Source organism: Callorhinus ursinus, unplaced genomic scaffold (genome assembly GCF_003265705.2).
Source record: "Callorhinus ursinus isolate GAN/ISIS: 27379988/994484 unplaced genomic scaffold, GSC_fseal_2.0 scaffold71, whole genome shotgun sequence".
Lineage (NCBI taxonomy): Eukaryota > Metazoa > Chordata > Mammalia > Carnivora > Otariidae > Callorhinus > Callorhinus ursinus.
Window position 1 is genome coordinate 2,786,039 of NW_027397133.1, and position 70,654 is coordinate 2,856,692.

The 70,654-nt window shown below is 47.4% G+C and overlaps 3 protein-coding genes and 1 long non-coding RNA gene across 4 annotated transcripts; 2 read left to right on the forward strand and 2 right to left on the reverse strand.

Moving 5' to 3' along the window:
- The first annotated feature begins 4,731 nt into the window (after window positions 1-4,731).
- BSPH1 (binder of sperm protein homolog 1) lies at window positions 4,732-11,806 on the forward strand. The gene is made up of 4 exons (XM_025849438.1): window positions 4,732-4,804; window positions 9,627-9,656; window positions 11,157-11,288; window positions 11,664-11,806. Exons 1-4 carry the CDS (start codon window positions 4,732-4,734, stop codon window positions 11,804-11,806), a joined length of 378 nt encoding a protein of 125 aa, XP_025705223.1.
- Window positions 11,807-24,938: 13,132 nt separating this feature from the next.
- LOC141371424 (uncharacterized) lies at window positions 24,939-32,240 on the forward strand. Its single transcript, XR_012376377.1, has 5 exons — window positions 24,939-24,987; window positions 27,541-27,573; window positions 29,697-29,837; window positions 30,080-30,227; window positions 32,122-32,240. It is a non-coding gene; the product is annotated as an uncharacterized lncRNA (long non-coding RNA).
- A 601-nt stretch (window positions 32,241-32,841) lies between these two features.
- LOC141371433 (large ribosomal subunit protein eL42-like) lies at window positions 32,842-33,165 on the reverse strand. The gene has a single exon (XM_073886618.1). The coding sequence runs from the start codon at window positions 33,163-33,165 to the stop codon at window positions 32,842-32,844; it is 324 nt and encodes a 107-aa protein (XP_073742719.1).
- A 21,602-nt stretch (window positions 33,166-54,767) lies between these two features.
- Window positions 54,768-57,125, reverse strand: CRX (cone-rod homeobox). The gene is made up of 3 exons (XM_025850044.1): window positions 57,026-57,125; window positions 56,283-56,434; window positions 54,768-55,415 (listed from the first exon to the last, which is right to left on the reverse strand). The coding sequence occupies exons 1-3, from the start codon at window positions 57,123-57,125 to the stop codon at window positions 54,768-54,770; spliced, it is 900 nt and encodes a 299-aa protein (XP_025705829.1).
- Window positions 57,126-70,654: the final 13,529 nt, after the last annotated feature.

A 70,654-nucleotide genomic window follows, 5' to 3' on the forward strand; every position in this document is an offset into this window, starting at 1 on the left:
ATTTTGGATATCATGGTTCAACAAAAATATAATATAAATAAACTGCACCTGTTCTTCCATTTTTTTTAAATATGGCTACTATAAAACTTACAGTGATATGGCTCATGTTATATTTCCTACAGAGGACAGGGCTGCTCTAAACCCTCCTTCTTTGCGGTGGGGGCCCCTGGGTCCCACTTCTCACTCCCCTCCCAAGTTTCTAGGTTGAGGTGTACCTTTGAGAGAGTTCTTCTTGGCCCTAGCTGTCTCCACGAGCCCTCTTTAAGGTTGTGCTCCCCAAATCTCTGGATTATTTGAGGACAGGCCCGACCGTTTTGGCCCCAACCTGTCTGTAGGAAGACACTGCCACTCCCCAAAGAAGGGTTTTCTGTGAGTGGTTACAATCAGGGTAGTTTGGTTGGGATAGCCCCATAGTTAATGATGCCCCAAGATGAGCTTATGCATATCCATGAGGCCCGTAAAATCCAATCATGTGTATATTAATAGGATCTTGCAGGGGCTGGGGTCATGAGCAGGAATATTAATGAACAGAGGAGAAAGTGCTCCTGGATATGCAGCTACAAGGAAGTGGACAGGTTTTCGGTGAATAGTGTGAGATCAAGAGCCCTAGAACTTTCTAGTGGGAAGGAGCGCGTGGGTGAATCGAAACCACCAGCTCTCTGAGACACATCATCTCATTTTTCCTCATTTTTAAATTCTGTTGTTCTACCACTCCGAAAATTTTGTAAGAAGTCCACAGCCCTGTCTTGGTATCTTTCAGGACTGACACCATAGAGATTTACCAAATATTACCGTTGATCACACGTAGGACCCCTTGGTTTTAAGGATGAGGAAATGGAGGCACAGATGTGCTCAGCGACTTGCCAAAACCATACAGCAAACAGGTGGGGAAAATGGAACTTGGAGCAGCTGAGCCTGGGGTCTCATTTTCCAGTCACTTTGGTGCCAGGTTCTCATCTCACAGGTTTGGGGGTTTTCTGGATAAGAGGTTTACGGTCTCCGTTTTCTGACATGGTGGTCTCCTTCCCATCTTCCAGTTCCTGTCTGTCTCTGCCTTTCCTTCTTTCTCTATGTCATGGAGATCCACTCTCTCTCAGACTCTCCTGTACCATCTTTCTTCTCCCCCTCTCTTTTGCTCTCCGGGTCGTCTCCTTTTCCCTCCTCTTCATCTCTCTCTGTCTCTGGATTTTGTTCAGTCTCTGTGTGTCATTCTGACTTGAATGTCTCACTGTATATATATGTACACTCATGTGCATGGATATATACATGTGTGTGTATCCATAAATACGTGCATTTGGCTCTGCCTTTCTCTCTTAGTCCATCAGCCTGCCTCTTTCTCTCTCAACCATGCCTTATTTTATTTGTTTTTTTAAGATTTTATTCTTGAGTCATCTCTATGCCCAACATGGGTCTCAAAACCACAACCCCGAGATCAAGAGCCATGTGCTCTACCAACAGAGCCAGCCAGGCACCCCCAAGCTCTCCTTATTTTAAAATAGGAATGTATATTGGAATCACTGGAGAGATTTTACGAATAAAGACTCCCAGGCTCCAGCGTAGACCTATTGGCATTTGTAATTTTTTAACAGCTTTATTGCGATATAACTGGACATGTTTACTGCCTGATGACAAGTTTGGAGATATGCATATACCTGTGAAACCATAACCACAATCAAGGTAACAACATGTCCATCACCTCCAAAAGCTCCCTCCTGTCCCTTTGTGTTTGTGTGCAATGTGTTTGCTTTGTGTGCAAGAACACTCAATGTGAGAGCTCCCCTCTTAACGAACTATTAAGTGCACAGTACAGTGTTGTCAGCTACAGACACTAGGTTAGCTAGAGACAGCACATCTCCAGAACGTACTCATCTTGCTCAACTTTATACACACTGAACGACAACTTTAGAGACCTCATCTCTGCATTGGAATCACTGATCGAAAGGGAGCCCCGAGTCATCTTGGGGCGTCTTCCAGCACCACTCTCTCTCACACACACAGAGTGAGTTGCCGTCCTCTTTGCTAGGACCCCAGCAGGGCTCTCTACTTCAAAAAGCCTTTGCTGGTACTATCCATTCCTGCTTAGGGTGGCACCTTCATGAGGACGAGGCTGGCTCTCTTTTCCTCAAGCTTCCTATATACCGAGAGATTAACAAGGCTTAACACCAGGAATCGTGGGCTTGACACCCTGGTGTCAATGGTGGGTGCCACTGGCACATCTAAGGCAAGACAGAGCACAGCGGGACCCCAGGGAGGTGGGGGCAGAGAGCCTTCCCTGAAAAGTTTCCTGCCTCCTTCTGTGGTGAAGAATTTTCCTAAATCTCTCCCCTTAGGAGGTACAAAGGCAAAGATAGTGAGCTGGCACTTAGCCAGCCCTTCACCCACTGGAACTCATTTAATTCCCCCAACAAGCCCTGTCAGGCAGACACTATTATCCCTATCTTAGAGAAGAGGAAGTTAGGGACCAGGCTCACACAGCTGGTAACGGACAGAGCTATGAGCCTAGACACCCAACCTCGGTTCCGGTACACTCTCCCGTCTGCCTGACCAGGCATGAGAGGATGGATGCTCTGAGGTTAAGGTGGGGGCAGGGGGGATAGGTGTTCGCAGTGCCTAGGACTGACTTGGCATTAATACCTAACATACTCGAGGAATTCATGCAAATCGTAAGGAAAAAGGCAAAGAACCCGGTAAAAACATAGGCAAAGGGAATGAACAGGAGATGGATGCTGAATGGCTTATTTAGCAAGAGAGGAAGAAATGCTCAATCGCATTGGTGTTCAGATAAATGCAAATTTAAGTAAAAGCGAGGAGTCATCCGGTAGAGCTAGATACCTAAAATTTGATCTTGGTCTTGTTATTTGACTGAAATCTGTATTCAGCTTGGACCTTGGCCTTTGGCCAGGCAGTCCAACTGCCTCAGCCGGTATCTTCCCTGGAATCCTCAAATGCTTGTTGGACCAATTAGGTTTTTTTCTTTTCATTTTTCCAAAAAAAAGACATACAAATGGCCAACTTGATCAATGGTTTTTGCGATCATATCAGCTGTTTTCATCGTCAATATGCACTGAATGCACTTTAATATACAAAACATGCTAACAAGGCATGGTTTCAGATTCATTTATCATGTTAATATTTGCCTTTAAACGTGAGTATGCATTCTAGACATAAGGAGCAAGCAAATCTCATGTATTTTATATGTAGAGATTACGTCAGTGAGACTATATGTCTAATTTGTTGCAAAAGCAAAATGCGATCATAACCAATGTTATTGTTACAAAATAGCTTTGGAAGAACCATTAATTTTATATAGAAATCAGTTGTTAAAAACTTTTAAACAGGCATAATACAGAAGGAAGGAATTTATTTACGTGAAGATTAAGAAAGTTAATTAGATAGTTAAGTTTCAGAAGAACGTTATATCTCTTTAGGGTAAAATATTGGGATGATTTAAATGATTATAAACAAGGCAGAATAGTAGGGATTAAGTGTTGATGCATATCTACATCTACATAATTGCTTGGTGTTCCACATTCATACTATTTTTAAAATTTTTATTGTTATGTTAATCACCATACATTACATCATTAGTTTATGATGTAGTGCTCCATGATTCATTGTTTGTGCATAACACCCAGGGCTCCACGCAGAACGTGCCCTCTTTAATACCCATCACCAGGCTAACCCATCCCCCCACCCCCTCCCCTCTAGAACCCTCAGGTTGTTTTTCAGAGTCCATCGTCTCTCATGGTTCGTCTCCCCCTCTGACTTACTCCCCTTCCTTCTTCCTCTCCTGCTATCTTCTTCTTTTTCTTTTTTCTTAAAATATGTTGCGTTATTTGTTTCAGAAGTACAGATCTGTGATTCAACAGTCTTGCACAATTCACAGCGCTCACCGTAGCACATACCCTCCCCGATGTCTATCACCCAGCCACCCCATCCCTCCCACCCCCAACCACTCCAGCAACACTCAGTTTGTTCCTGAGATTAAGAATTCCTCATATCAGTGAGGTCATGTGATACATCCACATTCATACTATTAAGCAAAATCTTTAGGAATCGTATTTCTTCCCTATAGGCCACCCATCTTCCAAAAACTCCTGTTTCAGAACCCTTCCAATAGTATGAGCATTAATTAAAAGCATGACAGTTTTAGTACTCTTACTGTTAACCGTGTGAAACCGTCTTTCGTTCTAGATCTAATAAAAAATATTAATCTTTTAATGAGATACCCTCAAACATTTTGTTCTCACCAATCAAACCTCAAAGCATCAGGTTTTACAAGACATTTTGAGAAAAACATTCTTTCGGGTCTATGGAGGCTAAGAATTCAGACAAGTTTTTAAATTATTGCTGTAGATGGCCAACAAATTTTGGTAGTTGAAGATTTGGCGGGCAGGGAGGGGAGAGGACGGAAGATGAAGGGGAAGAAGAAAGAGCAAGAGGGAAGGCGGAGGGGAAGGGAGGATATAAAAAGGAGCGGAGGGAGGAGCGATAGGAAAAGCAGGAGGAGGGAGGGGGAGCTGAGAAGGAGGGAGGGGGAGCTGAGAAGGAGAAGGGGCATTACAAGAAGGAAAGGGAGGAGAGAAGGAGGAGCCTGGGGAGAAACAGGGGGAGGAGGAGGGAGGAAGGAAGTTAAGGAGGAGGGAGGAGGGGACAGGGAGGAGACATCGGTGTTGGCTATAAAATCCCTGAGGATCAACTGGTCAACCAGCAGTTCCTGAGAGGAGGAACATGGCCTTGCATGTGGGGCTCCTGTTGCTCTGGGTCTGCCGATTTCACCGTGTGGTCGGTGCTGACTATGAGGGTGAGTCGCAGTGTGACCGTGTCGGGGGTGTGACATTTAAAAACCGAGTCTTGGGCACCTGGGTGGCTCAGTCGGTTAAGCGACTGCCTTCGGCTCAGGTCATGATCCTGGAGTCCCGGGATCGAGTCCCTCATCGGGCTCCCTGCTCAGCGGGGAGTCTGCTTCTCCCTCTGACCCTACCCCCTCTCATGAGCTCTCTCTCTCATTCTTTCTCTCAAATAAATAAATAAAATCTTTAAAAAAATAAATAAAAAAGTAAAAACAGAGTCTTGCACATCTTCTGCCATATATAATACGACTTGAGATGCCATGGAGGGTAAGAGCCATCCTAATTTCATGTACCTTAAGAGAGAAAAGGATACTCTCTCTATTTTTCAAGTATTTCCATTTAATAGACACGAGCCACTGGTGGGCTTTAAAAACACACAAAAAAATTAAGAAGTTTTGACTAATAAAAATGAAAGAATAAGAATGCAAGTTGGAAAATCTTGTTGACAGAGTCGTGTTACTTGATAACTGTGTATCTCCCTTCTCCCCCCTACCATATTTTAAATGCTTTATTCGAGTCTCTGAAGATGGAACTGAGTTTTGGCAAGTCTGGTTTATTCCTTTACCAAAATCATGTGGCCTTCAACAATTGTAAATGACAATACAAGAAGGGAATTTCATCACAGAGTCATTTCCAACACATTTGATGGGGAATCACACATAGCTGTGAAAAGTTATGTTGCGAAATTTTTGCAAAACGATGGTCTTTCATGTCCTATGCGTAAGTATTCTTCAGGACATGTCTGCATTGAAAAGTAAATCAAACACAGTGTGGACAAACATCTTTTCTAAAAAAATGTCCTCAGTGTGACTATGACCGCTGCGTTCTTATCTGTTAGAATATTCATTTTATGTTTATGGAAAAATAACATTTTTGTCTCAGACATCAATTCCTTCATGAGATATCACTTTTGTACATACGTAAAAAAGAAAATATAAGGGCAAGAAGCTGGTTAAGATGGTCCTAAGATTTCTCCACTTTTAGTGGCTGGCCTCCTGAATTACTGAGGTCACATTTTCCCATGTGACACAATCTTGATGCTGCCCAGAGTCTTGGTGAATGAAAACCCACCGGTCCCAGGCATGGTCTCTCCACTTACGTGGTGCTCAGCCTACTTCTGAGTCTTTGGAAATGTTGCTTATTCACTCTGTCCATCTCCCCACACAAGTCTCTGCTTCCCGGAGGTGAAGAGAGCCCCGTTGTCATCCCTGGGGCTTTCTTTTGAGCCACTGACATGCATCCCACATGGCTACTGTCATGGTGCAGGCATGAATGACCACGTTCCCAGGCAACCCAGCCTGCAGGCAATAAGATGCCATCGACAATAAGGTGCATTCTGATCCCGGAGACAGAACATGAAAAGCATTGCATTTTAACATTTTAGAAGCAAAGAGATGGGAGGTTTGGATCCTGCCAGGTGCATGTAATGTAGAGATTAAGTGGCAAGAGTGCCTCCACTCATGAGTCCACCAGCTGGTGGGAAGACGAAGAGGAGACAGATGAGCCATGCGAGCTCAACCACCTACATGCCTCGCATGAGACTGGAGGTGATTGACCTGGCAAGACATCACAGAGAGCCTGGTTGAGTGATCTTGTTCCAGTACTAGACATCGGCCGTGTGCGAAGTGTAATTCCTCCATGGTTACAAGCCGTTGGGGCACACTCAGGGATGACATGACAATGGGGTCCCTTGCAGGGAGGACCGTCCAGGCAGGCAGGCTCTGACATGCAGCATGAACCCAAAATTCTGGAGTTGTCACCTGCTGCCTTAATCATTTGAGGCTCCTGGGGGATAAACCGCCCATCGGCTGATAGCTAAATTTCAGCAAAGGTTGGTGCTAAAATATGAATCTTGCATTGCAAGAGGCTTCATTATTTTATGGGGCAGAGAGCTAGGGGAATGATAGCCCGGCGCTCCCGGAGGTCCCCACTGGCCGAGAGCTGGCCACCTCTGTCCCACTTCCCTCCAGCAGGGGCTCTGAAGCCCAGCCCCCACTTGACCTCTCTGACTCCAACCCGAACTTCATCCATATTGTCGCCTACGGCAAGAATTCCTTCTCTTTTGATACAATTTAATTTTATTTACTTAATGAATGTATTTCTCTGTAATAAATTTCCACGGCACGCATATACCGCATTCTCCTTATCCATCCATCCGGGGATGGACATTCAGGTTGTTCCCACATCTTGGCTATTAGGATTCATACTACAGTGAGCATGGGAGTAGATATCTCTTCAAGATTCTGATCTCAAGACTTTTGGGTAAATACCCAGAAGTGGGATTGCCGGATCACATGGTAGTTCTATTTTTAATTTTTTGAGCAACCTCCGTGCTGTTTTCCATAGCAGTTGCACTCTTTTATATCCCCAGCATGAGCGCTCTGTAATTCTTTGCTGTTATGATTAGGTCAGGTTTTCTTTTAAAAACCTTTAACCCATTGTATTATGGAAACATTCCCACATACTCAGAAGAATTGTCTATGCGCCACCCCCATGGATGGCAGACAGAAAGCCTAGTGTTAAGCAGAATAGTATGCTAAGTACTTGATATGCACAATACATAGGTTCCTCATAACAATCCCATGAGGTAGGTACAGTTATTGCCTTCGTTTTGTAGAAGAGGGTCTGAAGCACAGAGGGGTTGGGTCATGGACCCAAAGTCACACAGCTAGCTAGGGACAACTGAGCTAAAGATTCTGAGAAAGCGTTATTTCTTTAGCCACATCTCTGCACTGTCCGTTTATATTCTGAATGTGTCCTCCCACTGGAATCCTATAAGTGTGAACAAGTAAGTCATTTCTAAATGCCTTCTTTACGTCGTATTTCCCGCTCCGGGAAAAATAAAAGTTTCATGTTTGGTACCGGTTGCCAGTTCAACATTTACAGGCAAAAACACACGCGTTGAGATCCTGTCTCTCTTCCAGTCTCAGAGAAGAGCGGTTGAAGATCTGTGAACAATGGACAGTCCATTTATTATGAAATGCCTTAGCGCTTTCTGGGAGATTTCTTGTCATTTCAATACTTGCAAGATACTAGAGTCTCCTAAACTTGAATTCCAGAGCCATTTTTAGTAGATGTCAGTTCTTTATTTGTGAAAATCAATTGCGAACTTGAATGAGCCTTCCATCTCATTGGAGAGGAAATAATAATGATTACTGTAAGGAGACAAATCCTTTATCATTGAAATAAAATAGTTACCACGTGGTACATGGCGCCCCGGAAAATACAGTTAAAGCAAAAGGAAAAATCACAAATCACCCACAATTACATTACTGAAAATAAGCACCACTGAAATTGTGAGGCAACTCCTTAAAATATTATCCTTGCTGGATTATAATTTAGTAAAATATTTGTATTTTATTCTAGTCTAAAGGCTAAATCTAGTGAAATAAATATTTGCTAAAAATTGTGTCTTTCGGGGCACCTGGCTGGCTCAGTCGGCAGATCATGCAACTCTTGATCTCCGGGTTGTAAGTTCAAGTCCCATGTTGGGTGTACAGATTACTTAAACAAATAAAATAAAATAAAATAAAATAAAATTGTGTTTTTCAGATGATGATCCACCAGCTGTAGGTGAGTTGATAAAAACTCTTTTATTAGAGTTGCTTTTTCAGTTTGGCAATTAAATGTAGAGTCGTTAAATATTATGCTTTTTTTCTAGTAAGAAATCATATTTTTCATGAGAAACTACTATTTAATGCCCTTGTATATAAGTTAAAGTACAATCTATGTTAAATATAATTAAGGAAAAAGGAGAGGAAAGCAATTATAATATTACTTTCAGTTTTACTGTTAATATTTTTGCATGCTCAAATATATCATCCCATACAACTTCATAATATGATTTTCTTTTTTTGCAAAAACAGAGTCTTATAGAACATAATGAAATAGAAAATGAAGATGAAGTGCAAGTGTTTCCATATCTATTTATATGTTCCTCTTTGTTAATGTCTGCAGTATTATAAAGCTATATATTTATGGGGTGCCTGGGGGGATCAGTGGGTTGAACACCTGACTCTTGATTTCAGCTCAGGTCGTGATCTCAGTGTTGTGGGATTGAGCACCACCTCAGGCTCTGCACTCAGCGTGGAGTCTGCTTGTCCCTCTCCCTCTGCTCTTCCCCCCACTCCCGCTCTCTCTCTCAGTCTCTCTTTCAATTTTTTTAAGCTATATATTTTATTTTTAAATTCCCTTACTGATTGGTATTTTGGGATTGATATCTATTTGGAGAACTATTATCAGCCATGCTGAAATGAACATTCTTAACCTGAATGTCATTCCATCTGTCCAAAGCATAGATGTGTCTATTGTGACCAATACTAGTTAACATTGGGGGGTAGGGTGGAGGGGTCCTGATGCATGCGATATTTGCAAAAAGGAAATAATCCATTAACCGGAGAAAATAAGAAGTACAATTATTGTATGATTCATACTTTAAAACCCCTAGGAAAACTAGTAAAGATTACTAGCTTCAATAAAAGAATCTGGCTTTGTGGCTGGATATAAGATAAATATATAACGGTCAGCTGTTTTTCCCTATACTGGTAAGAACCCACGAGACACTGATAGAAAAGAAAATCATTCTATTTTACATCAATGACAAAAAACACTTTGGGGTTAAATCAGCAAGAAATGTCCAGGACTTAAATAAGTAAATGATAAAATCATATTGAAGAACATAAAGCAAATTCTAAATAATAGATCATGCCGTGTTCTTGTTTGGAAGACATAAGAATAGTGAAATAAACATCAGCTTCAAATTTTCTTTTTCAGAAACTATAATTCACTTTCCAGAAGTCAAAGGTAAGTTCATCAGGAAACTTTTGTGAGTAAAGTATATTTTCTGTTAATTTTGAAAAAATGGGGAGATCAGTAGGGTTTTTCCTGATAAATTTTTTTTCTCTTTTCACAAATTTGATAAAAGCAATTTGTAAACAGGTAAAGAAAAACAAGAAATAGAGTTACCCTGAACTTTACTGGCACTATTCTTTAATTTCTGCCAATATAAGAGAAAATACCTGACTTTAAAATTCACATAGGAAAAATGTACAATAGTAATTAGGAATCTTATGGGGAAAAAAATGCTAGGGAAACACCCTGTATTATCAGATATTTAAACAAACCGCAATTATAATAATATAAATAGCATGGTATCAGCCAAGAATGCATCAAATAATAATAAATAATCTTTTCTGATGCTTGCTGGCTTCAGACTCTGCTCATTCTACTCTGCACCATCTATTTTAAAGCAAGACAGGAATCATTTGTTTTAAAGGCAAACATTTTAAAATTGTATAAATAAATCCAGGTAAAACAGCACATTGGTAGGAAGGATGAATTGCTATTGTCCTTTGAGGAAGCAATACCCAACAATGTTAACAATTCATATGTGCTTTAATCTAATAATCTTACTTTTGGGGTTCCATTCTGTAGAAATAAATGCTTCGGTACATAAGGATTTACATATATGGAAAGTTTGCTTCGGCTTTATATAGAGGGAAAACAATCTGAATAAGGGAAATACTGAGTAAATTTGGCAAAATCCATATCACAGAATATGAATTGGCATTAGAAAGGAGTTAGAGCTATAAAGGTGAAAAGGATACATTAGATAACTTTTTTGGCTTAAGTGGGTGGATAGAGATGTCCTTCATTGAGGAAGAGACTGATGAGTTCAATTCTAGAGAAAATTCTGAACTCTGTCTTAAATGGAGGCCAGGAGAGGGGAAAGAAAGATACATTGGGAAGGATTTTTGTGATAGGCTAAGTTAGAAACAAGTTATGGATATAAAGTATGATTCATTTTAGGAGGGAGCAAAAACTCTGTGCATGCGTGCCCATAAATAATATGTACGGCTCTCTGTATGTTGTATGGATATGTATACATAATGTCCATATACGCATGGAGAAAATGGATGGATACAAACCAGGTTATATACATTGTGTGTGTGTGTGTGAGAGAGAAGGTGAAGAAAAGAGATGCAGGGGAAATTGTTTAATAGATAAGTCTCACATTTATGTTTCTAAGCTTAGGATAGGTTTCTGGAACTGGGGGCCAAATGCTAAGCAAAATATCAAGAGTGTTTATATCATGGAGAAAAGTGGGACACAGAGTAAGGGTTGAAAACAAGAAACCCTTATTAGTAGGGGTCAAACAGCTCTGCTGTTAGGTGACCCAATAGTGTTCAGCAGAACCCCAGGCAGAGGCTCTCATTTCAGTACAACCAGGGGAGGTCAAAGGTAAGTTTGTAACATCTCAACTAAGACTACCAGAGAAAGACCAAGAATTTTTGTTTTCTCTAGATGGCAAATGTTTCTTTCCATTCCACTACAAAAATGAAATATTCTATGACTGCATCAAGTTCAGGACGAAACACAAGTGGTGTTCCCTAAATGAGACTTACCAAGGCTACTGGAAATACTGCTCTGAAGATGGTAAGTGTCTTGCCTCTGAACACCCCAGGGTGGTTGGTGATCTCTGTTCAATAAGATCTGCGAGGGGACACTGTAAAGGGACTCTGCAGTCAATTAAATTGTGAAAACGAGCTTTGTGCAGGTCTCTGACAGTGTGAAAATCACATTGCACCAAAGACATATTATGAGAGCTTCAACCACGTTACCTTGAAAAGAAAGCTTTTAGCAAAACCTCAAACCCCCACCAATATTGCAGAGCAGATGGTGCTGAATGGGATGGGGTGTGTGAGCGTGTGTGAGCGTGTGTGAGCCCACGCATGTGTGCATGAGAGAGATGGCACAGAGGAGGTACAAAATAGAAAGATGTCCTCTCCTGATTGCTTCTCTTCTCTGTAGACTTTGCAAAATGCGTGTTTCCCTTCTGGTACAGACACATGATCTACCGGGAATGTACTGAAGATGGGGATGCTTTTGGGAAAAAATGGTGTTCGCTGACCCAGCATTATAACAAGGACAAGATTTGGAAATACTGTGACTGATGGTGAGATTTTCTGGGAGGTGCAGGAAAAGGTCTAATCGTTCTCATGGGAAATAATCTCCAGTTTCTTTTGTGAAAGAAGGAGATAAGACCCTCCTTATAAGACTTTTTTTTTCCCCCTGAGATATGAGTTGAAGGTGATCCAACTGGAAATAACTTGGGGTTTTGGCCATGGATTGTGGATGATGAAGTTTTGATATGGAAACCTTCTAGTCTCAGCACTTATACTTACTAATTGGGTAAAATCAGGCCCTTTAAAAAAAAAGTCTATGGACTTTGAGTGATAATGAGGTGTCAGTGTAGGTCTTTCCATTGTAATCGAATATCCCACTCTGGTGAGGGAGGTGTTGATTTGGGGGAGGCTATACCTGTGTGGGGTTAAGGGGATACGGGAATTCTGGGTCTTCTCAATTTTGCTATAACCTGAAACTGCTGTTAAAAAATAAAGTCTATTAAAAATGCATTACCTTGGGGCACCTGGGTGGCTCAGTCAGTTAAGCGTCTGCCTTCAGCTCAAGTCATGATCTCAGGGTCCTAGAATAGAAGCCCATGTCTGGCTCCCTGCTCAGCAGGGAGTCTGCTTCTCTCTCTCCCTCTGCCCCTTCCCCTGCTTCCTCTCTCTCTCTCAGATAAATAAAATAAATAAAATGTATTTTAAATAAATAAATAAGTAAAAGAAACTACAAATCAAGTGGATTAACTAATTCAGTTTCCATGGTCATGACTTTTATTATATAAAAAGGTATTAAGGTCAAAAAGCAAGGCAGGATTTATCACGTGACCCAGAAATTTCACTCCTGGGGATGGATATACCCAAACGAATTGAAAGCAGGGACTTGGATAAATATTTCTATGCCAATGTTCTTTTCAGCATTAGTCACAGTGGCCAAAAGGGGAAAGCAAGCAAGTGTCCATCAACAGATGAGTGGATGAACAGAATGTGGTGTATCCCAACGTTGGAATATTATCCAGCCAAAGAAAGTAATGAAGTTGATACATTCCACAACATGGACGAATCTTGAAAACATTATAGTGAGGGAAATAAGCCAGACACAAAGGAACAAATACTGCATGGTCCCATTTATATGAAATATCTAGAATAGGTAAGTTCATAGAGACAGAAAGTAAGTCAGAGGTTACCAGGGACTGGCAGGAGCGGGGAAGTGGAGAGTCACTGTGTAATGGATATAGAGTTTCAGTTTGGGGTGATAAAAAGCTTTGGAAAGAGACAGTAGTCTACTTCACAGTGCACAACATTAAATATAAGTAATGCCACTGAATTGTACACTTAAAAATAGTTACAATAGTGGGGCACCTGGGTGGCTCAGTCGTTAAGCGTCTGCCTTCGGCTCAGGTCATGATCCCAAGATCCTGGGATCGAGCCCTACATCGGGCTCCCTGCTCCGCGGGAAGCCTGCTTCTCCCTTTCCTACTCCCCCTGCTTGTGTTCCCTCTCTCACTGTGTCTCTCTCTGTTAAATAAATAAAATCTTTTAAAAAATAGTTACAATAGCAAATTTTATTGTATATATATATATATCCATGATTTTTAAATATTACTAATATTTTTAAAAGGTACTATAAATAAAAAGATTTATAAAATTGAATTCTATCCTGGGACGCCCCGACTCATGCTCTCTCTCGCTTGCTCTCTCTCTCAAATAAATAAAATCTTTAAAAAAAAGTAAAAAATAAATTTAAAACATAATAAAAATACAGCAGAATTGGAGGGGAAATCACAGAGTACTGCATGTGTATCCAACATGTATCCAATATTATTTCTAATATTTTAAGCTGATTTTATAAATAGATACAGATGCCTATATACACATATGTACGTGGATAGGCCCTGGACATGTGGTGTGCAGCATGCTGACGGCAGTCAATGGTGTTGTGGTGCATATTTGAAGGTTGCTGGAAGAGTGAGTCTTGCAAGTTCTCATTCCAAGGGAAAAAAAATGTTTTGTAACTTTTTATGGCAACAGACGGTGACCAGACTGTGGTGATCATTTCGCAGTGAACACAGTATCAAATCGTTCCATTGTGCACCTGAAACTAATACAGTGTTGTGTGTTAATATAATTCAATAAAAAAAATACATGTATATCTGCCAAATCATATTTTAAAATGTATTCTTACTGTAGGTCATGGTGCCCCCTGCAAAAACTTTGGAAGCACTGTCCTTGTGGACCCAGAAGACTCATTGTAATCTTTCATGAGACACAGGAAACCTAAAAAGAATGTTTTTGACTTATCTTTCTAGTCTTTGAATACTCATAGAAAGGACTGTCTTTGAAGTGGGCTTACTTGTCTCGGGAGAGCTGCAGGATGCTCGGTGACTGAGCCCCGGTGTTGGCAATTAATCCCTAAGGTGCACAGTGATCCTAGAGAATGGTTGACCAGAGAGACATCTAGTGGTGATAAATGGATCATAGGGTTTTTTTTTTTTTTAGAAAGAAAATCAGCTGAAAGCTTGCTATGGTTACATGGAGGAGCCAAAGAGCCAACCTCCTACCAAATTTCCAGGCATGAATCAGTTCACAGCTTCGATGCCCCTTGAATGATTGGGAGACCGAACAACTGTGAAGCCGTATACCACAGGTATACACTCTCAGCCTTCTTAGTAGACTTCCCCAACGGGGCACAGTGTTTAGTGTCCAGGAGAAAGGGAAATACATAAACTTTCCAGGGTCTCCTGAATACTGGTTCTGAGTGAAGATTAATTTTCAAGGACTCAGACCACCACTGGGATCCAGTAATTTGAGTGGAAGTTTCCAGAAACATGAGACAGAGTCCTCACTTGAGTTCGCTTTGCTCTTGGCTCAGTGAGATACCAAACACGCCTTGCAATTATTTCCCCAGGTCCTGGGAGTGATACAGTTTGAAAAAATATTTTCAGAAAGGTTTACCATTCACGTTGTTCCCTCACTCTTGGACTATCAGCCATTACACCGGAGGTCACTGTTGCTAGTGTCCTACTGGAATGGGGCACAAAGAGAAATGCTCTATCTCTTGGGAATTTCCGAGGTAAATGGCGCCAAAGATAGACTTGAAATATTGCTGTTACAACCCTATTCCTTTCTCTAAAAGGAACAACATAAAAGGCTGCCAAGAGTGGCCATGATGTATTATCATGTCAATCCAGTGGTGATCCTTCGGCAGCTGTTGTTCTAAATTCATCACATTACTGGAGACCCTGGTCCTGGGGAAGCAGCTACTTAGAGAATGTCATTTCATTACATGGCCCCATCTAACTGCAGAAGAAGCAGGCAAATACAGTGTAGCCAACCCCACATGTAACCAGCTCCCATTGTGCGTGTGTGTGTGCGTGTGTGATGGGGGGAGAATGGACTTCTGTAAGCAGCCCTCCATCATGACTCCTGGAACACATTCCACTTGGATTGAAAGAGCATCTTGTGATAGGACATTCTATAGAACTGACTTCCTCCATGGGGCACTTACGATTTCCTGTGCAGAACCATAGAGATGTTCTCAGTTCTGCAGTTACGTGCAAAATTTTGCGCAGGACATTGTTTCATGCTCTGAAGCTATCAGCAATTTGAAGAACACAAATGTAGTTACGAGTGTTGAACCACATCAAAATTGGAAGCTGAAAAAAGTACGCTTTAGAAAATTTCAAATTATTCTATTCCATTGGTCTACGTCTGTCTTTAAGTCAGTATCACACTATTTTGATAACTGTAGCTTTTGAAATCCCAGGAAGTAGGAGACCTCTAACTTTGTCTTTTTTTAATATATATTTTTTAAGATTTTATTTATTTATCAGAGAGAGAGAGAGAGAGAGAGAGAGAGAGAGAGACAGGGCAGGCAGAGGGAGATTCTCACATTCTGAGATCCTAGAACCAATGTTCATTTGAGGCCCAGGCGCCCCTGGTGGATCTTTTTAATATGTAGATTCTGATCTTTTATTTTGGCATAGTTTTCTTTGATTGTATCGCAAATATTATTTTTCTTCCTTTATCTTGTTATTCTTTTTCAGGGACACGCATTATAAATGTCATGTAAGTTGCTTTATTTCAATCACAGCCTCTATAACTCCTTTTATATTTTTATCTTGTTTTCATCCTCCTGGGCCTTTCTTAAATGCCCCTTCTTGAGTCTGCACTTACAGCTACTGTCCCTTGGCCACATTTTAATTTAGTTTTCACTTCGGACACTTTATATTTTTTTCTCCATTTCCAGCTCGTTCCATTTTTTCCCCATTTTAAAAAATTCGTTTTAGTAATGGGACGCCTGGGTGGCTCAGTCGGTTGAGCAGCTGCCTTCGGCCCGGGTCATGATCCCAGGGTCCTGGGATCGAGTCCCACATCGGGCTCCTTGCTCAGCAGGGAGCCTGCTTCTCCCTCTCTCTCCCTCTGCTTGTGCTCTCTCTGTCAAATAAATAAAATCTTTTTTAAAAAATTCATTTTATTACTTTTTGAATTTCTAATTCAAGATGTTTTTCCTATCTCCAAATACTTACTTGAGGATATTTCACTCCTTTGGTTCATTTGCTTCTGGGTTGTGTGTGCGCGCGTGCACACGCACAAAGACCGCTACCTTGTAGCATATCACACACAGGGGTTGATGGTTTTTTAAGATTTGTAGCTCAAGGGCGCCCTGTGTCATCCACATAGTGAGAGGCCGTTTCTTTCCTGGACGGCTTTTTGCGGGGGAGAAGGGGTGCTCAATGGTGGGAAGGTTTGTGGTTTCTTCTACTTGGGGGCTTCTATTTTACTTTATAGTGTCCTAAACTGTACCCTTCCTTTCTCTCATCACCAACCAGCCTCCAAAGGATTTCTCCCTTCTGTTTGCCCTCGTCTCCTACAAAAGCATCCCCATCAGCCACCTCAGGTCTCTGTACTTCCAAGTTCTTTCTCTGATCCACCAGGATGCCTTTCCACTTAGGGCAGAATTTCTCCTCTAGGGATGACTGTAGCCATCGCTTTGCCTTTTCCAGAATATCATAGAGTTGGAACGATATGGTATGTAGCATTTTAGGAATGGTTTCGTTCACTTAGCCATATGCATGTAAGGTTCCCCAATGGTTTTTATGTGGCTCATGATAGTTCCTTTCATTTTATCCCTGAATAATATCCCATTGTCTGGATGTACTGGTTTATTTATCTACTGACCTACGGAAGGACATCTTGATTGCTCCCAGATTTTGGCAGTTATGAATAAAGCTGCTGTAAACCTCTGTGTGCAGGTTTTTGTGTGGACATGAGTTTTTGGTTTTTTGTTTGTTTTTATTTTTTGTTTTTTAAAGAGAGAATAGGTCTGATGACTTATTTTTTCTTTTCTTTTTTTTTTTAACATTTTTATTTCTTTGTCACAGAGAGACAGAGAGCACAAACAGGCAGAGAGGCAGGCAGAGGGAGAATCAGGCTCCCCACTGAGCAAAGAGCCCGGTTCAGGACTCAATCCCAGGACCCTGGACTCAATCCCAGGACCCTGGCATCATGACCTGAGCTGAAGGCAGATGCTTAACCACCTGAGCCGCCCAGGTGCCCCTGGACATGCATTTTCAACTCATTTGGGTCATATGATAAGAGCAAGTTTAGCTCTGTAGGAAACCGCGAAACCCCGAAAGTGGCCGCACCATTTTGCGTTCCCCCAGCAATGAATGAGAGTTCCTGCCACTCCACATCCTTGCCAGCATTGGGGGTGTTGGTGTTTGGGTTTTAACCACTTAATAGGGGTGTCGTGATATTTCATTGTTTTAACTTGCAATTCCCTACTGACACATGATCTTGATCATTTGTCCATAAGCTCAGTTGTCAATCTGTATGTCTTCTTTAGTGAGATATCTGTGCAGATCTTTTGCTCTTTTTTTTTTTAGTTGGGTTGTTTTCTTATTGCTGAGTTGTAAGAATTCTTCATGTATTCTGGATACCAGTCCATTGGCAGATAGATGTTTTGCAAACGCAGTGTTCCAACACCATTTGTTGCACACACTACTTTTTCGCCACTGAATTGCATTTGCTCCTTTGTCAGAGATTAGCTGACTCTATATATGTGAATCTGTTTCCAGATTCTATCCTGTTCCATTGATCTACTTGTCTTCCATCTCATTAATATTGCACTGTCTTGGTTACTGTCTTAATCAGTTAGCTTCATAGTAAGTCTTCCAGTTGTACCCTTTGACCAGCATCTCTCCATTTTCACTACCCTTCTCTGGTTCTGTCACTTCAACCTTTTTTTAAGATTTTATTTATTTAGGGCACCTGGGGGGCTCAGTCGTTAAGCGGCTGCCTTCGGCTCAGGTCATGGTCCCAGGGTCCCGGGATCGAGTCCCGCATCGGGCTCCCTGCTCAGTGGGAAGTCTGCTTCTCCCTCTCCCACTCCCCCTGCTTGTGTTCCTCTCTCGCTGTCTCTGTCTCTGTCAAATAAATAAAGAAAGAAAATCTTAAAAAAAAGACTTTATTTATTTGTCAGAGAGAGAGAGAGAGAGGCAGAGCATAAGCAGGGGGAGTGGCAGACAGAGGGAGAAGCAGACTCCCCACCAAGCAGGGAACCCAATGCGGGACTCGATCCCAGGACCCTGGGATCATGACCGGAGCTGAAGGCAGAGGCTTAACTGACTGAGCCACCCAGGCGACCCTCTGTGATTTCAACTTTTTTAGATTCTACATATAAGTGCGATCATATATTTTTTTCTGTGTGTGACTTGTTTTGTTTCGCATAATGTCCTCTGGGTTAATTCATGTTGTCACAAATCACAGGACTTCCTTTTTTAAGGATGGATAATGGTGCATTATACATATGTACATTATATATACATTTTCTTTATCCATTCATCCATCAATGGACGCTTTGGTTGCTTCCATATTTGAGCTATTGTGAGCAATGTTGCTGTGAACATGGGAGTGCAGATATCTCTTCAGGGTGGTGACTTTATTTCCTTTGGATATATACCCAGAAGTAGGATTGCTGGAGCATATGGTAGTTCAATTTTTTTTTTTTGAAGAATCTCCATACTGTTTTCCACAATGGCTGTACCAATGGGCAAAACGGCCCCAATAGATGTTTTTCCAAAGAAGACATATAAATGGTCAATGGGTATATGAAAAGGTGTTCAACATCACTAATCATGGGAATTCAAATCAAAACCACTGAGATGTCATCTTATTCCTGTTGGGATGGCTATCATCAAAATATCAAATCTTAAATACTGGTGAAGAGGTGAAGGAAAGCAAACCCTCACACGTTCTTCTTGAGGAATCCACTAGGGGTCAGGCTTGAGCCCATCACTGTTGAAGCTCCAGGTATAAAATTAAGTTCTGCCTCAGTGGAACATCACCATCCACGTGGTTGGAGTACACCATGATTTCCTGAACTTAGTCAGGCCTGTCCAAAGAGATTGCGCCACATGGTGGCTCAGAGAACTTTGGAATCGGACACCATGGAATTTGAAACCCACCCCACATTTTTCCAGCTGTGAGACTTTCGTCAAGTTACTTAACTCTTTGGGGCCTTGGTTTTTCCGCCCACAAATTGGGTTCACACTATTGCTTACCTGATAAAGGTTTTGTCTGGGCTGTAGAATGATCATTTTAAAATAAGAACTTTGTTACTATTACTTGCAGTAATAATTGTGGTGGTAACAGCCACAATCAAAGCAATTACATGGCACTCACTCTGTGCTAGGGATTGTTTAAATTGCTTTGCACATACCAATGCATGTAATACAACACTCCTATGAATTAGATGCAATTGTCATGTCTAGCTTACACACCAGGAAAGTGAGGCACAAAGCATAGGGGTCACATAGCTAGTACGAGGACCAACCAGGAGTTGAATTGAGCCGCTGGACATTCACCAACACCGTTTCTAACATGAATAGTTACTAACAATGATGGTTTTGCTCCGGGGCAGAGGTGAGAATCAAACCCAGATTCACCTGACTGGAGAATTCACAGTATTTTCCACCCAACTAAATGGCATCTGTCCAAAATAAATACCTACACGCTTTTTCCTACAGTGTTCTGCACACACGGTGACCATGAGGACATGTGGGCGTGCTGACAAATCTGCCATTTGGCGCCCGCTCACGAGACACTGCTTGCCTTAAGCAATGTGCCAGAGACGTTCGCTGGACGTCGTTGTCAAATTTCCCGAAGTCAGCTCTCTGCTCCTCAAAATCAGAGGGACTGCATTAGAGAGAGGGACTTAGAACAGCCTTTCTAGGGGTGCCTGGGTGGCTTGGTCAGTTAAGCATCTGCCTTTGGCTCAGGTCATGATCTCGGGGTCCTGGGATTGAGCCCTGCATCAGGCTCCCTGCTCAGCGGGGAGTCTGCTTCTCCCTCTCCCTTTGCCCCTCTACCCCGTTCATGCTCTCTTGCTCCTCTCTCTCAAATTAAAAAAAAGAAAAGAAAAGAACAGCCCTTCTAGGACAGTCGACACTGAATCACAGAGATCTGAAGAAAAGGAGGGAAGAAATCTTGCCCCATGTCTTCTGGGAATGGTGTTTCTGCACACAGACACACAATGTCAGTACCTGAGATTACATTGTGTTTGGGGAGCTGGAGAAATGGCAGGAAGACTGCTTGGTTTGGGCGAGCGATGGGCAAAGTCCATCGAGCAGGGACTTTGGCATTTTTTTCCTAAGAGTCATGGAGGCTCTGGGAGGTTCTCATCACAGCAGCAACATGCCCTTGTTCTAGCTACTATGTGAAGAGAATAGAGCGGGCACAGAGGTAGGGAGCAGGGAGCCCAGGTCAGGTAGCTGTGTGGTGTGCTGGGGGAATCATGGTGGTTGGATTAGAGAGAGAGCATCAGCAGGAGCGGGAAGTGGCTGGGTCCAAGACCATCTCAGTGCTAAAGTCCGTAGGACTGGCTACAGGGTGGCAGACGGGAATCAAGGATATCCCTGGGGTGACCCACGCATCCAGGTGAATGGCTGTGTCATTCACTGAGATGGGACAGCAGGAAGAGCAGGTTTGGTGAGGAAAATAAAGAGTACTTTGATGATCCCAATTTTATGGATGAGAAAAACAGGATTGAAATTGGTTCTGCCAGTTGCCCGGAATCTCACAGCGAGAAAGAGGTGGACGCTAAATTCAAACCCAGGCATTCTGGACCCTTAACAAAATGTGCATCGTCTTACTTTTCAATACTTCCCTGCGGGCCAAATCCCCCCATCTCTGGTTCTCATGAAACTCTCGACGCCACAAGAGCTACCGATTGAAGGTAAGTTATCAGTTGTCTACATACGGATAGGACTCAACTTTCCCAGGAAATGTTGACTTTCAATTCATGCCCATGATCTCAGATTTTCCCGTGGTTCCAACAAGCTGCAGCCAACGATCTCATTTTGCAGAGATAAATCAGGGTGTTATGGGCTCAACTGTGCAAATATATACGCTGATGCCCTAACACCCAGTGTGACTGAATTTGGGGATAGGACCCATAGGAGGTAATAACAGTTAAGTGAGGTGGTAAATCTGGGACCTTAAGCCAATAGGGCTGATGTCCTTATGAGAAGAGCCACCAGAGATCTCTTTTTCTGTATACAAGCACAGAGGAAAAAGCCGTATAAGGACACAGGGAGGAAGCTGGCCATTTACAAGCCATGAAGAGAGCCTTCACCCAGAAATCAAATCTGCCAGCACCTTGATCATGGACTTCTGGCATCCAGAACTCTGAGAAAAGTCTTTTCTGTTGTCCAAACCACCCAGTCTGGGGTATTTTGTTACAACAGCTCTTGCAAATTCATACACAGGGTTTCAGGAAGATGTACTGCATCTTATCTACAATTACTCAACTCTCAAAAACAACGTCTGGTGAAGGGTGAATGCCTGCTACTCTCCGTGAGCTGTGGGGCTCTGAAACATTGTAGCTCATGTCCCCAACTAGGAAGTGGGAGACCCAGGATTTGAAAGTTAGTCTCTCGGTTGGTCGTGCCCGTATATCTTCCTCTGGGTCTAGAGCTGCTGTTGCAAGAAGACCTGAGTCCAAACCCAGGGCCATTTTTGCAGAAGATAAAAGAGCCCCACGTAATCCCCTCTCTGCTAGAATCATTAGTGATTTATCTCTGGGTTTCCCTGTGATTCACATAAAAGCTCTAGAATCTAAGTCCAGCCCTGCCCCTTGGTAGGTTTAGGACCTTAAGTTTTGGGGTTTTTTTTCTTTCCTTTTCTTTTTCTCATCTCAACCCTATAAGCACTTTGGCTAGATACCAACTCTGGTTCTGAAAAATATTTTATCACTGTTGGTTGACTGCCTTGGGGCATAATGATGATTCAGTTGAGTAAGAAAGGAATAATGGGTCCCCTCTGATGTCCATGGTGGCCCTTCCAGAGGGTAGGGTGTTCTGGGTCCCGCTCGGAGTGTCCTGGACATGCCTTTAGGGGGTGGGTCCAGGTGAATCTCCAGAAGGTGCCTCCCCAACACTGCATGTATTTATCACTGCCTCTGTGACCTCATGAATATTCAGGAATATCACTTTCCATGATCTTTGGGAGAAGTGATCATTAGAACCAAGAGCATTTTTCTAAATTTACCCATAGGCATCTGGGTGGATCAGTAGGTTGAGCGGCTGACTCTTGATTTCTGCTCAGGTTGTGATCTTGGGGTCCTGGGATTAAGCCCCGAGTCGGACTCCACACTCAGTGGGGAGTCTGCTTCAGGATTCTCTCTCTCTTCCCCTCTACCCTTTCTCTCGCTCTCATAAATAAATCCTTTTTAAAAAGAAAAGAGGGGTGCCTGGGTGGCTCAGTTGATTAAGCGTCTGCCTTCGGCTCAGGTCATGATCCCAGGGTCCTGGGATCGAGCCCCACATCGGGCTCCCTGCTCAGCGGGGAGCCTGCTTCTCCCTCTCCCACTCCCCTTGCTTGTGTTCCCTCTCTCGCTGTCTCTGTCTGTCAAATAAATAAATACAGTCTTTAAAAAAAAGAAAAGAAACACTTTAAAAATAAATAAAATTTACCCCCCAAAAGGGAGAAATAAATCAAAGCCAAAGATGGTCTCTTCCCTGACAACAAAAACTCCAATATCTGCCGCAGACATTAGCTGATTTAAATAAGAGGTGTGGAGAACTGGTCTCACATTCTCACTGATTTTGTTTGTAGCATCCTAAATAATCGTGGTTATGGACTGGGAACAATGGTGTGATGGAAAATGATTAACTCAAAAAAAAAAAAAGAAAAGAAAGGAAGAGAAAGAATATTCGCTGGGCTCTCGAATGGAATGTGTGTAGCCCCAACATTTCAGAGATTTGGAATACAGGCTCAGAAAGCAAAAGGAACTTTCCAGGGCCACTCAGCTGGCTGCCTGGAGTGAACCTGTGCTCTGCCACTTCTGGCTCAGTTTCCCCAGCTGTCAAGCCAGGGACACGATTCCCACCACATGAAGCTGTGTGAGACCCCTCCCAGCCTCGTGCCGGCCCTGTTGCTTATGTGGGACTAACAGGTGACCTCCCTATCTGCAGAGAGGCCAGAGGCCGCGTTAAGATCCATACATTTTAGCAAAATAGCAGAACTCAAGAAACAAAAGCCTATGTGGCAGGTGGGAGAAATGCAGCTTCTCTGGGCTCTGTGTTTTTATCAAAGTTTCTCCAGTTCCATTTTCTCTTCTCTATTTGGAAAAGGCAGATGTGTTTCTAACCAGGAGCCAGTCCCCCAGTGTTTGCAAATGGGCGGTAAGTGAGGTAACTCTGGGATGATCTTAGCTCAGACCGATGCTGAAGGGTGAGGTTGGTCCCCTCCCTTCCCCACGGCCAGCTGTGGTGATGTCTGTTTCAGAACTGGGGTTAAGATCTGTCCTTTACGTGGGGCACCTGGGTGGCTCAGCCGTTATGCCTCTGACTCTTGATTTCGGCTCAGGTCAGGATCTCAGGGTTGTGAGATCGATCCCTGCATGGGGCTCCGCGCTCAGCGCAGCATCTGCTTGAGATTCTCTCTCTCCCTCTGCTCCTCCCCCCACTCGTGTGTGCACTCTCTCTCTCTAAAATAAGTAAATAAATAAAATCTTTTAAAAAAACAGTAATTAAGGGAGTAAATGGCATGAAATGGATATGGAAGGATCAAGCAAGCTACAGGGCAGGGGTTCCCAAACTTCAGCGAGCATTGGGGCACCTGGAGGGCTGGTTGCTATGCAGGTCCTGTCCCCAAAGTTCTAGCAGGTCTAGTGCGGGGACAAAGGATTTGCATTTCTGACTCTTGTGCAGGTGAGGGGGTTGGAGCTAGTGCAGGGAGCCCACTCTCAGCATGCTGCTATAGTGCATTCCCAGGTGGATGTTCCTGATTCTTCTATGCACCCCGCGAGTTAGGGCACGGAGAACCTGCCGTGGAGTCAGTCCTGGTGCCCTGTGCAGTGAGAGAGCAGCTCTCGTGGGAGGGGCAGAAGCAGAGCCTATAAACCAGAGGCAACGTCTGCTCCGGGGGCAGGCCGTCTGCAGATAACTGGAGGTGATGAGAAGTCTAGTGAGCTGGCTGTCCTTGGCTGTCTGTGTGAGTGAGCTGAAAGCAGGTGGGTGAAGGAGGGGAGCTGGGGTCGGCAGGAAGGGGAGACCTGGGGATGCAGCGGTTGTGGGTGAGCAGGGCAGAAAACAGATTCCCCCAACCGTCTCTGGGGTCTTTGACATACAGCATAACAGCTGGTGCAAAATAGAGGGTGTGGAGGCTCCGCTTATATCAAGTGTCTGAAATTGTCAGATTCCCAGAAACACAGGGCAGAGGGGCGAACGCCAAGGCTGGGGAGAAGGGAGCCGGGGGCTTGCTGTTTAGTAGGTGCAGGATGAGGGCGGTCTGCCTGCAGTCGGCAGGACTGTAATGTGGACTTGAACATGTGTTAAGAAGGTAGATCTAATGCAGAATGTTCTTACCACAATTAAAAAAAAAAACAGAAAGAAGAGAAAGAGGACATTTATTATATGCTATTTTGGAAAGTTCTCTTTCACGATTTCCCTTTTGTAACTTGGTTGCCGTTTGAACCGTATAAATTGCCTCCCCAGGAAACAAATTCAGTAGACAGGAAGTGATCTTTATCTCACGTCGCTGGGGTAAGGATTAAAGCAGAAACGGTAGGCAAAACCCCTGGAACGGTCCTGCCCTGCATGCACGCACGAGGGGTCCGCGTTAGTTTCCCCGCTCTCGGGAGCCAGGGAGACCGCGCATGCGCCGGGTACCAAGAGCAGTCCACGTCGAGGGTGCTGGAACCGGCTCCGTGGTTTGGGCTCCAGGTGGGAGGTTTGGGGGCCTGGGTCAGAGAAGCCGGAGTTGATTCCATTGAGTGCTCCCAGGGAGCAGGGGTGATTCTGTGCCTGGGTGTCCACAAATCCTCTCTGAGGGGAAGGCAGACCAGAAGGAGGAGGAAGGTAGTCAGTCGGTCAAGAAGCAGCCGCCACCCATTTCAGCCCAGGGACGGGTGTGGTTGGTAATCTGTGGCACAGGGAGCAGTAGGGGCCAGGCTTTTGGATGTCGGGCAGCTTTGTTTTTCCTTTTCTCAAAACCCAGTGGGCGTACTGTAGGTCCTCAGTCAGTATCCATGCTGGTGTTTCTCCAGCATCATTAGCTGGAGGAGGACCTGGAGGACCAGGTGGGAGGGGTCAAAACCATTTCTCAAATGGTAAAAATAGTCATATTTGGCCGGAGGCGTGATGTGCTAATGACCTAAAGCACGGGGACAGAAGATCTGTAAGGATTTGGTCGTATTCTGCCATATCAATAGGTGGGAATGGCCAAGGACCATTTCTGGGGGCACCGGGGTCTGAAAGAAATAGCCAGTACCCTGGAACCAGACCAAGGTGGACATGAACCCGGGCTGCACCCATTTTTGACTGTGGACAATGTTTGGGTGAAAGTCTCTCTCTGCTCTTTCACCTGTAAAATGAGAAGGCTGTGGGGATTACAGACAGCAGAGATGAGAGGTGGGCGAACATTAGCCATTGTGTTGGTAAAGCCAAGAGCAGTGTGATAGACAAAGCAGAAAACTCACCCAGTGACAGCTGGAGTTTGTAATGAAATGTCAGCACCTGTGGTTTTATGCTAAAAGTATCCTAACTCACCACCAGGACACAGAGGGGGCTCAGCTTTGTGGCAGCTCCTAGGAGGGTTTCAGGGACAGAAAGAGCACCCCCCAGAGGCAGGATCATTTTAGAGGCTCAGTTTCTGGAGCGTGAGTACCTGAACTGTTTAGTTTTGTGGCTGTGAAAGTGATTTCCCTCTGTACACCTCCATTTGTGTATCTACAAAATAGAGGTCATTATTAATACGTAACTGATAAATATATAATAATCCCAACCTTACAGGGGCAAGCATCAGTGTCAATGAGATAATTGGCGGGCGCCTGGGTGGCTCAGTTGGTTAAGCGACTGCCTTCGGCTCAGGTCATGATCCTGGAGTCCCGGGATCGAGTCCCGCATCAGGCTCCCTGCTCAGCAGGGAGTCTGCTTCTCCCTCTGACTCTCTTCCCTCTCGTGCTCTCTCTCTATCTCATTCTCTCTCTCAAATAAATAAATAAAATCTATAAAAAAAAAAATTAAAAAAAAAATGAGATAATTGGCATAAGGTGCTAAATACAAAGGCGGGCACCTAAAAAACCACCCCAATGACCACTTATTTAACCATGCCTTCAAAATTGTTGACATGTTTTTAGCTTCTTTCTGAAGAGCAGGGCTGCAATCCCCTAACATGGATGCCAGACACACCGCACAGTAGCTCCTGAGTTAGAGTCTCATTTGAACCTACAAATTAGCATTGTTGTATCAGAGACAAAGTGAGACTCATGGATTAAGTCACTTGCGCAGGGAAGTGACAATTCCAAGATAGTATCAATATCATGTTCAGAACACAGCCTCTGAAGCCAGACTTCTTGACTTTGGACCTGGTTCCCACCAGTTGGTGGTCACCTGACTCTCTCTGTTCCTGTTTTCTCAACTGTAAACTTTTGGGGGAATGGGGAGAAAGAGAGAGCTCTAAATTAGAACCTCTCCTAGGGCTGTTTTGAAGGTCAACTGAGGAGAGTAGCTGGAACATAGCAACAGCGCATTAGACATTGTCAATGTTATTGGGTAACAAGCCTTCATATTTCCCTTCTAGTCTTTAGCAAGGCCTAACCTGGCTTTTATGGTCTAACCTTACTCCCTAGAACAGGCTCAGGGATGATACAAGAGCAAAATTTTCCAAGAAGTGAAAACACAACAGAACAAAATCACCACTGAGGCTACACTGAACAAACAGGTTGTTTTCTTGAAACGTTGATGTGGGCAAAAGCTACAACGTTCCCTCCAATCTTCAGCCTTGTGGAATTTCAACCAATGGGTAGAAGTTGGGTGACACTAGATTTACTCGAACTTACTCCGAGAAAGACCTTGAGTCTTTAACACCTGAGTTAAGTTAATGGGCCTTTCTTGGGTAGATATGAGACAGCCCGCCCCCATGGGGAGTGACCACAAGTCATCCAGAATGTGATAGCATGGGTTTTTCTGCAACACGAAGGCAGTTGGCTACATGTACTTCAAGGTATTTTAATAGTCATTAGTCAGGCACCTGGGTGGCCCAGTGGGCTAAGTGACTGCTTTTGGCTCAGGTCATGATCCTGGAGTCCCGGGATTGAGTCCTGCATTAGGCTCCCCGCTCAGCAGGGAGTCTGCTTCTCCCTCAGACCCTCCCCGCTCTCTTACTCTCTCAAATAAATAATAATAATATAAAAATAAAATCTTTTATAGTCATTAGTCTAGGAACGGAGTATTTTAGGAGGTGGTCTAAATTTTACCCATTTTTTTCTCTTTCAGAATTGATTACCCATTTACACCCTCCGGTCCTAGGTAAGGAGACATCTCTCTATTCATTAGCGTCTCAAATGTTAGCCACACCAATATCATGTTCTTGAAACTCCTTGCACTTTCCACCATTTTGCTCTTTCTTTTGCTATTCTTCTGGCACTAAAGGCCCTCCCTAGTCATGACAGCCAACTCACATATTGATAAAATTCACCCATTTCAAGTGTACCATTCAATGATTTTTAGTAAATTTACATTAGAGTATAAACATCACCACAATCCAGTTCTAGAACATGTTCGTCACCCCAAGAAGAGCCCTTGTATCCATTTGCCATCACCTCCCCATCCCCATCCTCAGGCACAAGCACCATGAGTCTCCTTTCCATCTCTATAGATTGGTCTTTTCTGGACATTTCATATAAATGGAATCCTACATGTGATCTTTTGTATCTGCTTTTTAAGTTAGAAAGTTAATCATGGAACTCTTACGTGCTCACCATAGATAACGTTGCCTCAGTGTCTCAGTTCTTGGAAGAAGTGGACCGTTTCCACATGTGGATGACTGGTTTTAACCTACGCACTCATGAAATCGGGGGTTTCGAGAGAAATGGAGATGTGGGAACACTTTGTCGGGTAGTCAAGCCAGTGAAAGGGAAACTTGAGTCCCAAAATGTTGGTTGGTTTCTTAACTGCTTCAATTACCAATCACTTGTTTAGGGGTTGAACCAACGTAGCCTGGAGTATGTACTGGAAAATGTGGCCCTTCAGCCCTCTTGGCTTTGGAGTCAGAAGAAAGCTATTTTCAGGGTAGTCGGCAGACAGCAGGGTGTCTATGCGTAGGGATCACATGCTGAGGACCAAAGCTGACCTTAGCAGGAGCCTCATGACAGTTCCCTGGACTAATGTGAGGATATCATTAAATGCATTAGTACTTGTAAACTATGTGTAATATGTCTGGCAGAGAGTAAGCTATATTATATAAATACATAATAATAACTAATTAATAATAAACATAACAATAACTAATGCTATACACATTGTTAAATAATTTAAAATATTAAATAATAAACATCAAAATAACAAATAACATGGTTAAATAACATAATAAGGTTGGAAACATAATTGTTAATAAATATTATTAAGTAATAAATATAAATAACACATATCAATAAATAATAATTGTTAAATGATAACAATACATTAATCTTATGTCAAAATTACTTCAGGCTTATGAAGGGCCAACCAATATTTATTCATTAAGTCTCTATTGTGTGCCAGTCCCTATCGCTTGATATCATGGGTCTAGCTTTGAACAAGATACATGGGGTCACTTCTGACAAATGAGAAAGACCCTGAACAAGTCATTATGCATTAAATAATTATAAGGAATGGGAACCTGTACGAAAGTGCAATATAAGTGGATCTAGCATAGTTTGGATGTTCCAGAAAGTTCCATAGAGATTCACATCTAGGCTGAACCTAAGAGGGTAAAGAGGCAGAGGGTGTGTAGTGTTCCTGCCAAGCAGAGAAAATCATGTCAAAATCCCCAAGGCAAGAAAGATGGTGGCACACGCAGGACACCTAACAAAGTGTGAGCAGAGAAAACACAGGAAGGGTGATCCAAGGTGAGGCCTGAAGTCTAAGATCAAGCAGAATATCATAAGCCATTTCAATGCTACTTCTGATCCTAAGAGCAGGGGGGTATTAATAGGTTGGGGTCAGGGGCAGGCTGGTCTTTGAGAATGAACATTCTCCCTGCAGTGTGGAGAACTGATGGGACAAACAGGTTGGAGGCATCCAGAAATAAGTTATTGTCATAGTCAAGGCAAGGTGCGATGCTAGGTAGTGATAAAAGTGCAGAGATAGGTGGATAGCTTTGAGAGATACTCAGGAGCCAACTCTGGCAAGCTAACAGATTACTTTTCTAGGAGAGAGGGAGAAATGAGACTAGGAGAAAGACTCAAGAATTTTGGCTTAGGAGGTGATGTGTGGGCCCTCTGGTCACGTGTATTTTGTGCCACACACAGGGAAGACAATTAGCGAGACCAACCACATTTGGACGCGGGGCAGTGGGTGGGCAAGCATGGTGCAGATAATTGGGGCAGGTGTTAGAAAGTCAATTCCCTTTGCAAGCTTGCCCCACACCCAGCATGTTTCCTCTTTTCCAGAGTTTGTTAACAGTACCTGCGTCTTTCCATTTCTGTATGGTGACACCATCTACTACAACTGCATCTCCATCCACAGCGATTATGATTGGTGTTCACTCGACAAGAAATTCCAAGGCAGATGGCGATACTGTACCGGGCAAGGTGAGCATCACTATGAGGGGCTGTCTTGGATGCCAAGGATCCGAGAAGCGACTGATAGTAGCTGGCTAAGTGACTTTGGTGTTGGATATACCTAAGTCCGAATCCTGACTGTTCTCCATGTGTTGACCACTTTGAAAAGAGTTGGGTGTGGTAGACAAAGCATGTGTGGTGAGTTTAGTGATGGTTGATCTTAAAACGTGCCATGTTCATATTTCCCCTTCTGCTCCTTCCTTTCTCTGCAGATCCCCCCAAGTGTACCTTCCCCTTCTTCTACAGAAGAAAACTCTTTCACAAATGCACCAAGGAGGGCTATGTTTTGAATCGGAGTTGGTGCTCACTGACAAAAAATTATAACCAAGATGGAAAATGGAAGCAATGCTCTCCTCATGAGTAAGTTGGCTGGGGAAGAAAGGTGTGTGTGTGTGTGTGTGTGTGTGTGTGTGTGTGTGTGTGTGTGTGTGTGTTGCGGGGGTCTCTTAAAGTGGGGAACCTTCTAGGTTAATGGAAAGGGAAGCTTGGGGTCTACATTACCCAGTGATGGATTAGATTGGGGGTCAGCAAAAGTTTCCTGTAAAGGGCCCATTCATAAGTATTTTAGGCACATAGGTCTTATGGTCTCTCACACACTCAACTCTGCCCAGTAGCACAAAAGTAGTCACAGGCAATAAAAAACAAATGAACATGGCTGTATTCCAATAAAACTTAACTTATAGACCCTGAAGTTTGAATCTCATATAATTTTCAGGTGTCACAAAGTATCAATCACCTTTTGACTTTTATTTTCAGTTAGCCACTTAAAAATAAGAAAACCAATAGCTCAAGGGTCATAAAAACAGATGGCAGGTTGGATTTGGCCTCTGAGCTCTATCTTGCTGGCCCCTGGGTTGAATGATCTGTCCTTGACCCCATGAGGATGAAGAAATGAGGTCAGTTTCCATTGAAAAGAAGATGCGGGAAGAAGAGCCTGGTCAACAGACCATGGAGAGCTCACTCATCTCTGTGCTCTTGAATTACAGTGAGGATTTTATTGAGTGTACAATAGTGTCTCAGTCAGCCTTCATGATGACCTTGGGGAATGATTACAGGTGTCATTATGCCCACAGAGAAATGAGGAAACAAGGCTCAAAGGGATAGGTTATACCCAAACTCAGTGTTAAATCCCATCATCTTTATGAGGTTTTGTGCAGAGAGCACTTACTAACTGGTCCCATTAAATGAGCCCCTATGATAGGCTCAGTTATTAGATTTCCACTCATTACCTCTTTCCCCACCAAAATCGCCTTTTTATGGATGTGGAAACAGACATCGAGAATATGCCCATCGAGATCATGACCTGAGCTGAAGGCAGATGCTTAACTGACTGAGCCACCCAGGCACCCCTGACTTTTATTTTTTTAAATACTGATTTTGATTTACACAAGTGATTCATGAACAGATGCTCACTTAAACATTGAGGCAGCACGTGAATATGGGGAGTAAAACATCCCCCCTCCCTGTCCCGCTCATATTGCCTCCTTGCTTCCTACTCTCTTCCATGGCGGGAAATCCAACCAGCTGCTCAGGATGTGTTCTTCCGGGTTTATTCCATGCATTTACACAAAGATAACAATTTTAAGGTCCTTTAAAACATGAATGAATAATACTATCCCTTTTGTTCTGTGACTTGATCTTCATTTAAATATACACATTATGGCGATTTTTCCACCTGAATTCATAAACCTACCTCACTTTTCTTCATGCTTTCACCAAATTCAAAATACAGATATACTATTCTATGAAAGGATAACCTGCTTGTCTTTATTGGGTACTTTCTACATTGATTTTTAAGTGAGTGTGTGAGGGTTGGCTTTTTACAATTTATTATTAGAATAACTGAGTGGAATCACTGGGTCAAAGGGTATGTGCATCTCAAGTGTGGGTGTGACATTTTAGGTTATTCCAAATTATCCTCGTCAGCATTATTGGCCTGCCTATTTATAACTTTCTAAACACTGAAAATTACCAATTTAGTAAATTTGTTCAAATAAGAGACTATGTAACTTGTGTTAAATAACCAATAAATTAAAATGATCAATAGTGGTGTATTAAATTTGAGAGTGAGAGAGAAAGCCTTAAACCTTCCTATGGCCACTGATCAATGCACCTGTCGTTCTCCTGCTCTACTTACTCATGCTAGTTAGTTCTGAGGGGTAGACCAGATCTCCCGTTGGAGAGGCAACTGATCATCCTGTCTTGGAGGGTGACAGACTGTGATACTATCCTAATCTCTGTTTTTCTTCCACAGTCTTTAAATAAGTCTTGGTGTCCTTGAAGAGACAGAATTTGTAGGATTCATCAGCCACCTCTCAGAATATATCGTTTCCCTGATTATTGTGACAATAAAGATTTAGCGTCTCTTCCCTGTGGATGACTCCTTTCGTTGAAAAAAGGCACGGCCAATGCTTAATGGTAATCATTGCAAGGCTGACCGCGCTAGGGCGGGGAACCAGTAGGACATTTGTGGGGAGGAGCTTGCATTCAAATCAAGATCCTGGTGAATTGCTAACTGTATAAACTTTGGTGAGTTAAGTAAGTTCTCAGAGACTCAAGCTTTCCCTCATGCAATTTTTAAATGAAAGTATAATACTCACTTTTAATTTTTTTGAGGTAAAATGTATGACATAGAATTACCCATTGTAATGTGAACAATTCATTGGCATTTTGTATAGTTGTGATGCTGCGCAACCACCACCTCTATCTAGATCCAAAACATGTTCATCACCGTGGAAGAAAACCCCATACCCAGTAAGCAGACAGTTCCCCCTCGCCCCTCCTCCAGCCCCTGGCCACCACTCATCTTCTGTCTGTTGCTATGGATTGGCCCATTCCAGATGTTTCATATAAGTGGAATCCTACAATACGTGACCTTTTGTGTCTGGCTTCCTTCACTGAGAGTAATTTTTTTTTTTGAAGTGAACATAACCTCAAGATTTTATTGTCTTCATAATATAACAAAATATGAAGCTTAGAACTGGATCACTTGGCCCTTTCTCTTCTTAGCTCCTCCCAGTTCAAAATGCTTGCATCTCTTAATAGCCAGCATTCTCTTAAATCTGCAGTTGGGCTCAACACATTCAAGCCTCAACACAATCTTCTTTGTAGATTTAGCCTTTTTCCGGAAAATCGGCTTAGTCTGCCCACCATAGTCACTCTGCTTCCATAACGTCATAACGCCACTTTCCCTGGCATAAAGAGAATCTTTGCCTTTCTTGTATTGTGTCACTTTGTGGGGTAGGTGCTTGCCACACTTCTTGCAGAAAAGTCCGGCGGGTTTAGGAACGTTCACCATGTTTGCGAGAGAGCTACCGGCACAGAAAGCTAGAATGATGTTTTTGAGGTTCATCCACTTTGTAGCACATGTATCAATACTTCATTTCTTTTTTATGGCCAAGTACTAGTCCATTCCATGGATATACCACACTTCACTTAGCCATTAATATGTATATTATATAAAGACATAGGTGATGTATGTAGAGACGAATTTTCACAAACTAAACAGTCCATGTAACTGACAACCAGACTAAGAAACAGATCATTTCTGGGGCGCCTGGGTGCCTCAGCTGGTTAAGCGTCTGCCTTGGGCTCAGGTCATGATCCTGGGGTCCTGGAATCGAGTCCCGCATTGGGGTCCTTGCTCAGTGCGGAGCCTGCTTCTCCTCCCTCTGCTGCTCCCCCTGCTTGTGCTCTCTCTCTCTCTCTCTTTCTGACAAATAAAATATTTTTTAAAATAATAAAAATAAATAAAACCACACTGAGACACTGGGTGAGTTCTATAACAAAACACCCAAGACAGGGTGGCTTATAAACAACAGAACAACAGAAGTTTATTTCTCACAGTGCAGGAGGCTGGAGGTCTGAGATCAAGGCACCAGCATGATCCGGTGAGGGCCCTCTTTTGGGGGAGGGGAGAGGGGTAGACTTCTGCTTGTCTCTGAACAGGGCAGAAGAGGGGGAGCTAGCGCTCTGGGTCCTCTCTTATAAGAGCCCACTCCTAATCAATCCATCCACCCCCCTGACTTAATCACCTCCCAAAGGCCCCCCACCTCCTAATACCATCACTGTGGGCATTAGGTTTTCTAGATAAGAATTTGAAAGGGGCACAAACTTCAAGCCATAACACCAGCAGAAATGCAAAATGGAAAGCAAGCAGCCTCTTACCAAGTTGCCTGCTCGCCGTCAGATCAGTGTCATATTCTGTGTCTGGCTCCCTTGACCATCATCACATTCCTGAGATTCGAGCTCACCTAACAGTTATTTCACTGGGCGAATACACCGAAACTTATTTTATCCGTTTTATTCCTGACGGGCATTTGAGAAGTTGCTAGCTTGGGTTTATAATCCTTAATGCACCTTCGACTGTATCTTTCTGTACGTGTCTTGGTGTACCCCATTTCTGACGGGTATACACCAAGGACTGGGAGCATCTCTCCCATCCAAGCCCAAGGTCCAGGCTCAGAAGAGCGGTGTGTGGGTGACCCCTGGTGGCCTCAGGCTGTTACAACAGGTATGTGCACACCCCGTTTCTCTGTTCCCCCCAGGGTGGCCCTGAATGAACCCCATCTTTGATCTGACCTGTGTCTCTAGGCACGTTGTTTACTGTAACAACAATGTTAAAGGTACACTAGTTTAGAGGTATTTCCTGTTAGGCACTTATTTAGAGGAATTTCAAGTAAAGAGTAAAAAAAATGGTGTTCTTTTTTTTTTTTTTACAAGCAAAGTCACTAGTGGATACTGTGTTCGTTTACTATAAAAAACAACTACCTTTAAAAACCTGTATTTTTGTGGCACTTGATTTTTTTTAGATGGATTTTAGCAAAAGGGATAATCAGATACAGCAATTCTGAATTTTCTTTTAGTAAAGTGAAGTCTGGTATGGTCTTAATAATGACAGCGATATTCAACTCCCTGAGTCCATCTACTCCTCAACAGAGATTTGGATTTTTTTTGAGAGAGAAAGGGAGAGAGAGAGCATGAGCCGGGGAGAGAGGCAGAAGAGGGAGAAGCAGATCCCTGCTGAGCAGGAAGCCTGACTCCGGGCTCCATCCCAGGACCCTGGGATCATGACCTGAGCGGAAGGAAGATGCTTAACCATCTGAGCCACCCAGGCGCCCTCCTCAGCAGAGATTTGACTGAGAACAGATCTCAAGCTTTGCACATTAGACTCCCGGTGCCCGGGTCCTACCCTAGAGACATTGCTTAATTGGCCGGGACTATGGGAATATTAAAACCCCCAGTGGGTGGCAAAGTTTGAGACACATGATTTAGAACAGTGGTTTTCAAATGGTAGTACCCAGCCCAGCCGCGTGAGCATCACGTGGGAACTGAGAAATACAGAGTCTCAGGCCCCACCTGCATGTACTGGAGCCAAACCAGGGATCTGGACTGAAAGGGGTTGTCTAACTGGAGCAGCCTCCCTGAGATGAGTGCCCTGCAGGGACCTGAGAGACTCTGGCAGACCTGGAGCTGGAGGGAGCTAGGTTCCTCGGCAGGTTGGATAGAGGGCTCCCGTGAGCAGGTGCCAGATTAATCCAGGTGAGGTATCGAATGTCCCACCTTCCCTCTGGCCAGGTGGAGGAGCCAGCACCCCTGGGTCTCTGGCGGATGATTGTGTCCAACTCATACAGTGCTCCATCATCTGCACCAGAGGAGACTCAGAGGCTCAGTTTGTTGCTCCTAGGAGATGGGTTACCTCTTCTATTTTCTCCAAGAAGTTGAGACTAGAAACTGTGATCATTCCTCCAGCCACCTGGACAGTGGCTATGTTCTTTGCATCCTTGCCACACTTTCTTCCTCCAGGATATGGAACATCTTGTGTCCCTGGGGCCAAATCTATCCCATGCCATTCCCTGGATATCTCAAAATGGGTTTCCTCTGCGCCTGCTGATTCAGAGAGCCCGTCTGTCCCTTCTGGCAAATGGCCCCTCACTTCCAGTCCCACCAGGGTTTCTGCTTGACTTCCTTCTCCCCTCTCCCCACTCCCCACCAGGTAAACACACTTCTCCCCACACCACCTCCGTCTCCAACCCAGAGCACCCAGAGGAGAATTGAGCTTCTCGAACTCAGCCCATTTGTGGAAGGTGCAAACAATGGATTCTTCATGTATCGGGATTTCTTATCCTCCATACCCTGCGGCTGAGTCTGAAAGCTTCACCTTCGCCAGAGTAAAACGCAGTAGATTCTTACCTCTACCACTGATGCCGTGGATGCCAATGGACCTAAAAGGATCACCGTGAAAACCACCAAAGAGGGAGCACTCTGGATCATAAGGATCCCCATGGGTCCCACCAGATCAACAGTATCGACTGGCCACATGATTGAATGATCCACAGCGCCATCATTTTTAAATTTTATTTATTTATTTACTTATTTATTTTGCTACAAGTTGGAAAACAGAGAAATCCTTCTCGGGGGCTACCTTGAGGGATAGATATAGGGAAGTCCCAAGACCTGCCTTTTTGAGAAGTTACCATCCCCACCCCCTTCCTGAGCTGAGTGGAGGGCCCAGATGCTTCCCTTGGGGATGGTCCGGACACAGCCCAGGAAAGTTTCCTGGGGGATAACAAAAGTTCTTGGATTCAGGGGGGGGGGGTAGGGGGGCTGGGGCTGCTTAGGTAAGAGGTCAAATGTAATTGGAAAGGTGGGAAGGGGGGAGTCTGTGCTACTTAATCCACTCACTTCCTGTGCAGCCAGTCAGGGCAAAAGCAAACTGTCTCCAATGTTACAAAATCCATCCATTTGCCATTTGGTGGTGGCTGCTGGGTGCCTGGGGGTTCCCAGGGTCACCAGCCTCCCTCCCCCTGCCCAGGGTGTGAGTCTGAATCTCATCTAACCCCCTACCCTCCATCCCCGGGAAGCCCTCAGAAATGCTACTTGTCTCAGCTCGTCTCCTGGGATAGATGCAAAATTAGATTTCTCCCAGGGACAACTGGGGTCGGGTTTCGGTGGTTTGTGTGTACATCCTTACCAGGGTCTGTCAGATAAGGAGAGGCTTTCAGTACATCTTGGCAGTGTCTCCACATCCCCATACCACACACACACACACACACACCCCGCCCCGGAGAGCCGATCACATGAGTGTCCCTCCCCCCAAATCTGATCTAATTCTCTCTCTGCTCTGCTGAGGCTGGCCTGGCTTAAGAGGATTGGAGCATTTGCTAAATGGGACCAGGACAGGGTCAGAGAAACAGCTGTGGGGAGACCCAGGAGACAGGAGGGCCACAGGGGGGTAGCAGAAGTTTGGGAGGGGGAGACAAAGGGGCCGGGAGAAGGGGTGAGAGATTCTCCTGGAGGGGATGGTTGGGAATGTCAAAGAAAGGCACAACTCTAGCTGACTCTTCAGGAGAAAGTGTTTACAAGAGGACCATGAATTTTATTACAAAGTATCAATTCCCCAAACAAGGTCCAGGTTAAGTCATTAGAATTAAAAGCATTGAACCAGGTTCCTGGATACAAAGTAAATATATCAGCTGAATCCTAGATACAGGACAAACAGATTGGAAAAATAAAATTTTCACTTATCATCTAAAAAGTCAGGCACAAGAGATAAAATACTACAACTAAACGGACGCCTGGGTGGCTCAGTTGGTTAAGCATCTGCCTTCAGCTCGGGTCCCAGGATCCTGGGATCGAGCCCCTCGTTGGGCTCCCTGCTCAGTGGGGAGCCTGCTTCTCCCTCTGCCTGCCTCTTCCCCTGTTTGTGGGCGCTCTCTCTCTCTCTCTGACAAATAAATAAAATCTTAAAAAAAAAATACTACATCTAAACCTCCAGAAAGATGTCTATAACACCTCTGTGCTTAAAGAAGAACATTTGGTGGAGAGTCTTTGTAAACAACGAAATGAACGATAAGTAATATCCTTAGATTGGAGCACTCCGTATGGTAAAGATGTCAATTCATCCCCAAACCATTTACGGATTTCATGCAATTTTTGATTAAGTTCCCAGGGAGGTTGCTTGAGGCCTTTAGAAAGCTCTCGGCGCATCCACGAAGCAAACAGAGGAAGGGAAGCAGAGGTTCTATGGGACGCCTGGGATCCTGCAGAAATGCCCACAGGCGCCCTAAGTACCAGTGGGAACACTCACAGCAGCATGACGGGTGGTGACCACAGTGAACACGAGATGCTGCCTCGGCGGGTGGGATGAACGGGGCTGTGTTCCCGCTGCAGAGGAGTAATCCGGGGTGCAGCCCGACCCGCCACCGCTGTCCCCACCCACATGGAGGCCGCGCACGAAGATGGAGGACACCCTAGTCCCCTCTGGCCCTGTGGGAACTACAGGACTCCGTGGGGACAGATTCCCTCATAAATCCAGTAACCTCCTGAGTTCTGAGTCACTGTCATCCGCAGGGTCATCTCCCTCTTGGGATCTGGACATCAAGGGGAAGGAGGGTTCCTCCAAGGGGTCTTGGGGCAAAAGGAGGCCTGTGAAATTGGGGGCCAGCATGGGGTCTGGAGAGAGTCCGAGGCAGGGGAGCCCTGAGGCCTGGCTGGATCCGGGGCTGGGACGGGGCCTGGGCGGCAGGGACATGCTCCCAGGAGCACCGCTCTGGGTCCCGCCGGGCAGGGACCCGCGTGGGGCTGTGCTGAACCACACTGGAGATGCCTGTGATCCCTGGGAAGGCGGGGCAAGCAGGGACCCCAACCGGGGCCCGGGCGGGGACAGGGAAGGGGACGGAGCAAGGACAGATGCGGGGTCTCTGCGGCCCCGGGGCACAGCAGGGGCTCCCCAACCTCGCCCCATGGGCAGTCCCTGCAGCCTGGAGTGCTTGGCCCTGCGGTTCTTGAACCACACCTGGAGGGAGGGACAGAGGGGCCTGGGAGGAGGCGTGAACGGGCTTGCCTCATCCCAGGGGTGGGACTGCTCCGGAGAAAAAAAGCGGGCCTCCTACCGCTATGGCCCCAGGCCCAATTCAAGGCCCCTGGGGTGCAGCAGAGGGTGCAGAGGGTAGGAGGGGCAGGGTGTGGGCACCCTGGAGCCCAGGGTGCCAGGAAGGAGCCTGCCGAAGAGGGTCTCCCACCTCACGGAGGCCCCGAGCGCTGGTGCCTGGAGATCCATTAGGGCTTCAGTCCGGGCAGGATCACGTTGGCTGGTTTGGACAGCACAGGGGTTGAGGTGAACTTGGAGTCCAGCCCTCGGTCTACACACGGGGCCCCTTGCTAACTTTGTGGGGCCCTCTGGCCTCAGTCTGCTCAGCGGTAGCGGGGGAGGGCTCAGCCCCCAGGAAGTGCCACCTTCTTCGTGGATCTTGTGAAGACTGGGGACACAGGGGGCGAGGGGGGGGTCGTACCTGCACTTGATGTTCATCCAGGTCGAGTCTGGCCGCCAGGGTGAGGCGTTCCCCATAGTTCGGGTAATGGTTCATCGTGAAGTATTTCCTCAGCTCCTGCAGCTGCTCCTTGAGGTACACCGTGCGCTTCTTCCTGGGCCTTGGGAGCCTTTGGGGTGCTGGGGGGCCTGGCCGAAGGAGAAACGGGGTCAGACAAGCCAGGGACAGCCCCCAGCCCGCTCTCCCCCTTCCAGCCCGAGTCCCTGGGTGCGTCTGGGCCTCAGCGTCCACGTCCTTGAAATGGGCCTGATAACAGCTCCGGTCTTGTGATTCCAGGGCCCACAGCCATGGAAGGCAGGCACGGTGGGCGCCCCAGGCTCAGCCAGGTTGCTGCCTCAGGTGGGCTCCCACCTCGCCCGGCCCCCCGGCCCCTCCCACCAACGGCCAAAGCCTCCCTCACACTTGCAGGGGACGAGCACCCACCAGGTCCTCTGCTCGGCCCACCCCAAGAATTTAAGTCCACGCAGCAGCTCCACAGAAGTCCCCACAGCACAGTGTGGGATCCCCCTCCACCCCGGACAGGGGGCCTCCCCAGCCTCGGCCACAGCGGCCGGCCCGACAACCCACCCCTGGCCCAGGCCGCTCAGGCAGGCCCAGGCGCACCTGCGGGACGGTAGGGCTCCTGCATCCTTGCCACTCCTCGGCTGCTGCGTGTGAGGCTCGGCCCACGGGACCTGGGGCTTAAATCCCACCCACCGGCAAGCTGTGCCCACCCAGACCCAGCCTGAGGGTCCTGGGACTCTCCCTCTCTCACGCGCCCTCAGCCCCACCCCTGGAGGAGTCACAGTGAGTGAGTAATCCTTTCCCCCCTGTGGGTGGGGGCGGGGCTGGGGGCTGGGGGCTGGGACCTCAGTGGCAAGACAGCCTTGGTCGCACCCTCAGGGGGCTCTCGCCCCGGGAACCCCACGCTGCCCATGGTGCGGGGTCCCCGTCCCAGGAAAGGGCCCCTCCAGCCAGTGCCCTGGGGTCATCCCATCCCTTCCCAGTCCTGGGAGCCCCAGCCCCCCACTTCCCCCGTCCAGCCTCCATCCTCTCCTGCCCGGCCGGTCCAGCAGCCTCTCCCCTTGCCCCCCAACACCACTCTTGCCTTCTGGTCCCTTCTCTAAGTGGCCCCCGAGTCCTGGACAGAGGGGTGCTCAGACATGCTGGCCCCGGTGGTGGTTTGGGGTCCGTGCTGCTGGTTTTCCTACGGGATGGAGCCCGACGGGGGTGTCGGTGGACGGCTGCCCCTTCCTCTTAGTGAATGGATGAGCGGGGGCTGCTCTGTGTGCTGGACTCAGGAGCTCGGGGCCCAGGGAGCCAGCCTCTCAAGCTGCACAGACCCACATCTAGACATCGGACTGAGCGAGGATCCTCCCTGGCGTAGGGTCTGCTCGGGACTCGAGTCGGGGGAGAAGACGGCTTACAAGGCTCAGGTCCCGGGGAGGGCTTTTATTGTCATCAGTGAGAGAGGAAGGGTACTTAGGATAGGTGATCAGACACAAAATGAGGCAAAGCAAAGGGATGTCGTCATTCGAGGTTTGCCCCAGTACTTCACGGTGGTATTCTACCGTAAGTGGACACCGTGCCCCTTCCTTTCTGGCAAGATTCTGCCTTAATTGGACATCTTTTTCTCCTTCTTGGGCAGGTGAGAACACACGGGTCACCAAGTCAACGGCTCTGCTGTCCACAAGGGAGCGTCTAGCAATTTCCTTGGTGTATAAAGCGTGACCAGAGGCCAATTTCGCTCTCTCTTTTTTTTTTTTCTGAAAGATTTATTTATCTGAGAGAGAGGGAGAGCGAGCAGGAGAAACGGTGAGCACCCACGGGGGGTGGGGGGCGGGGAGACAGAGGGAGAGGGAGAAGCAGGCTCCCTCTCTCATTTTTAAAAGAAATTAAATGTACCATTTTGTAGATGAGATTGGCCCGGATTGAGAAGAAGGGTCTCACCTGGGTTGGCGGGTGGGACCGTAAGAGCACTCCCACCTATCTTAAGGGTTAACTTGTTCAAGCTGCTTGCTTGCTGACCTAAACCCCACAGTTTGTAGCAGAACAAACTAGCCTACTTCCTTGAGATCCTACAGGCCACTGGCTTTGAGGCACAAAGGACCAGACGTTCCAGAAGGGGAGGCCCTGGAAAACAGCCAGGGGTGTCCTCAATGATCGGTTCCTGGTGCAGGGAAGAGTCTGGATGCAGGTTGTTGGGCTGACAGACCAGCCTTTACTGGGAGACACCTGGGAGCCTTGATGACTGGCCGATTACTGGGGGAATCTGGAAGCCTTGCAAGGACAGATGGTCAGCTACTGAGCATGCAGCCCCCTCCCCATTTTCTGTACCTTCCCCTTTAAACCCTCTGGCTTCCCCCCCCACACCCCCGACGAAGAGGGTGGTCTTTGAGACATTCATCCCCAGTCACCAGCCTCCTCAATAAGGCCACCTTTCCTTTCCCACCAACACTTGTGTCTTGAGTATTGGCTTTCCGGCAGCAAACAGCCAAACCTGAGTTCGGAGCCTGTCCTCTGTCCCATAACAGTGGGATGGGGAGTCTGTCTCATGCTTTTGGAGTGTAGGTTGGTTTCTGAGACAGACATGGTGCTAGCTGTCAGTGTCCCTCAGCCGAGGGCCGTCAGGAGGACGTCAGGAGTTGAGCACATGTGGGTTTATCATCTCATACCTAGGGGCATCTCGGTAAGAGGGTGTTTGAAAGAACCCATACAGGACATGGGCTTGTATTTTATGGGGCGGGAGGTTCAAAGAAAAGTGATTTTTATGCGCAAAAGAATCAAGGTCAGGGGGACGCCTGGGTGGCTCAGTCAGTTAAGCATTTGCCTTCGGCTCAGGTCATAATCCCAGGGTCCTGGGATCGAGCCCCACATCGGGCTCCCTGCCTTCAGCTGGGAGTCGGCTTCTCCCTCTCCCTCTGCCTGCCACTCCCCCTGCTGTGCTTTCTCTCTCGCTCTCTTTCTGACAAATAAATAAAATCTTTACTTATTTATTTTTAAAGATTTTATTTATTTATTTGACAGAGAGAGACACAGCGAGAGAGGGAACACAAGCAGGGGGAGTGGGAGAGGGAGAAGCAGGCTTCCCGCGGAGCAGGGAGCCCGATGCAGGGGCTCGATCCCAGGACCCTGGGATCATGACCTGAGCCGAAGGCAGACGCTTAACGACTGAGCCACCCAGGCGCCCCATAAATAAAATCTTTAAAAAAAAGAATTGAAGTCAGGGACCCAAGCAGATACTTGTACAGCAAGAGACAGAAAGGAGATGCCGGGTTACAGGGGGCCGGGGGGGGGGGGGGGGGGGGCGTGGGGAGTTAGTGCTTAATGGAAACGGTTTCAGTTTGGGACGATGGAAAAAACCCTGGCCTGGGGGGTGGATGATGGTGATGGTCACATAACATTGTGAAAGTACTTAACACCACTGAATTGTGCATTTAAAAATGGTAAAAGGGATACATTTTGCATTCTGTAGATTTTACCGCAGTTTTTATTTTTTATTTTTTAAATGTTTCTTTTCTTTTATTATTATTTTTTTTAAATTTGAGAGAGAGAGAATGAGAGATAGAGAGCACGAGAGGGAAGAGGGTCAGAGGGAGAAGCAGACTCCCCGCCGAGTGGGGAGCCCGATGCGGGACCCGAGCCCGGGACCCCAGGATCATGACCTGAGCCGAAGGCAGTCGCCCAACCAACTGAGCCACCCAGGCGCCCTTACCGCAGTTTTTAAAAAAAGATTATTTTATTTTAGAGAGAGCGCGCAAGCTGGGGGCGGGGCGGGCAGAGGAAGAGGCAGAGAATCTCAAGCGGACTCTGTGCGGAGCATGGAGTCTTGATGGGGGTGGGGGGGCTCGATCCCACGACCCTGAGATCGTGACCTGAGCCAAAGCCAAGAATCGGATGCTCAACCCACTGAGCCAGGAGCCCCTATTTTACCACAATTTTTTAAGGAAGGAAGCGAGGCTGTGCTCTGGGTTGGATTATGTGGAGGAACGGAGGTCATGCTACGATCAGGGGTCTCATCTAGAAGGTGAGGAGGTGCAGGGTCGGGAGCCATGGTTAGCATGGAAAGTGTCACCCGTGCTACCTGCGTGGGGAACAGCCGTCTCTTTGGCGGTTTGGACAGTGTTCGTGTTTCTGCTCCGGAGAGAACCTGTCACAGCAGCCGGGAGAACCCACCCCTGACCCCACAGCTTTGTTCCCCCACCCAGGGCAGAGTCACTGGGTATCTGCCTGGTCTCCACCCTTTTTTTTATTTTTTATTGTTATGTTAATCACCATACATTACATCATTAGTTTATGATGTAGTGCTCCATGATTCATTGTTTGTGCATAACACCCAGGGCTCCACGCAGAACGTGCCCTCTTTAATACCCATCACCAGGCTAACCCATCCCCCCAACCCCCTCCCCTCTAGAACCCTCAGTTTGTTTTTCAGAGTCCATCATCTCTCATGGTTCGTCTCCCCCTCTGACTTACTCCCCTTCATTCTTCCCCTCCTGCTAACTTTTTTTTTCTTAACATATATTGCATTATTTGTTTCAGAAGTACAGATCTGTGATTCATCAGTCTTGCACAATTCACAGCGCTCACCATAGCACATACCCTCCCCAGTGTCTATCACCCAGCCACCCCATCCCTCCCACCCCCAACCACTCCAGCAACCCTCAGTTTGTTTCCTGAGATTAAGAATTCCTCATATCGGGTGCCTGGGTGGCTCAGTTGGTTAGGCGACTGCCTTCGGCTCAGGTCATGATCCTGGAGTCCCGGGATTGAGTCCCGCATCGGGCTCCCTGCTCGGCGGGGAGTCTGCTTCTCCCTCTGACCCTCTTCCCTCTCGTGCTCTCTCTCATTCTCTCTCTCAAATAAATAAGTGAAATCTTTAAAAAAAAAAAGAATTCCTCGTATCAGTGAGGTCATATGATACATGTCTTTCTCTGATTGACTTATTTCACTCAGCATAACACCCTCCAGTTCCATCCACGTCATTGCAAATGGCAAGATCTCATTCCTTTTGGTGGCTGCATAATATTCCATTGTGTATATATACCACCTCTTCTTTATCCATTCATCTGTCGATGGACATCTGGGCTCTTTCCACAGTCTGGCTATTGGGGACATTGCTGCTATAAACACTGGGGTGCACGTACCCCTTCGGATCCCTACATTTGTATCTTTGTGGTAAATACCCAGTGGTGCAATTGCTGGATCGTATGGTAGCTCTATTTTCAACAGTTTGAGGAACCTCCACACTGTTTTCCAGAGTGGCTGCACCAGCTTGCATTCCCACCAACAGTGTAGGAGGGTTCCCCTTTCTCCACATCCCCGCCAACATCTGTCGTTTCCTGACTTGTTTGGTCTCCACCCTTGATAAGAGATCACACATTATAATTGCCTGGAGAACCAGATTCCCTCCCTAGCACCTCCCTGGCAGTGATTTTCAAAATCTGTGCACATCAGAATCCCCTAGAAGGCTTGTTAAAATCCAGACTACCTGGGCCTCCCCCGACCCTCCCCCGACCAATTTCTGATTCAACAGGTCTGGGGGCGGGACCCCGAATTTGCACTTCAGACAAGTTCTCAGATGATGCTGATGCAGCTGGTCTGAATCAGGGACCATACTTTGAGAACCATCTCTGTAGGGGAATGCCTCCTTCATCCACCTGGGCCCCTACCACTGGCCTTGGTCCCAGAGCTTAGCTTCTTTTAGGGGCAGGAAGAAGCCAGTCAGGCAGAAAGGGGAGGATGGAGAGGTGAGCCGTGGCAGGATCTTGCCACCTTGGAGCAGCTCTGAGGTTATTCCCAGAAAACAGAGGAGAGACATAAGAGATAAGACAGGCAGGAGCAACAAAGGCAAACAGAAAATATATATAAGAGAGAGAAATTCAGGGAGCCTGGGTGGCTCAGATGGTTAAGCGTCTGCCTTCAGCTCAGGTCATGATCCCAGGGTCCTGGGATCGAGTCCCGCATCAGACTCCCTGCTCCTTGGGAGCCTGCTTCTCCCTCTGCCTCTCTCTCTGTCTCTCATGAATAAATAAATACAATCTTTTTTAAAAAAAGGTGAGAGAGAGAAATTCAAATGCATTTTTGTTATATGCCAGGCACTATGCTAAGTGCTTTATAATCATTAACTGGGGTCTCAGCTGGCTGCACCCCCAGTGTTAGTCCCTCCCTCTGCCCACCTGTCCGGCACGCTCTCCCCTCCCAGCTGGGTGGACAGGACACGGTCCTCCATCCCTCAGAAGACTCTCGTGGCCTGTCACTCCTTTCCGCATACATTCTCTGTACTTTCGTGCCCTCCAGAATCTTCCCTCCTGCCCCCAAATTATCCAGCTTCCAAACTCCAATACAGTTTTTTAAGATTCTGTTTCCTCCTGTCCATCCATCCGTCCACGTATCTTTCCGTCATTCCCCCCCCCTGCCCCCACCTATCTATATCCCCACTGGTTCTGAGAACAGAGGTTTCTGGAACCAAGTTTGAGAAGCAAACCAGAAGCCAGAAAGTGTGGACACCTGGCAAGAGGACACGGGTACAATTTTGCCCACAGCCAGGAGTGAGAAGGGGAACAGAAGCTGACACCCCACAACCCATCCCCTCTACCCCACCCCACCACCCGCAGGGAGGGGGGTCCTGTGCGACATTCCTCAGGCACTTCTGGCTGCCCTAAAAGTAAGGGGAGGGAAAAACAAAAGTTTAACTTAAAAAGATCACAGTCCTGCAGGACAGGAGTCTCCAGCAGTTTACAAATGTCTTCGTGATTTACAAGAAATTTACAAGAAAACCTGGAAGTTAGGTTATTGCTGGAGGTCCATAGATTCAATTTCCTGGAGCCCTAACATTGCCCCCCCCCCCAATAGTGATGTAGAAAACCAAGGTCAAAGGAAATGCAGGTCAAATTAAATTTCCTTCTAACCTGTAGCCCAGTGACAGATATTTGAGGCAGGGTATAACCTTCCTCCAGGAAACTCCTGTCTCAACATAAATGCTTTGCTAGAGGGAAAAACAACCTGAGCTTGACAAGGGCAAGGCTTCCAATACCTTGTAGGTCCTCTTTAGCATAGGAAAGTTCTTTTGCAAGCCTCCCTTTTCCCTTAGCTCCCCCAACTCCCAACTGTATAATCTGTCACCCCTCACAACCCCGGGGCAACAGCTCTTTCTGCCTCCCCACCCCAGTCCTGTGTCCGTGCCCTAATAAAACCACCTTTTTGCACCAAAGACGTCTCAAGAATTCTTTCTTGGCCGTCGGCTCCGGACCTCACCCACATTCAAAAACTGCATCAGGAGGACACACGAGGAGCTGCAGAGCTTGGGAGCCCCGAGGAATCCAATAAAGGGTATCTGCAGACGAATCCTATAGAAAACATGTTTAATGTTTAATTAACAGGACTTCAGGGCTTGAGAGAACTTACCTGGCACTCCCTGCAAATTCCCCACAGCGCAGTTAGGAACGCTGTGAGTGTATAATAGAGAAAATAAGATCCAGTCTCTTTTTAGAAAATTGCTTCCTTTTGTTCTGATCTCTCTGGGCCACATTTCTGGGAATGATGCTTCTTCCAAATTCTTCTGAGACTCCGGTGGACTTCATGGAAGGGTAGCCCCTTTCCCATCCACTGCTCTGTAGGTTTTCTCTGAAAAACGTCTTCCCTTTAGCCCAGAAAATGGGCTTTAGCTTTATCACCCGGGGAAACATTAAAAAAAAAAAAAAAATCAAAGGGAAAATTTCGCTGAAGTATCCCATTGAGGAAAATGCAACAAATTATCACATGGGTGGGGGATGGGCAAGATGGGGGATGGGTATTAAGGAGGGCACCTGTTGTCATGAGCACTGGGTGTTGTACGTAAGCGATGAATCACTGAACCCTACTCCAGAAACCAATATTGCACTGTACGTTAACTAATATAATTTAAATTTAAAAAATTATCACAGAGAATACCCTGATGTCTGCCTCCCAGAAAGAAACAGAGTATTCCCCCTCAATACTCAAGCTCCCTCATGGCAGCTCCCAGTCTCTACCAGCAGAGATAACCACAGCCTAGTCTTCTGATATTACAGGTTAGTTTCCCCTGGTTTTGAACTTCACAGGCACAGAATCACAGAACGTGTCTTCTTTTGTGTTTGCCTTCTTTCGCTCATCATTGTTTGCAAGTCAGGCCTGTTGCCTGTGACAACGGTCTGTCTGCGGTCTCATGCCCGACAAGCTTTCCGGAACATGGTATAGCACCTTTGATTTCTCCGTTGCATGCAGATTCTTTTGGTATTTTCCTAGGAGTGGAATTTCTGAGCTCAGCTTCAGGAGATTCTGTTTGATAGATTCCCAAAGTGATTTTACCAGTTGATACCTCCTGGGCTTCCATATCCTCCCCCAAATTTAGCACCATCTGTCTTTTAGCTTCAGCCACCCTGATGGGTTGGCAGAGAAAGATCGTTGTGGCTTTATTTTTTATTTTCCCGATGGCCAATGAAGTTGGACACCTTATCCATTTCTGATGGGCTATGTTAGTTGGTCCTTCCAGTTGTTGTATTGTAGAGTTTTCTGTGTACGTAGATTTTGTTAGATTTTTTCCCCCCGTTTGATGTTATTGTACATTGTATCTGTTTCTAAACATTTGTTTTCTAATTATTTGTGGGTGGGATATAGGAAAGTGAGCAGTCTTTGTTGTGGTGACTTGTATCCGGTGAACTTGTGAAATTCTCGCACTCTAAACGATTATCTGTAGATTCTTGTGACTTTTCACCTCAACAGTCATGTCACCTATAAACAAGGATAGCTTGCTTGCTTCCTTTCTAAACTGTTATAACTTTTCTTTTCCTTCTTGACCGTATTTTTACATCTTTATCGCCTGGACCTTCAGCACGGTGTTGAAGGGAAGGAAGAGGAGTGGATGTTTCTGTCTCGTTCCCAGTAATGGAAGGCTTTCAACATTCCAACATTAAACATAATGTTTTCTATAGGATTCTTTTGCAGATACCCTTTATCAGATTAAGGCATTCACTTCTCTTCCTCATTTCTAAAAGTTTGTCATTTTTCTTTTTTTTAAAGATTTATTTATTTATTTGAGGTGGGGGGAGAGAGAGAGAGAGAGAGCTCATGCACACAGGAGAGGGAGAAGCAGACTCCCCGCTGAGTGGGGAGCCCAATGTGGGACTCGACCCCAAGGCCCTGGGATCATGACCAGAGCCGAAGGCAGATGCTTAACTGACTGAGCTTCCCAGGTGCCCCTGTTATTTTTCATAAAAAAATTGATTTTGAGTTTTATCAAATGTTCCTCCTGCATATATTGGAATGATATGATCTTCTCTTTATTATATTAATGTGACAAATTACCTCCCTTGGTGTTTAACCAACTGAGCCACCCAGGCGCCCTACCTCCCTTGGTGTTTAAATCGGTCTTGCATTCCTGGAATAAACTCAACTTGGGTCAGGATGTATTATCCTTTCATTATATATGCTGGATTCCATCTGATATTTTGTCTAGGATTTTGATTTCGTGATCTATAATTTTCCTTTATCTCAAAGTTCTTGCCAGGTTTTGGATATCAAGGCCTCATGAAACAAAATGAAAAATGTTTCCTCTCTTTCAGTTCTAGGGAAGCTTGATAAGATTGATGTAATTTCTTTCTCAATTGTTCTGTGAAATGCCTTGGCAAAGCCAAGTGGGCATGGTGTGTTCTTTGTATGAAAAATGTTACTTATGGATTACTCTTCTTTTTAAAAAAATAATGTACTTGTGTTTTTATTTTTATTTACTTATTTATTTTTCAGTAATCTCTACCCCCAACAGGGGGCTCCAACTCACGACCCCGAAATCAAGAGTCACGCTCCACTGACTGAGCCAGCCAGGTGCCCCTGGATTATTCTTCTTTAATAGGACTATTTGGAGTTGTAATTTTTGTATGCACTTGTTTGGGTAAGTTGTGTTTAGCTGGGAGTTTGTCATCTAAATTTTCAAATTTCTGGGCATACAATTGTTCACAATATTCTTTTATGATCATTGATATCTTAATGTAGGATTTTTCATGATGCCCTCTCACGTGTTCATTCTTGATAGTAGTAATTTCTTTTTCTCTTTGTTAGTGTTTTTGGGAGCAACTGATTTCCAAAGCCTTTAACAAAACAGCTTGCCTTTTATTTTTTATTGTACATTTTTTATTTTATTAATTTTTGGTCTCATCTTTACTATTTCTTCCCTCATTTCTAATTTCTTGAGATGACGTTAAAGATGGTTGATTTTAGGCTTTCTTTTTATCTGGAGCTGATATATCGTTTAATGCTATGGACAAATCAAACGGAAATTAGGAGATCGTGAGTAAATGTATGCCAACAAATTCGACAACGTAAGGAAAAATGGACAAATGCCTTGAGAAATACAACTTTCTGAAACTGACCCAAGAAGAGATCTTAAAATATGAACAATGGTTTATCTGTTAAATAAATTAAGCACATAAATTACCTTCCTACAAAAAAACTCCAGGCCCATATGCTTCACTGGAGAATTCTATCTCCTACTTAAGGAAGAAGGCGTACCTTGCACAAAAGTCCCCTCCTGGCATCTGTCTTGGCTTTTCTTTCCCTACCTAATCCCTTCCTCTGCTGTGCCTTCTGTGCCTCCCTCCTGGAGCACAATTTCCTCTCCGTCTTCACCCCGCTCTTGCTGCTCCCCAACTCCTCTGTACTCTGAGGGGCTGAAAGCACCATCCCCAAGGTCACATTTGCACACGGCATGGCCCCAGCCACTCCATCCTTGCCTCCCAGCCTCTGTCCCATCTCTACTCTGAGAAGCACCGGGAAGGCTAGGGCTGGACCCCGTTTGCCATGGGAAGGTTCCTTACCCCTTCCTGACCCATGAAGTAGGGGAGCTGGAGGTTGGAGCCCACTGCATGAAGCTGTAATGAAGATTGGGGGGCAAAATTTAAGGAACCTGCCTAATGGTCCCTGGCACGTCATAAGCGCCCAATGAAGAATTTGGCTGTGATTTTATTATTACTGCATGTCCTAGGCATGATTTGCCATGGAGGAAGGCATCACTTAGTTAAAACTCATTTGTAGGGGGCACCTGTGTGGCTCAGTCGGTTAAGCGTCTGCCTTTGGCTCAGTCCATGATCTCAGGGTCCTGGGATCGAGCCCCGCGTCTGGGTTCCCTGCTTCTCCCTCTCCCTCTGCCCCTTATCCCCACTTGTGCTCTCTCTCTCTCTCAAATAAATAAATAAAATATTTGTAAAAATAAATAAAACTCATTTATCTTCACGGAGCCCCTCCCCCAGGGGATCATGCATCTGAACCTAATCCCTGCTAATTCTGCTGAGGCTGGACCATCATAAGAAGATTGGAGCATTTGCTAAATTAGTCCTGTTCAGGGACGGAGGAAACAACCGGGGTGGGGGGGGGTCAGAGAGCAGGAGGGGTGGGGTGCGGGGAGAACGCAGACATAAAGGGGTGAGGGGAGAGACATAAGCACACCTGAGCTTGAGACTTCGGAACAAGGAAGAATGAGCGGGGATCAAAATCGGAGGGTAGGGGATAAATACCAGCAGGGTCTGGAGGGCCCAGCAAGATGAATATAAAACCCAAGTACCTATTCCTAGTTGTGGGATCTTGGGCAGGTCACCTGACCTTCCCGCAGCCTCGGTTTTCTCATCTGTGAAATGGGGAGAATAAGAGCATCTATCTGACACAAATACCATCTCTCCGATGGATTGTTTTGAGAATCAAGAGTGTTTGGACTGGCTTTCTCCAGTGTCTGGCAAACAGTACAGGCTCGGTGGATTTTTCTTTTTTCCTTCTAATGTATTGAGGTATAATTTATATCCTGTGAAATCTACCCATTGGAACAGTACAGTTTGAGGAGTTTAGACAATCTTATACGGCCATGGAACCACCACCATAATCAAGATATAGAATACACCGGGGGTGCCTGGCTGGCTCGGTTGGAAAAGCATGTGACTCTTGATCTCGGGGTTATGAGTTCGAGCCCCGTGTTGGGTGTAAAGATTATTAAGAAAATATAAATAAACTTTTCCTTTTTGTGGCCAAGTAAGAATCCATTGGATGGGGTGCCTGGGTGTCTCATTTGGTTAAGTGTCTGCCTTCAGCTCAGGTCATGATCCCAGGGTTCTGGGATCAAGTCCTGCATTGGGCTCCCCGCTGAGCAGGGAGACTTCTCCCTCTCCCATTCCCCCTGCCTGTTCGTGCGCGCTCTCTCTCTCTCTCTCTCTCTCTGTCAGATAAATAAATAAATTCCTTTTTTAAAAAAAAAGTCCATTGGATGGCCCGACCACATTTTGTTTATCCATTCAATAGTTGATAGACGTTTGGCTTATTTCTGTCCTTTGCTTATTGCAAATAATGCTACAAGGAACAGGAACCCTCAAGTTTTTGCTTGAACACCTGTTTTCAATTCTTTGGGGTATATACTCAGAGGTGGAATTACTGGGTTGCTACTTTTTTGTCACCTAATGTACCTATTAAGCAGTCACTCCCCATTCCCTCCCTCCCAGCCAGCCCCTGGGCAACCACAACTCTGCTTTCCCTCCCTATGGATCTGCCTCTTCTGGACAGTTCATATGAATGGAATCCTACACTATGTGGCCTTTTGTGTCTGGTTTCCTCTGTGAATGTACTTAAAATCACTGAATTGCAGACTTTAAGGGCATAATAATGGGGGCACCTCATTGGCTCAGTCAGTAGAGTGTGCAACTCTTGATCTTGAGGTGGTCAGTTCGAGCCCTGAGGGGTGTAGAGATTACTTAAAAAAAAAAATAAGATCTTTTTTTGAAAAGATGACAGTAACGGTCAATTTTATGTGCTGTGTGTTTTACCACAAAAGTAAATGTTTATTGGGCACTTACCACGGACCAGAGGTTCAGGACCAGGTACTTAATGTAAGGATCTCATTTCGTTCTCTCGAGGTAAGTTTTCTCCGTGTTACAGGAGGGGAAGCTGAAGCTGGGAAAAATGAATCACCCAGGATCCTGGGACCAGAAGTGGCCAACCCAGGCTCAGACAGCAAGTGTGTCTGACCCCACCAGCCCTGCGCCCACCCCCCCACACACACCCACAACACACACACACACACACACACACAAATCTTAACCTGGGACTCCGGGACGGAGAAGGACAGAAGCAGACAACAGTGACTTACATTTGGAGAAACAGAAAAATGGGCAAAGAAAAGAGAAGAAAGAGAAAGAAAAAGGTACAAATCCAGCAAAGAGAAATGGGGACCTGGGAGTCTGAGGGACAGTCAGAAGGAAAAGAGAGAAGCAGAGGTGAGAGGGACATGGGGGGGGGGACTCGAGGCTGGCTGACAGGGAGGCCCTGTGTCCTCCCATGGGCCACTGAGGCAGGAAGCGTGGCCACCACCCCCTCCTTGCAGAGGGGCACTCAGGGGCTCGGCGAAGTCTCAGCAGGTGGAAGCTGGCATCTGGAGCCCATGTCTCTGCTTAATTGGCTTTAGGGAGATACCAAGGAAAAGACAGTGACCAGACAGAGAAAGCACGCGGACCGACCCATGTCCCCAGAGACCGGGGGGGGGGCGGCGGTTGGAGGGACAGAGCGACCTCTTTTTCCACCTCCCCTGGTCGGCCCCTCCTCAGAAATTTAAAAAAAAATAAAAATCACCCAGACTTTAGGTGGGATTCAGCATTTTAATCATTGTGACTCTGTGGGTGGCCTGGAGGGAAGGAGACTGGAGTCCCAGTGAGTGGGAAAAGGGACACAGAATGAGGGCGGCTCCCGGACGCTTCCTTCTCCCCCTTGTCACTCGCCCTGGCTTTAGGAAGTAGAACATTTGCCATCCCCAAAGTTCGGGAGGCTGGCCCCGAGAAAGGAAGCCGGAAGCTCCTGAACAGATTCACCTCTAGGAATTCTGCCTGGACCTCCCAACCCCCACCCCAGCTTGCGCTGTCCTCTGTTTATCCTTCGTGCCCCACACTGGACTCTGAGCCACTCCTGGGTCTAACGTCCCAGAGGCCAGCATGACTCAGGCCCATGAGAGAGTCACGTGGTGTGCTGAGTAAACCTTCCTTGTGGGCTCTAGTGATGGCAGTATGCCCTCAGGGCTCTCGGGGGTCTAGGCTGTGTGGACCTCTCCTGGCCTGGACCCGGAAAAACCATCTGAGGCCTCCTGACATCCCTTCCTGCACCGAGGACCTGGAGCTAGCTCCTACCAGCCCATGAGCGCAGATGGCATGCATCGGGCTCTGAGTCCCTGACCTCAGATCGGCCCCTAGATATCAGCCATAGTGGGAGAATTTGCACCATGGAAACTGGCAAATGCTAAAATCAGGGCTTTTCCTCTTCTTTGGAGGGCTAGTGGTTACCACATACCAGCACACCGCCGCCTTCCTGCCTTACTTCCGGCTAACTTGTGAAGCCCCCCGTGAAAGGCTCATGGCTTCTGTCTCCCCCACGGCCAAAAACGAAAGAAAAAATCAGACTGAGGAAGCAAGGCCAAAGCACCAAACTTCCAAGAGTGTCAAAATGCTTGACTCCTTCTTAAAATTCTCTCAGGGCTTGTCTCTGTCGCTGGGGGTCAAGTTGCATGGGAAGAAAGATGGCACTGCCCCAGGGAAACCCCCTCGGGCCAGGCTCTCTGGTCCAATCCCCGCAATGGGAACAGGAGACAGAGTCTAAGAGAGGAACTGTGTATTTGAAATGCAGGGCTTCCTCCAAATTCACTTCTCTCCCCTGACCCCCATCTCTTGCCTATTTACAGATGGGAAGCCTGCCACCTCCTCTTCTTTTTCGAAATACCCACAGCTAGAGTTGGGGCCCACAGTCGGTCCCAATTGCAACTACCTCAGTTCCTCCAACGCTTGGGCGAAATTCACCTTTAGAAAATCCTAAAACAAAAGGAGAAAAAGGAGACATGAAACAGGCAGCTTGCCTTCCATTCTCCCACCAAATGTGCCCATTCTGAAAGAATGCATGAATGAAGACATGTCTTTAAGAAAAACCTAAGAAGAAGAAGAAGAAGAAGAAGAAGAAGAAGAAGAAGAAGAAGAAGAAATATATATATATACATATATATATATATCAAAGAGCCCCCTAAACCTACCATATAAAACCTGACGTGTGCAATCTATAACATCCCCGAGTGGATTTTTTTAATTGAACTGTATACAGTTGGTCTAAAGCTTCCATGGTGGGGCTGCTTAAAAGTCTGTCTTTGGATTTTCTAGAAGGATCTCTAGCCATATGCTAAGGAAGTGTCCTGAGTGGAAGGTACGGAATTGAGCCTCCCTACCTGTCTCTCTGTTCAAGGGCATCTCGAGGCTGACCTCACCAGTACCCCCACATCAACTGCGAGTGTGGTTTAATTTCGTCTCGGGGCACATTCTCGGCACCAGTTTCTGGAGTCTGGGGCTCGTGGTTTACAATGGCAGCTGGGTTGAGGGTCACTAAGACCTACTGAGCCTCACCCCAGGCCCCACCCACCCACCCACCGGAAAGCAAGGAGTCCCTGACGGGGGCGGGTGGGGGGGGACTGTGGTGAGAAAAGCCACGGCCTTTGGAGGGAAGGCCAGCTCCGAGGCTTTCCCAGGGAGGCCCGTCCCGGGGCAGGTTGAGACAAGACGCAGGAGCATATCCTCTACAAGATCTGAAACTTCCAGGCACTCTGATCCTTGTAATCCAGAGGGTCCATGGGGTTGTAGGTGAACTTCCAGGTGCCTGTGGGGTCCTTAAATTCCAAGCTGTCCACAGGACTGTACGTGCCATAGCTCTGGCCCGACAGGGAGGTGGGGGACTGGGCAAGGGAGGGCCCCACGGACGGGCCGGAAAGGGGGCTGAGAGCCGGGCCCCCCAACTGGGGCACCATGGGGGAAAGATAGGGATCCAGGCCACTGAAATAGGAGCTCGGAGACCCATAGGCTGAGGGGGAAGAGCAGAAAGCAGAAGCGGGGGCGTAGGTCATGGCGTAGGGCGCAGAGGTCAGAGGAGGCCCCGAGGCCACCAGCCCCGCCCGCTGGGCCTCCGGCAAAGGGGACTCTGAGGCCGGGCTCCAGATGGACACGGTGGCCACAGCCGTGGTGGGGGAGCCTGAGGGGCCGGGGAGAGGGGGGCTGTAGGAGTCTGAGATGCCCAGGGGGTCTGGACAGACGTCGGAGGAGGATCTCGGCGACAGGCCTGCCTTCCTCTTGGCAGGGCGAGCCTTGTTCTGCGCGCCTGGGGGCTGCAGCTGCTGTTTGTGCTGCTGGCGCTGTTGGCGACATTTAGCTCTGCGGTTCTTGAACCAAACCTGGGGGGGGAGGGGGAGATGGCATGCGTGAGTGGGGAGGGAGCCCCGGAGAGCCCCCACGCTGCCTCGGAATGATGGTGTTAATTGGTGAGGCATGCCCGAGTCACACCGCCCCACCTTGCAGTCGGTCCTGGGGCGCCCGGTCCGTGCATCCTACCAGCTATCCATCCATCCATCCCATCATTCCTATCCGCAATTATACACACACACGCACAATCATACGTACATACAAATAATCACACATGCAGTTGTGCGTATAATCGTGTGCACACGCACATGCATCCATCCAATCATACAGTCATACAAATGCACATATGCACACTTATCCAGCAATCAATTAAGAAACACGCACGAACTACGACTTTGGGGCTGCCTCCGTGGAGCTGACATTCTTGTTGAGAGTGACAGATTAGAAATCAACAGTGAGTACATTGCATAGTATTTTAGAAGGTGATCGATACTTTGGAAGAACCAGTGGAGCAGGAGGAAGGGGCAGCAGAGTAGGGTGTCAGGGGACATTGTGACTTTAAATGTGAGGGTCCATCTAGGTCCCATTGACAGACACGGTGACCCTGATTGGTCGATAAACAAAGACTTGAGCAAAGCAATGGGGAATAAACCTTCCAGGTAGAAGGAACAGAGAGTGCAAAGGGCCTGGGGCCGGAGTGTGCTTGGCAGGCGTGTTAGGGGAAGAATCGGCTGGCAAAGAGAGTGGGAGGAGGGGTAAGGGGCAGTAATGGGGGTGAAGCATTATGAGGGCTATCCATGACTTCGTTATGTCTCTATGTTACTGTATGACTACTCCCCCTCCCTTCACTCTGGGTCCCAGGAAGGGCAGGAAGGGGCCCAGGGCCCCGAGCACCCCACCTGAACCCTGGACTCGGGCAGGTTGATCTTCAGAGCCACCTCCTCTCGAGCATACACATCCGGGTACTGAGTCTTGGCAAACAGGGCCTCCAGTTCCTCCAGCTGGCTCCGGGTGAAGGTGGTCCGCTCCCGCCGCTGCTTTCTCGGGGCACCTACGGCAGGAACAGGACAACGGGACCATCCAGAGACCCGGACCTCCCAGTCTCTTTGTCCACTGGCGGGAAGCCCTGACGTCCAGCGGGAAGCCAAGGAGCCCTTTCTGGGGGTGCATCTTCCCAAAAGAAGGGTGCATCTACTCCCTGATCTTATAGACCTCACTCTGTACCCCCCTGGGAAATGGGGCCCATCTTGGCCCGTCATCTTGGGTCTCATGCCTCACCGCGAGAACTGGCCTTAGCCCCGTAAGCAGGTGTATGAGTTTGGTTTTTATCCCCTTTCTAAAATTTCTTACGAACAAAGGCATGTTCAGTTGAAACACGCCATTGAGAGTACTCCACGCCTTCTGGTGTAGAAGAGTGACAGGTCCAGCTAAAAGGAACCACTTCCTAAATTGCTATGAACACCCCTACGCTTTCCTGCACCCCTCAGTGACGTGGAGAAGTGTTTGGCAAATTGCAAAGAACTACATACGGCTGGTGTGTGACTCCGATATCACTCCAGTAAGTTCCCAGCTTCTTCCTGAGAATAAGGGACCCCGAGGGGCCACCGAGAGCTTGGGGGGTCAGAAGAAGGATGGTACTCACTTGGATAGGACACAGCTTGGTGCATCAGATCCACGCTGGGACCACTCAGGGCCAAGGCGTTGACCGAGTAGTGGGGCCCCGGGTTCATATACGCCATCATGATCTTCGGGGACACCGTGGCCCAGGTCTGTGGGCCTGCAAGAGAGGAGGGGGCGCTCAGACACTCCCCAGTTACCGCGTGGTGCCTGGCAGCCCAAGTCCAAGTCCTGCTTCAGACTCTTCTTAGGTGTGTGACCTTGGGCACCTATCTCTCTGTGCTTCGGTTTCCACGCCTATAAAATGGCCTTCTGCTTAAAGTGGGCAAAGCTTCCCAGAGACCCAGTCTGCAACAGCAGCTGACACTGTAATGCGAATCCTGGGCCCCAGAAACGATGTCCAGCCTCGCACAGAATCACGGACAGCAGGCTGACCCGCTGTCCCGGCCTGCTTGGGACGGGGTGGTTTCTAGAGAGGCAGGCATTTCCCCCACAAACACGGGAAGAGTCCCCGACAAACTGGGGTGGCAGAGTAGCATCCAAACAAGTGAAGGATCATCTTCCACGACCACGTGTGACCCATCAGGTGGGCAAAGATAAAAGAGGTCCGTTAGCCCCAGAGCCAGCCTGGGTGCGGAGAAGCAGGCGTTCCCGTGTCCGGTCGGGAGCGCCGAGCAGCGAGCATCATCCATGCATCGGAATAAACTGGAAGCATTGATCAAAATGAAATGCCATCTTTCCTCTCCCCACCCCCTCCTTCCCCGGGGCAATTTGCCTTCGGGGCACCTCCGTCCCCTCGAGGGAAAATGGGAATGCAAATAGCATTTACATCTTTAGGTGGTTGGGTGGGTAAATCCAAGATGCGTTATCAGCTCCTTAAACTAGCACCTAACACCTTGGTCAGCGCCGCGCAGCGAGAAGCAGGGGGCGCCCCTCGCCGTTTGCAAGCGGATGTTTGCACAGGCTCTGCAAGAGGATTTCCAATGCGCGCGTGTACAATCGCCAAAATGTGGAAGCAGCCTCTATGTCCACCAAAGGGGAGGTGGTAAGTAAATTATGCAACTAGATGATGTCACATGTATTCAAGGGCATTCCGTCAAGTCACTAAAAGGCCGCCGCGAACTGATTTTTACAGCTGTCTAGTAAATAGTTAAGAGAAATGATCCTACACCTGGCGATAAGAGGAGACGGTGTGTCATTTCTAGATCATCCTGGGAGCGTATTTAACAGAACCCCTCCCAGCCCAAGGGTTATTTCATTTTCTAAGGGACGGGATCTCTGTTCAGGTTACTATTTGCTATGGATCAGCCTCCGGGCTCTGATAAGGTAATCGGTAACTTGCAAGAAGTTTGGTGGCAAATGATTTGTCTCCACAGAAAGGATGACCTCAAGGTTACAGAGGATTTGCTGCCCTGTTGCCCAGTTTCCTTTCTGTTTTCTGCACGTTCCCCGAAGAACCGAATTAGCCACTGCTCCTTGACTTTCCCCCTTTGAAACAGCTGGTTTCTTCATTTAATAACTTAAATAATATTTGATCAGGGCTTATTATGTATGTGTCTGAGAGTCAGGTTTTCCAATTTTGTTAAAATTAGGGACGCCTGGGTGGCTCAGTCGGTTAAGCGTCTGCCTTCAGCTCAGGTCATGATCTTGGGGTCCTGGGATCGAGCCCCACATCGGGCACCCCGCACGGCAGGGAGTCTGCTTCTCCCTCTCCCTCTGCCTGCCGCTCTCCCAGTTCATGCTCTCTCTGTCAAATAAAATCTTTTTTTTTAATTCTTTTTGTTAAAATTACACTTTTTTAAAGATTTTATTTATTTATTTGACACAGAGAGAGAGACAGACAGACAGAGACAGAGAGAGAGAGACAGAAAGAGGGAGAGAGAGAAATCCAGGTTAGCGAGTAGCATGCAAATTATGTATGCACAGAAAATTTCCAGGAAGGACAGAGGATACCTAGAAGTGAGGCCCTCTGGAGAGGTGTCCTGTATCCAAGCCTTGTTTTTACAGTTTGGACTGCTCTGTCACCGTACGGACATATAAGCTTTTCAAAAACAAAAGCAACAATAAAATCTAAACAAAACAAAAAGCCATGAGACCCTTTCCGGGGTTCCCGATCGCCCCCACTAAGATGGCCTCGGGGAGCCTCCCAGCCTCTCTGGGTGTGTGCACAAGCCGTCCCCTGGGTCAGGAATGCCTCTTGTCCGGTCCCTGTCATTGCCAACCCCTTCTCTTCCTGCAGGCTCCAGCTCAAGCATTAACTTTCCTGGGGAGCCATCTTACACGCTAACCTGGATTTCTCTCTCTCCCTCTTTCTGTCTCTCTCTCTGTCTCTGTCTGTCTGTCTCTCTCTCTCACACACACACACCAATATTTCAGAAATAAGTAAAAGTAAAAAACAGAAGACCTTTGCTTTAGCCCCTTCCCCCCTCCCGCTCCCGCTAGCCTGTCCTTCTCATCACTCACTTGGGGGATGGTGTTCTATTTATCATAAACTGGGGTCCTACTGCCCCTCCAAGAAAAATGTTTGAGATTCCACCTTGCTGTAGGAGGTGGGGATGTAGTGAGAAATGAGGCACACAGCATGACTCTTCTCAGGGGATTGAACCTCTGGGAAAATGAAATGGGGTAACGGGATAGTGATGGGGTTTGGGGCGAGGGAAAGACAGCTCATCTAGACGGATGGTCAGGGAAGGTCTCTCTGTGAGGATGGGACCTTGGGGCGGAAAAGTGATGGGCTCAGTCACCGTGGGAAGATGCCTCCAGGCAGAGGGAACAGCAGCTGCAAAGCCCTGAGGCTGGGATCATTTTGTCTCGTTGGAGGAGGAAACCAGGTGCCCAATGTGACTGGAGCAGAGCGATCCAGGTGGAGAGCGAACCAGATGATGTAGGGCCTGGCCAGGAAGGTCATGGGGAAGCTCAGTGCTGGTGGTTACAATAAAAGCAAAAAGCCGCTTTAAATCCGAAGACCTGCTGGGCGTTCTAGGAAGCCCCCAATAATCTTCCCCCTGGTAGTTACCCCCTTGTGTTGTCCCCTCCCACAGAGCAGGGCTGCCATGGGCCCCCCATTCAGCACTGCAGAAATGACAGAGTGACCTCCAAGGCTGGCGCTGCTCTGGGGGGAGCCGGTCGGGGTCATGGAGTGGGGTGCGTCCAGGGGGCCAGGAACTGAGGCATCCCGCCAACAGCCATGGGACCAAGCCCCACATGGAAGGTCAGTTCCAAAGCATCAGGCAAGCCCTCCAAGGACTCAGCCCTGGTCGACATCAGACTACATACAACAGTGCGAAGAGACCTGAGCCCGAATCATCCAGTGGAGCTGCCCCAGATCCCTGTCCCTCAGACACTGTATGAGACCCTAAGTGTTTGTTGTTTTAAGCAGCTAAGTTTTAGTGTGACTCATTACACGGCTAGGGCTAACTCACACACAAGCCTTCTTTATGCAGGACGCCCTTATATCAACAGAGCCTTGGAAGGCAGACTCGGCATTCCTGTTATGCTCCCATTTCACAGATGGGAACGTCTTCAGGCTCAGGCAACTTTGCTTGCCCAGGGTCACACACGGACTGTTGGGGACCCGGGATTCCAACCCTGGGTTGGAGGCTTCTGAAGGCTGTTCTCCCGGCACCCAGCCTGGGTTCCCTCTGTCCTCTCGCTCTTCTCCAGGGGAGCTTCTGGAGGGTGCAGAAACAGGGAGACCTGTGGCACTGCCCTGCTAGGGACCAGGTGCAGAGCCTGGAACGAGAGCACCCACGTTCATTGTCTTCCCCGTCGACTCTGCGCCAGGTTAACCAGGCTAAGCGGTTGGCCTTCCAGGAAAGCCCGGCATTCTGCACTGGGGTGATCCACCCTACAGACAGGGAATCTGAGACTGGGGTGAGGAAGGTGCTCACCCAAGACCAAGCAGCTGGTCATGACAATGACCTCCAGGATTGAGCGTTTGCCAGCTTCCTCAAGACAACCCACAAGGGCTTTGTGGACAATACGTCCGCAAAGAATAATAACAAAAATAATGTCGGACATCCACTGAAATTTTTCTCTGGCAACAAGATGAGACAGCTAGTGAGACCACGGCCTCAGGACTTGCCCGCTCTACACAGGCTTTTGGTGTCCCATCCCAAGAAGCACAGACAGCAACAGCTAGGATGTCTACCTTTTGTTGAGAATTTACAATCAGCCTGACAGCAACCCTGTCATCATCCCGCGGGTGAAGTTCAAGGCAACAATGCTTCATTGTCCCAAAGGTGGGCTGAGGAACACCACTCTCCCTGCCCTGCAGATCAACCCGTGGAAGCCGAGGCTGGCACTTGGGGCTTCTGGGGTTCAGCAGCCACTGGGTCCAGGCTCCCGCCTGAGCAGGTGCTCTGACAGGTAAGGCCTGAAGGCTCGCACCCACCTTGTGGGTAGTCAAGGAAACGATCCCATTCTACAGGTGGGGAAACCGAGCCTGAAGGGCACAGAGGAAGGTACCCACCCCCAGTCAGGCCGCTGACAACCATAAGGACCTCCAGTCATGATCCCCCAACTGCGCCTCGAGAACAAGATCTCAGGGAACAATCATCCCGATAAAACTTCCTCCAAGGTAGGTTCTACTATGATCCTCGCTTCACAGAGGCGGAAACCGAGGCTCAGAGAGGAGAGTCCCCTGCTCTCGACCCCCAACTCTGCCCCCGATCCCCCCAAAGCAGGATGAAGCCAGCTCCCTCTCCTGGGCTCATTGCAGGCCAGGCCCGTGACATGGGGTCCCAGTGGCTCTTCATGGCAACTTGTCATTGTCACCACTTTAGCAGACTAGGAACCTGAGGCCCAGGGAGGTCACGTGAATGGCCCAAGGCCACACAGTGAGTAAAAGGCAGGCTTTAAGCCCAGACTCAGGGGGCCCCACAACAGCCCTGGCAAGACTCCCCCAGGTCAGCCACGTTCAAGGTCCTCCTTGGCCTTGTCTGCGCCGCCTCCATGAGCTCCGCCATCCGGTGGGACGAGGAGCTGAACTATACATGCTCCTGACCCAGATGGGACTTGGGGAAGCAGGAGTCTCTAGAGTAGGGAGGCCCCCAGGTAATCACTCCACCAGCATGTGAGCCGAGAACCTCGGCACTCCCGGCCTGGTCGGGGGGGGGGCCCCCCCAGGGTCTACCCTTCCTCCCTCCTGCTGCCGGCCAGTGGCTCTTGCGTTCTCTTTCTGTCATTCAGCATCTACTCAAATAACTAGGCACCCCAGGCATCGCCCCTGTGCCCTGTCCACCCTCACTCCCTCCTGTTGCGCTCCCAGGCCCCCTGCACCTCAGACACCAGGATGGAAATGCCATTCCCTAGAGGACCCTGCAGCAAACATCACACACCCCTTCCTCTCGGCCCCTGAGAACTAAGAACTGAGTCTCCCCTCTCTCACTCCCCCGCCCTCGGTCCCCTCTGCTACTCTTGCAGACACTCACCTTCAGAAACGGGGGGGTGGGGAGGGACGGGACGGGGCTCTCCTGGCAGGTGGCAGAGGCTGAAGGAAACGGGTCCCCTCACAGGGGGAGATTTTAAGCCCCGGCTGGGAGTGATGTCATTTGCGGTGGCCTGGATCTCAGAGGGTAATCCTGGCCCCGGGTGGGGGACTTGACTGGACGCCAGGAGGTGACATTGGCTGGGAGGGGGAGGGGCACCCGTCTGCCTAATCCCTCCTCTCCTCCCCAAGGCATCTTGGCAATTAGAGCTGATGGGGACGGGAAGCCCCAGCTCCTGCCTGTGACAAGGAACCCCCACTCTTCAGGGAAGTTCTTCCTGAGGTCTAACTGGTGTCCCTCCCGCTTTGGCATCCCATCATAGAGGGAGAGAAATGCTGGGTGTTGCCGAGAGATTATTTGAAAAATAAGGGGTGCAGGGCTTTCTGCCTCCCCTCCTGGGTCACGCTTTCTCTCCCCAGCATTCTGTCTGCCGACTTATTCAAACCTGTCTGGCCCCATTGTTCGTGGCTTCTGGCTCAGTTTCCCCTTTTGTCTCTGTTGGCCTCAGCCTCTATCACTTTGGTCTCCGACCTTTCTGTCTCTAACGGACATCAGCTTCTCCTACTTGCTCTACTGGTCTTTTTTGGGGGTCTCTGTGCCTCAGTTTCTCTCTTCCTCGGGCCCCCAGCTATGCCATTCCTGCCACTTCACATGTGTGCCCCCCACCTCGTCCTCCAACTCCGTGCCCCTCTGTCCCTGTCTTGATTGATTTCCTTGCATGTCTGCCTTGGTCTCTTGTTCTCGGATCTCTCATTCCCTTTCTTTTTTTTTTTTTTAAGATTTTATTTATTTATTTGACATAGAGACACAGCAAGAGCAGGAACGCAAGCAGGGGGAGTGGGAGAGGGAGAAGCAGGCTTCCCGCCGAGCCGGAAGCCCGATGCGGGGCTCGATCCCAGGACCCTGGGACCATGACCTGAGCCGAAGGCAGACGCTTAACGACTGAGCCACCCAGGCGCCCTCATTCCCTTTCTTTCTCTGCGACTCTGTCTCTGTTTTGCTTTGGGCACCTGTGTCTCTCTGTCCCTGTTTCCCTGTCTGTCCATCTGTCCCTGCAACTCCAGCATACCCCCTGTACCTCTATGCTTCTTTATCCAACCCCCCAAGTTCCAAGCTCTGGTCTTGTTTCTCTCTCTTTTTCACCAACACCTCATTTGATTCTCTGATTCTCACTTTCTTTCTCCCACCTTTCCCTCCAATTCTGCTTTTTCCCAGTCTTGGTAGCCTCTCTCACTCTGTACTTGTGAGTGTCCTTGTCTCCATCTCCCTCCCTGGGTCTGTTCTATTTCGCCAAACACCCGAGCGTGCACACGCACACATCCTCACACACGTACATACACGCGTGTGATGGTGGTAATCCTGCCTTGTGGCTGGGTCATTGTGTCTCACCATAAGGGGCTCTTTCTTTCTCCACCCACACGAACCCCCTGCCAGGGGGAGATTAAGGCCAGCAGCCTGGCTGGGGAATCAGGCAGGTCTCATTAGCTTGAAGAACCAGGGGTGACAGGGAGAGAGGGAGGGGCTGTCTGACCCTCAGTGACCAGTCAAGAGGCTACTGATGGGACAATCCAGTGCTGTTAACAGACTGTCTTGGCCCACTGGAGCAGGGAAGGAAAGGAGGCTGAGCAGGGAGAGCGAGAGAGAGGGTCCTTACGGCCCCATGGAAGAAAAGTATCAACTTCTCCACGTCACCTCCTCCTGGGACTGTGCACCCATCTGCCTGTCAGGCCCCCCCCAGGGTGGGAGGGTGTGCAGACGTGGGTCTCAGAAGGTCATGCACATGGCCCTGGGGGGCAGTCGAGTCCACATTTAGGCCCTTCTTCGGAGCTGGATCCCCCCAGGAAAAGTCAATTTCTTTCTCATTTCCACCTAGAGACTCAGGAGGAGATTTTGTCATTTAGCCTTGCCCACTCCCTTTTTGCTCACGTTCGTCCCACAGCCAATCCATCCCTAAATCCTGTCATCTCTTCTTTCAGCTAATTGTCCCTCTACAAACATCAAAGCTCTGCTGGGAGACGTTAAAGGAGACCCAAGTCAAGAGTGAAATAAACCAGGGATTGGGAGACTCCATATTGTTAAGATATGTCAATTCTTCTCAGACTAATCGTTAGTCACTGCAATCCCAACCAAAACCTCTCAAAAGTGTGTTTTTGTAGAAACCGACAACCCGATTCAAAAATCTCTATGACAATTTAAAGAATCTTGGGGCGCCTGGGTGGCTCAGTCATTAAGCGTCTGCCTTCAGCTCGGGTCATGATCCCAGGGTCCTGGAATCGAGCCCCGCATCGGGCTCCCGGCTCGGCGGGAAGCCTGCTTCTCCCTCTGCCACTCCCCCTGCTTGTGTTCCCTCTCTCACTGTGTCTCTCTCTGTCAAATAAATAAAATCTTTTTTTTAAAGAAAATTTAAAGAATCCAGAGCATCAAAACAATCTTTAAAAAAAAGCTGGAAACTTATATTACCTGACTTCAGGACTTACTGCAATGCTATGGTAATCAAGACAGCGCGATATTGCATAAGGACAAGCAAATCAATCAATGAGACAGAATACACAGTTCAGAAATTGGTCAAAAACTTTATGATTGATTTTTTGACAAAAATGCCAAAGCAAGTCAATAGGAAAGTCTTCAATACATCATGTTTGAACAATGGAATATCCACATAAGAAAAAATAAAAGAAAGAACCTCAATCACAATACACAAAAATTAATTTGAGAGAGATCACAGTCCTAAATGTGAAAAAGCAAAAGTATAATGCCCCTAGGGGTGGGGAAAAAAACAAAAAACAGAAACATATTCTTCTTGACCTGGGGATAGGCAAAAGTCTCTTAAACAGGACAAAGGCGGCAATCACCATGAAATAGGAAATCAATAAATTAGATGTGATCAAAACTAGAAAATGCTACTCTTCAAAAGATATCATTAAGTACAAGAAAATGCTAGGCACAGTCTGTGAGAAAGCATTTGCAAAACCTATAGCTGGTATAGACCTTATATCCAGAATACAGAAGAGTCCTTCAACTCAATAATCAAACCCCTGGAAGAAACACTTCATAAAAGATATCCTGATAGCCGATGAGCCACACACACACCACAGACAACATTTGTCATCAGGGAAACACAAATTAAAACCAAAATGGCATGCCACAACACGCACACCAAAACGTTTGGTCAAGATGATAAAACCTGGAGTGGAGAGGGGTACGGCCTGCAAAGTGGCCTGAGGGAAACTCCGGTCAGTGCAATATTGTGTATCTCCAGAGGCACGGTGATGACATGAGAGCACCAATCTGTCAAAATGCATCAAACTGATCATTTAAAATGGGTGCATTTTATCGATGTAAATCGTGCCTCAATTAAAAAAAAAAAGAGGATGAGGGAAATACCGCTATCCCCGGTGTAACCTGCTCTCACCAGCCCCACCGCTGGGAGCAGCGAAGGATTGCAGCAGGAGGCCCCGCCCCCGGCCGCGGAAGCCCCGCCCCTCAGCCCCAACCCCCCGGTCCCCGCAAGCGTGGGAGCCTCAGCTCAGCGTGGGAAGATCAAAGCCTCAACTCGGGCCACCACTGGAAGAAAATGCATTCTGTGCCCACCTCTGTGCGATCTGGCCTCTAACCACTCAGTCCCCTTCTGTCCCGCCGGCCTCTTCCTGTCCCCAAACTAGCCAAGAGCAGGAAAGGAGCCCAGAGGAGACTGGAGGTCACGAGGCCCCGCAGGAGACAGGGTCCTGGGGCAGCCGGGGGGGGGGGGTGACAGACACTGGAGGAGATCCAAGGGCTGGGAGACAAAGGGAGAGAGAGGAGAACTCTAAAGAGGAAATCAATATTCATTTGTTCAGTGATTGAATGCCGGGAGAGATGTAGAGAGGGAAAGAATCTCGGTGTTTTTCAAGGGCCGCCCAGGTCCTCAACTGCAGCAGACGGGGGTAGGTTAGACTGTGGGGGGCCCTCCCCCTGCACCCCGCAGCTCCCTAGCACACTCGCACTGCTTTATTTTCTGCAGAACTCTTACCAACGGCTTGTCTCTCCTCCGCCCCTCTCGCAGGATGTGAGCTCTGGGAGGGCTGGGACCTTGGCTGTCTGGGACAGTCCCAGCACAGAGTAGGTGCTTAATAAAGGGATGGGTGAAGGGCCGAGTGAATGGCAGAGGGGCAAAGAGACACACACACAGGGCAGAGGTGGGCTGTGGTTTTATGGAAGGGGCCAAAGACCTGTGATTGCCGCCGGAGTCAGTGAGGTCCGACTTGGGAGTACCCAACAGTGTTTGCAGATGCTTCGGAGATCACATTATTGCTGAGTTGGTTAGTTCAGGATCTAACTGTCTTGGAAACCCAGGTTTTCTCCACCTCCCGTGTTGGGCAAGGTGGCATCCACCCCAGCTCCTTGTTCCCACTGGACAGGGGAGCCATCAGGGGCTGCAGAGCAAAGGTGAACCCCACGGAGCTGGGGGAGTCTTCCCAGAACCGATGTGGAGCCACGTGAGTCTGGGTTTAAAGCCTGGCTTTCACTCTGCAGTGTCTGAGCAGTTGGGACTGGTGGTCTTCAGGCTTGTCAGCTGTGTGCTGGGGGGAGGGCGGGGGCGGGCACTTTCCTCCCCACCCTTTAGGCTCAGTCTGCCCACCTGTAAATAGGATTATCTCCTTGACCACCCACAAAGTGGGAATCAGCCTTCAGGCCTCACCTGTCAGAGCACGTGCTCAGATGGGAGGCTGGACCCAGTGGCTGCTGATCATCTGGAGCCCGAGCGCCAGCCTCGGGTCCCACAGGTTGGCCCCCAGGGCAGGGAGAGTGGTCTCCCTTAGCCCATCCTTTGGGATTGTGAAACATCACATTGCTTTGAAATTTGCCCAGGTTGCAGAAGACTTATACAGGCATTTCAGAAGCGAAGATAGTAAATGGCCCATCAATGCCTGATGCAGGGCACTGTTTCATCAGTTGCCAGGCAAATGGAAATTAAAACCTCACAGCAATACCTCTGTGTCCCACCAGATGGCTAAAATGAACGTCTGACAATTCTAAGTGTTAACTCGCACACAGCTGGTGAGCACGTAAGGTACTCCAGCCCGTCTAGGAAACCATTGGGCAGTATTGTTAAAAGGTGCATGTGTGCCTATTATATAACCCAGCCATTTCATTCCTCGGTCCATACCCAACAGGAACACGTGCTTATTTCAGGAAGAGGATTAGAAGAACCTTCAGAGCACATCCTCACAATAGCCCCAAACTGGAAGCTACTCAAAGACCCATCCAGAGCAGAACATTCCTGCCCAGAGACAGGTCCAAACTTGTTGGTCTCATGACCCCTTTACGTTCTTAAAAGTCATCCAAGACCCAAAGAGCACCTGTTTACATCAGCGCTATCTACTGCATTTACTGTATTAAAATCTAAAACTGAGGAATAAGGGGCGCCTGGGTGGCCCAGTCGTTAAGCATCTGCCTTTGGCTCGGGTTGTGATCCCGGGGTCCTGGGATCAAGCCCCACGTTGGGCTCCCTGCTCAGCGGGAAGCCTGCTTCTCCCTCTCCCACTCCCCCTGCTTGTGTTCCCTCTCTTGCTCTCTCTCTCTCTCTCTGTCAAGTAAATAAATAAAATCTTAAAAAAATAAGTAAATAAAAATAAAATCTAAAACTGAGGAATAGAAAATATGTAACGCATTTCTAAGTTCATTTGAAATAAACCCATGACATGTTAACATAAAATGATATATTTCTACATGAAAAAATAACTCTATTTTCCCGAGATGAAAGAAGTTGATGAGAAGAGCGGCACTGTTTAAAGTCTTGCAAATCTCTTTAGTGTCAGACCAAATAAAAGACAGCTGGGTCCCCATAGCGGCTACTGGGTTCATTTGGTCTGTTGAGGTGCATCTTGAAGCCTCTGCAAAAGCCCACTGAGGGCTGGCCAAGGAATGGAAGAAAAGGCTGATTCTATCTTAGCATTATTATGAAAGTTTTGATCTGGTGAGTGCCCCCCCCATAGGGTCTCGATGACCCCCAGGGGTTCCTGGGCCACCCTTTGAGCTGCTTTTCCACAATAAAAAGGAAGACATAATGAGACATGCAAAACACAAATGAGTCTCACAACTCTTAACGCTGAGCGAAAGAAGCCAAGCACAAAAAGAGAGCACGCAGCGGAGACAGAGAGAGAATATGGTATGGTCCCGTTTACACAGATTACATCTGGCACCCCAAATCTATGGAGTTAGAAGTCAAAGTAATGGTTGCCATTGATGAGGGGAGGGGGAGCAGGTGGGGAAATCAAGAAAGCCTTTTGGGGGGGACTGGCTGTGTCCATTTCTTCTTTTTTTTAAGATTTATTTATTTTAGAGGGGGAGTGGCAGAGGGAGAGGGAGAGAGAGAGAATCTTAAGCAGACTCCCTGCTGAGTGAGGAGCCCAACCCAGGGCTTGATCTCACGCCCCTGAGATCATGACCTGAGCCGAAATCAAAAGTGAGATGTTTAACCCACTGAGCCACCCAGGCGCCCCTGGTTGTCACCATTTCTTGATCTAGGTGTTGATAATTGAGTGTGTTCACTTTGTGAAGATTTATCAAGATGTACTCTTCTTCACACATAAAAGATAGACATGAATATGTGTGCTATATGTATTATATATCATGTATCACATAACATTGTACATTATATACACATCATATATTACATTTATATGCATGTATATATACACGCATATATATAATACACCTTGGGCCCCAACAGTAACTGCAGGTCCTAGGGATATGAGCCCTGTAGTGACTGGACCATAGGGACACCCAGGGTTCCCAAAAGATGGGGCCCTTGAGGGACATAGGGGTGAGATGACCAACCAACCCAGTTTTCGTGGGACTGTCCTGGTTTAGCACTGAAAGTCCCATATCCCAGGGACCCCTGAACCCAGGGAAACGGGGCAAGTTGTCCCCATACTTTGCAGAGGGGATATTGACCAAGCTCAGGAGCATATTTCGGTATAACAATTGGACCCTCCACGGTGGTATGTCAGCTCTGGAGGTGAGGATTATCAATTCCAGCCTTCCTACAAGGAAAACTGAGATTCAGAGAAAGCAGTGCCTGGCCCAGAGACACACAGCTAACAGGGAATAGACACAGTATCCGGGCCTTGGCTGGTTTACCATCAAAACTGTGCCCTGGGTCTGGATGGGGTTTTCACTGGGATGGACAAACCCCGGGGTCCTGTCCGGCTCTTGAAAGTTAACGAGGATATTGGTTATGTCAATCACTATTTTACTGTATTAGACATTAAAACTGAGGAACTTTTCAAATATTTTAAATAATTTTAAATTTATTTAGAATGTATTTTTTAAAAAGTAAATAAAATAAAATGTATTTAAAACTCTATGTTAAATTTTTTTTAATGCTTTCCTTGGACGCCCCAAAGCTGCATGATGCCTCATGTCAGAGGCAGACCTCAGGGCTCTGCGTAGCTTCCTGACAGGTCAGACCCTTCCAGAACATTCCCAGGTCATCTCTGAGGGCCCTGGTCCGATGCCCCCAGACCCTCACGCTTATACCCACTTTCCTGGTCTCCAGAAACCCCTGTTACTTCCAAAGGGACAGAGACAGGAGAGTGGATAGGAAATCAGGAAATAGGTTCATGATAAATCTTTAAAACCAACAATGTTGGCCCCCTCCTAACCCTTTTAATATAGTTTCCTGAACACCGAGCCCATGTCCTGCTCTGTCCCCCGCTCCTGGCTCTGCTCCCCAGGCTCCTCATCTCCTCTGCTGCCCCCCTGTGGCGGTCCTGGCCCCCGGGTCTCCCCACCAGCCGGTTCTCTGACCCTGTCCTGGACCCATTTAGCAAATGCTCCAATCCTCTTAGGCCAGGCGGGCCTCAGCAGAGCAGAGAGAGAATTAGATCAGATTTGGGGGAGGGAAGGGGGGACACGTGACAGGCTGTGGGGGGAGAGCAGACAGACTGTCAGGATAGAATGAAAACTTCTGCTTCTCTGAAACCCCACGAGGAGGTCTGAGACCTCTCCCACACTGAGACCCCGGGAGAAGACGGGGGCAGGGAGAGGGGGAAATGGGGGGAGGCAGGGAAGACACCTGGAAGCGGAGATGTCTTGCTCCCCATGCCTGGAAAGTGTTTTCCCCACCTTTGGCTCTCACCTCCATGGTCACTGTAGAACCTAACGCTTCTGCCTACATTTTC

What these genes read in the sequence shown, in the direction of transcription:
- CRX (XM_025850044.1), bottom strand. Translation starts at nt 57,125, where the DNA reads ATGATGGCGTATATGAACCCGGGGCCCCACTACTCGGTCAACGCCTTG. An exon ending in CCAAGCTGTGTCCTATCCAA is followed by an intron (nt 56,435 to 57,025) that starts GTGAGTACCATC and finishes TTCCTGCCGTAG; the next exon opens with GTGCCCCGAGAAAGCAGCGG. An exon ending in TGCCCGAGTCCAGGGTTCAG is followed by an intron (nt 55,416 to 56,282) that starts GTGGGGTGCTCG and finishes CTCCCCCCCCAG; the next exon opens with GTTTGGTTCAAGAACCGCAG.
- LOC141371433 (XM_073886618.1), bottom strand. Translation starts at nt 33,165, where the DNA reads ATGGTGAACGTTCCTAAACCCGCCGGACTTTTCTGCAAGAAGTGTGGC.
- BSPH1 (XM_025849438.1), top strand. Translation starts at nt 4,732, where the DNA reads ATGGCCTTGCATGTGGGGCTCCTGTTGCTCTGGGTCTGCCGATTTCAC. An exon ending in GGTCGGTGCTGACTATGAGG is followed by an intron (nt 4,805 to 9,626) that starts GTGAGTCGCAGT and finishes TTTCTTTTTCAG; the next exon opens with AAACTATAATTCACTTTCCA. An exon ending in GAAATACTGCTCTGAAGATG is followed by an intron (nt 11,289 to 11,663) that starts GTAAGTGTCTTG and finishes TCTTCTCTGTAG; the next exon opens with ACTTTGCAAAATGCGTGTTT.